The following is a 72089-nucleotide window of genomic DNA, read 5'->3' as shown; positions in this document are numbered from 1 at the left end:
AGTAATATATGCTAGATGACCTGTGTCAGCCATCTGACCACCTGCATAAAAATCATCTGTGGAGCTTGTTGTAAATACGTATCTAAACAAACACTGACTGTCTAAGGAAGAAATGTACTTATGCATATTTTAATCTACTAAGATAATCCTAACACTATGTTATGCAGCAGTCATAAAATTTTTAAATTCTAATTTTTTAGTACTAGTTTGGCACATAGTGAGATTCCAATCATATTATGAGTTTTAGAGGGAAATAGTAGATGAACTTGAGTGAACGTCTAACCGTGGCCATGGTAACACTGTGTATGGTAACAGCTATGTAGTTATATAAACTTCCAAAGTTATTTCATCATCCCTTAGCCAATCAGCTTCTTTCAAAGTTTATAGTTATCCATTCAACTCTGTAGAGTTAGAAAGTACATTAACAATATCCTGATTAGACTCTGTCATATGCTTTTATCTCCCCAAAATTTGGCCATTTAATTTTAGCAAAAGAAGTTCTGCAGGAAAGGATGCATATTACTAACCTTTCCTAAGCCTCTTTCCTTATCTGCAGAGTTACAGAAAGGATAAGCAATACCATATGCTGAGTTATTGGCACAAAGCATCCACTCAATAATTGATAACTAAAATCATAGTTATTGTTACTATTCAGTGGTCAAAATCTGTGTTTGGTCTTCTAAATGTTGCTGTACCTGCTAATACTTGGTTGTTTATAAAGCTTATACTATGATGTAACTGTTAAAGGTCAAACTTGATATTGTAAGGTCACAAAGGAAGCTAGACAATTTTGTAGTTGTAGATCTTCAGTCTACATTTAGCCACTTACCAATCAAGTTAGCACGTTCATTTGATTCTAGACTTCCTCGTCAATATGCGGTACTTGGTGTTCATGTCATTCAGATTGCATCTTCAAGTCTCATGTAAAGTTGAGCCTTGAGAAATCATTGCTAAATTTGCAAATTGCAACAAAAATAACTTATCCCACTACGCATACAAACTAGATTAGTTGTTACCAGTCATCAAATTTGCAGCTTGAATGCAACAGGAACCACAGATCCTCCAGATTTCTAATCAAATTTAAGCTTTGGCAAACTGAAAAAGAAAAGCATACATGACTTAGTTTATAAAAATATCTTTGTTTTTAAAATTTTGCAGTTCAGACTTTGGTAACATTCCAATATTACTCATTGGGAAAAATAAAATTTGTATCACAGCTTAAGTGGTGGTGCTAAAATGTAAATTCCTACCCACATTAGGAATATGTAAAGATCTTTTCATAATTGAACAAGTACATATACAAACTCTTGTTTGGTTAAATGCATAGGAAAGATTGGCAGGATGCACCAAATCTGTTTTCTCAAAGATCCTGCAGCTGTGGCTAGAGTAGAAGAGTTTAAAGGATGTAAACTCTTACAGGGAAGAGGTAGCCAGGGAAAAGGTAGCATAAAGATGAGAAGCACTGATACCCTTCCAATTAAAAAAAAAACAAAAACAAAAACAAAAACTGGTAGCAATTCCATTTCCAGCAATGTATGAGCAGATAAGGTATCCTAAAAAAAACACTTTTTACCTCAAAATACCCGGAAAAGTGGTGAGTAAAATCTGTCACAGGTCATTTTAAGTTTATAGCTGAACTTTAAATAAGAAAATGTCCAGGGACCAAAAAACAAAGAGAAAGCTGAAAATTAGAATAGACCTTTATGACCTTGGAAGCATTTGCCAAACACATAGGGATTTGGATTTTAGCAGCCAAACAGGGACAGCAAAGAAGACATTGGGCCAAAATGAGAAAACAAGAACTAAATAACATACATAATGCTTATATTCCTTAAAAGGCAGATGCTTAACGAAAGGATAGGTTGGTCCAGTTGGGTGGGGCTTGGCAACCGACAGAATGGGAGAAGATATTTGCAAATGACATATCAGATAAAGGGTTAGTATCCAAAATCTATAAAGAACTTATCAAACTCAACACACAAAAAACAAATAATCCAGTGAAGAAATGACATGAATAGACACCTCTCCAAAGACATGAATAGACACTTCTCCAGAGAAGACATCCAGCTGGCCAACCAACACATGAAAAAATGCTCAACATCACTCATCATCGGGGAAATACAAATCAAAACCACAATGAGATATCACCTCACACCTGTCAGAATGGCTAAAATTAACAACTCAGGCAACAACAGATGTTGGTGAGGATGCAGAGAAAGAGGATCTCTTTTGCACTGCTGGTGGGAATGCAAACTGGTGCAGCCACTCTGGAAAACAGTATGGAGGTTCCTCAAAAAATTGAAAATAGAACTACCCTACAACCCAGCAGTTGCATTACTAGGTATTTATCCAAGGGATACAGGTATGCGGTTTCGAAGGGGCAGATGCACCTGATAGCGGTTATAGCAGCACTATTGACAATAGCCAAAGTATGGAAAGAGCCTAACGTCTATCAATGGATGAATGGATAAAGAAGATGTGATATATATGCATATATATATATGCATATATATATATATATCAATACATACATACAATGGAGTATTACTCGGCAAAAAGAATGAAATCTTGCCATTTGCAACTACGTGTATGGAACTAGAGGGCATTATGCTAAGCGAAATTAGTCAGAGAAAGACAAATATCATATGACTTCACTCATATGAGGACTTTAAGACACAAAACAGAAGGGAAGCAAAAATAATATAAAAACAGGCAAAGGGGTCAAAACATGAGAGACTCTTAAATATGGAGAACAAACAGAGGGTTACTGGAGGGGTTGTGGGAGGGGGGGATGGGCTAAATGGGTAAGGGGCATTAAGGAATCTACTCCTGAAATCATTGTTGCACTGTATGCTAATTTGGATGTAAATTTAAATAATAAATAAATAGATAAAAAAGGATAGGTTGGAAGGAAAATCTGCATATTGACAAAGAAGATGAAAAGTAAGACAGTATATTTTAGCCCAGGTGATTTCTCATAATCATCAATTTACCATCACACAGATTTGGATTCTAATTTACTCTACCTCCAATAAACAAACAAATAAAATAATACAAAGTTAACTAGTTGAAAAAAATCAAATGTGTCAACAGTTACAAGAAATGTAAGTGGACTAAATCAATTAAACTGAAAGATAGAAATCTTCAGCTTGAATACGAAAACAAAATCCAGCTCCAAAAAAAGCCGTAAAACATTTCATAACACACAAAAAATTGTAAATGATGAAAAATACGTCCCACAGAGTGTTAAGTAAAATAACACTGGAGAAGCTATATTAATATTAGACAAAATTTATTTTAAGTCAAAGAACATTATCAGAGGAAAGAGAGTCACTACCTAATGACAAAAAGTACAGTTTGCAAAGGAACTACAACAATCCTAAGTTTATATGCAAGTTATAGCACAGATGCAAAGTACGTTTTTTTAAGTAACAATTATTTGTTTTATTGTTTATTTATTTATTTTGAGAGGGAGAGAGAGAGGAAGGAGCAGAGAGAGAGAGGGAGAGAGAGAGAATCCAAAGTTCAAAGCCCCATGCGAGGCTTGATCTCACGACCAGGAGATCATGACCTAAGCTGAAATCAAGAGTTGGACACTTAACCAACTGAGCCACCCAGGCACCCTTAAAAATGAAAATTGTGAAGAGAAAACCACAAGTCCAGATTCACAGTGAGTGATTTGAATATATTTCTATTGGAAATGAGAGATTTACAGACAAAAAATAATTAAAAGTATAGAATATGTAAAGAACACAATTAACAATGTTGAATAAAGATGGATTTAAAATACCAAATTTAGCAATTATAGAATGTCCACTCTCCTTACCAAAATTGACCTTGTATCAGACCATAAAGCAAGAGTACACACATATTAAAATTAAGTGTAATAATATAATAATCAAATGAAATAAATTTAAGTTAGAAGTTAAATCAAGTTAGAAAACAACAAAAGTGATTATCTGTTCAGAAATTTTAAAAACATGTTGTCACACCCAAAGATAAAAGAAGTCAAATGAAAATTATAAAATATTTAGAACTGAGTAATAGTAAAACTATTACATCCAGAAATTTGTGAGAGACAGCAAATAAGGGAAATATGATGCTAAATGCTTACATAGGGGAAAGTGAAAATTGAATAGTTACATATTGACTTAAGGAATTAGAAAGAGTCTAAGTAGACTAAGCTAAAACAATAAAGAAAAGGGCAACTTAATGTGTACAATAGAAATCAGAAGTATTAAGGTGGGCGGGGGGTGGGGGGACCACAAAACCCTTTAGTTTGAAAAGCCAGTAGGTAAAATCCTGGAAAAATTAATCATAGGAAAAACAGAAGACACAAATAAAATAGTAGGGGGAACATAGTAGATATACAGTCAAAATTTAAGATAAAATAAGAGAATAGTGTGAAAGTCTTTATTTTAATAAATTTGAAAACTTGGATGAAGTGACAAGTTTGCTAGACATAACCAAGATGTAAAGTAGGAGACTTCATTTGTCCCCCAACGAAGATCAACACTTTGACATGGGAAGAGAAATTCCTAGAAATATATAACTTACCTAGGCTGAATCACAAAGAAAAAGAAATTCTGAACAGACCAATAATGAGTTAGAGATCAAAACAGTAATCAAAAATCCCCCAAAAAAGAAAGGCCCAGGACCAAATAGCTTCACAGGTGAATTCTACAAAACACTGAAAAAAAAAAAAAAAAAGTCAGTGCCAATTCTTTTCAAATTCTTCCCAAAAATTGAAAAGGAGGGAAGACTCTGCACCTTACTTTACAACCCAGAATTACCCAGATACCAAAACCAGATAAGGATTCTACCAGAAAAGAAAACTGCAGGACAGTATCTCTGTCAAAAATAGATGCAAAAATTCTCAACAAAATAATAACAAACTGAATTCAACAGAACATTAAAAGGACCATAGACTGTGATCAAGTGGGCTTTATCCTTGGGATTCAAGAATGATTCAGTATGTGCAAATCAATAAATGTGATACAGTACATTAACAGAATGGAAGAAATTTATGACATGGTATTCTTAATAGATGTAGTAAAGTCATTTGACAAAATTCAAAAACTTCCGTGATAAAAACTCTCAACAAATTGGGTATAGATGGAACATAACTCAACATAATAAAGGCCATATATGACAGGCCCACAGCTAGCATCATACTCAATGATGAAAGTTTGAAAGCTTTCCCTTTTAGATCAGGAACAAGACAAGGGTGCTTATTCTCATCATTCCTGTTCAACATAGTACTGTAAGGCCTACCAAGAGCAGTTAGGAAAGAAAAATAAAAAAATAAAGACATTCAAGTCAGAAAGGAAGAAGTAAAATTGGCTCTGTTTGTTCACAACATGATCTTGTATATATAAAATCCTGAGGACTCCATCAAAAACAAATAGACAGACAAAAACCTGTAAGAACTAATGATAAAATTCTGTAAAAATTTAGGATACAAAATCAACTTAGAAAAATCAATTGCATTTTCATACACTAATAATGAAGTATTTGAAAAAGATATTAAGAAAACAATGCAATTTATTTTATTTTTTTTATTTTTTTTACTTTGTTTTTTTTTTCAATATATGAAGTTTATTGTCAAATTGGTTTCCATACAATACCTAGTGCTCATCCCAAAAGGTGCCCTCCTCAATACCCATCACCCACCCCCCCATCAACCCTCAGTTTGTTCTCAGTTTTTAAGAGTCTCTTATGCTTTGGCTCTCTCCCACTCTAACCTCCTTTTTTTTTTTTTTTTTCTTCCCCTCCCCCATGGGTTTCTGTTAAGTTTCTCAGGATCCACATAAGAGTGAAACCATATGGTATCTGTCTTTCTCTGTATGGCTTATTTCACTTAGCATAACACTCTCCAGTTCCATCCGTGTTGCTACAAAGGGCCATATTTAATTCTTTCTCATTGCCACGTAGTACTCCATTGTGTATATAAACCACAATTTCTTTATCCATTCATCAGTTGAGGGACATTTAGGCTCTTCCCATAATTTGGCTATTGTTGAGAGTGCTGCTATAAACATTGGGGTACAAGTGCCCCTATGCATCAGTACTCCTGTATCCCTTGGGTAAATTCCTAGCAGTGCTATTTCTGGGTCATAGGGTAGGTCTATTTTTAATTTTTTGAGGAACCTCCACACTGTTTTCCAGAGTGGCTGCACCAATTTGCATTCCCACCAACAGTGCAAGAGGGTTCCCGTTTCTCCACATCCTCTCCAGCATCTATAGTCTCCTGATTTGTTCATTTTGGCCACTCTGGCTGGCATGAGGTGATATCTGAGTGTGGTTTTGATTTGTATTTCCCTGATGAGGAGTGACGTTGAGCATGTTTTCAGGTGCCTGTTGGCCATCCGGATGTCTTCTTTAGAGAAGTGTCTATTCATGTTTTCTGCCCATTTCTTCACTGGGTTATTTGTTTTTTGAGTGTGGAGTTTGGTGAGCTCTTTATAGATTTTGGATACAAGCTCTTTGTCTGATATGTCATATGCAAATGTCTTTTCCCATTCCATTGGTTGCCTTTTAGTTTTGTTGGTTGTTTCCTTTGCTGTGCAGAAGCTTTTTATCTTCATAAGGTCCCAGTAGTTCATTTTTGCTTTTAATTCCCTTGCCTTTGGGGATGTGTCAAGTAAGAAAGAAAACAATCCAATTTATAATAACATCAAAAATAATAAAATATTTAGGAAGAAATTTGACCAAGAAAGTATAAACCCTTTACCCTCTGGAAACTATATGACATTGATGAAGGAAATTGAAGAAGACACAAATAAATGGAAAAATATCCTGTGTTCATGGATAAGAAGTTAATATTGTTAAAATGTCCATATTACTCAAAGCCATGTATAGATTCAGTGCAATTCCTATCAAAATTCCAATGGCAAAAATAGCAAAAACAATCCTAAAATTTGTAAGGAACGACAAAAGACCCCCAAATAACCAAAGCAATCTTGAGAAAGGAGAACAAAGCTTGAGGCATTACATTTTCTGATTTCAAAGTATGTTTAAAGTTATAGTAACCAAACAGTGTGGTTGGTACTGACACAAAAACAGACACACAGACCAATGGAACAAAATGGAGAGCCCAGGAATAAAGCCACACGTATATGGTCAACTAATATTTAACTAGGAAGCCACGAATACTCAATGGGGAAAGGACTGTCTCTTCAATAAATGGTATTGTAAAAACTAGATATTCATATGCAAAAGAATGAAATTGGACCTCTATGTTACATCAGTCACAAAAAATTAAAATAGATTAAGAAACATGTAAAACTTCTCTAATAAAACATTAGGGAAAACTTCTTGACATTGGTCTTGCCGATAGTTTGTTCGTTTGTTTGTTTTGGATGTGACACCAAAAAGCACAAGCAACAGCAGCAAAACTCAACAAGTAAGACTACCTCAAATTTAAAAAATTCTGTATAGCAAAAGAAACAATTGACAAAATGAATGGCAACCTATAGAATGGGAGAAAATGGTTTCAAACCATGTATCTGATAAGAGGTTAGCATTCAAAATGTATAAGGAACTACTACAAGTCAATAGCAAAAAAATAATCAGATTAGAAACTGGGAAGAGGGAGTGCCTGGGTGGCTCAGTCACTTAAGCATCTGACTTAGCCTCGGGTCATGATCACACTGTTTGGGAGTTGGAGCCTGGTGTTGGGCTCTGTGCTGACAGCTCAGAGCCTGGAGCCTGCTTCAGATTCTGTCTCCATCTCTCTGCCCCTCTCCTGCTCGCCCTGCCCCTCTCCTGCTCACACCCTCTCTTCCTCAAAAATAAATAAACATTTTTTTAAATTGAAAAAAAAAGGGAAGAGAAATTGAATGGATAGTTCTTCAAAGAAGACATACAAATGGCCAACGAGTACATGAAAAGGCATTCAACATTACTAATCATCGAGCTAAGGCAGATCAAAACTATGATGAGATATCACCTCACACCTGCTAGGATACCTTTTATCAAATAGACAAGAGATAATAAATGCTGGTAAGGATGTAGAGAAAAAACTCTAGTACACTGTTGTTGAGAATGAAAATTGAAAAACAGTATGGAGTTTCCTCCAAAAATTAGAAAGAGAACTACCATATGTTCCAGTAATCACACTTTTAACTATATCCAAAGGAAATGAAAGTAAGATCTCAGAGAGATATCTACACTATCATGTTCATAGAAGCATTATGTGCAATAGCCAAGACCTAAGTATCCATCAATGGATGAATGAATAAAGAAGCATGCACAAACATACATACACAGAGTGAAATATTACTCAGCCATTAAAAAGTAGGAAATCCTGCCATGAGACAATGTGGATGGACTTTCATTTATTTAATTGGAATAAGTCAGAAAGACAAATACTGCATAATCTCACTTATATATGGAGTTCAGTGAACTCATAGAAACAAGGTAGAATGGTGGTTGCCAGGGGCTAAGGAGTAGAAGAATTAGGGAAATATTTGTCAAAGAGTAAAAACTTTTAGTTATAGAATGAATAAGTTTTGGAGACCTATGGTATAGCATGAGAACGATAGTTAATAATATTGGATTGTATACTCAAAAGTTGCTATGAGAATAGAGCTTTAATTTTCTCACCATAACAACAAAATAGTCATTGTTTGAGGGAAAGGATGTGTTAACTAATTTTATTGTAATAAACATTTCACAATATATACATATTATGAAATCATCACATTGTACACCTTAAATTTACACAATGTTGTGTTTCAGTTGTATCTCAATAAAACTGTAAAAAAATTAAAAATAAAGACATACACTGAAAATCTATAATAACTAAACAAAATTGTGTTAGTAATATGGTCAGTTGAATATTTGTTTAAAATATGTGCCGCAGGTGCTCACCAAGCCCTCCTGGTAGGAAGAACATATTTCCCTGTTTGCCCACATGACTTGTTTGGCCAATGAATATGAGCAGAAGTGACATATGGTGTGTCTGATAAGCAGCTTTCTTTCACCTTTCCTTGTTTCACTTTTTTTTCACCTTTGACTTAAATCATTTAAGTGTGTCCGGTATTCATAAATGAATAAAATTCTTATTTCCTGTCCAAGTGTCTACAATGAGATCCTCTTAGAGCATTTCAAGATGTCTCAAATCTAAATCTTCTTTTCCTTAGAACACTCTAGTTTTCCTATTTTACTGGCATCTATTGTCATAACCACTGCAATCATCCCTGAATGAGTATTTCCATGGTGAAAAATATCTATGTATCAAGAAAAACCACTGACTCTGAGGCAAATGCTTAAATACTTGTTTCTTTCCCTGCCATCCCCCCACTGATGTTACCAGGTCAAATCACTATTACTCTGCTTCTCCTTTTACAATAGTTAATTCCCCACCAATTCAGAGTATAGCTTTCTTCTCATCAGTGGGCAGCTGTGTGCCACGCCCTGCCATTAATTTTAATGAGTCGTGGATGTTGGTTTTCCATTTGCTCTTACACATGTTTTTCTAATGTTGACACTGGTTTTCTCATGCTGGTTAGTTTATTTTCCCTATTTGTTAGAAGCAGGTCAAAAACCATTCAAGGGGAAAATAATAGAAGGCTATAATTTCAGTTTGAGTCACACACAAGTAAAAAGAAGGTTAGAAATCAAAGGCACACAGTCCATTCTTCCTCGAAATGTACTTCCCAAATCAAAGCCAGAACTCAAATCGCTAGGATTTTGCCCATCTTTAATGAAGGAGAAAAAGTTCCACGATGAAGCCAGAACACAGCCAAAAAGTATCTTATGGTCTTGAGTAGAAAGAAACTTATGGTGGCAAACATCAATTTGTGCCAACCATCTGTTATTACTGTAAAAAGGCAAGTGAAGGCTGCTGCCAGGGCCTTGCAAGCCAGAGACCCAGGCTGCCTGGAACCCATGAAGAACACTTAGAGGGTCTCTGGAAATGTCTTTATGGCAGTTGCCACACCACTAACACATGGACTAATTAAGCAGCTTCTGCTGTAATTGACTTTTTGGTCAACATTTGGTCTGGTCAGAGATGGAAAAACTATTTTTAATAATCTTAAAAGTGTACATTCTTGGTCTTGAAATGGAAAGGCAAGTAGAAATCCCTATAACTAAAGATTCCACATATTTTAAACAAAGCTAATTTCCTGGAATAGCCTTCCGCTACAGGGAAGCTATGAAACTTGTATCTTTCTATAACCCTTAAGAAAATTTCTTTCATAGCTTTATTTTTTAAACACTAGCCTTTCCATTGCTATAAGCCAGTTGGAAATATCAAGCATGCAAACACTGGTAGTTCTATTCAGACCCTATTCAGCCAAGCATCTAAAACTGAAACTGTCTCACTGACTAAGGAAGGAATTGATAAGATGTATCTATAAACTTATAAAGGCATACGAGGACACCTAGCCATATTTGACTCATAAAGCCCAAAGTTTAGAGGAAGAAGAAAGTTTAGAATCTCCTAGTCCACCTAGTTGATAAGTTAGCAAGGCAATACTGTAGTGGATATCTGTTGTATTTGCCTGCCCAGCATCCTTTTCCTGTTCTTCTGGTGATAGCCTCCACTTTCCCTGGGAATGAACCATGGCATCCCTCACCTTCACCCTGCCCTCACCAAGGGATAAGTACATTAAGCAAACTAAGCCAATCAAGAGCTTTCTTTATGGAATCTAAATTGGAGTCAAGTCCCCTCTAAGGCAGTGTCCCAGAGGGACACTTACCAGTTCCTGACTTCCTGACTCAAGTATTCCTGGAGCCACTTGACTACCCGAACCCGGTTGCTCACTTTTTCCTTTGCTTCTGTGAAATCTCACGTATCTTTCCAAGAAATTCACCCTGCTTCATCCCCAACATCTTAACCTTTGCTCAAGTTAGCCAGAGTTGCTTTTGGTTTCCGTAACTAAAGAAACTGATAGAGAGACACTGTCAAAGGTGGAGGCGAAAAAATCTCTCTTGTTGACCTCTGACCATGCTGTATGCTACACAAGGCTGGTTTTATAAGCAGGCAGAGCAGGTGGCCAGCTGTGAAGTATAAATGATTGTCACATAGCCAAAAATTAACTTTTAACTAAGCTTTTAACAGCTTTTAACTAAGTAACCTTACTTGCAATGCTACCAATATAGAATTAAAGGTGGTTCTCCTAAAATAAGCCTATGACTTATTCGTCAGTCAGTATCAAATTGATTGCTTACTCCAATAGCTGACAAAGATAGGCTTTGCTAGACAGAAAGATGAATGGGAAATGAGAAGAGACAGGCAGAATTGAAGGTGGGCAGTCTGGGACAACCAGAAATGTCATACAGACATCCGGTACAAAGGAGAGCATCAACCTGTGTCCCTGTGGCCTTAGGACCTTGCTAAGATGCTTGCAGCCCCTCCTGATAGTGTCTTCTGTCTCCAGTCCCAGCATCTCTCCTCAAATCCACCTTCTCTACAGAGGTCCGTGATCAATTTTGAATACAAATTTGGTTATCATTCACCTCCTTTATCAATGATTCATTGCCCAACTACAGGGTAAAACCCAGTTCTTCAGCATGGATTAGAAGGCTGATCCTCACCTCATGATCCTACTCCTCAACATGTTTCTTGCCATTGCCCTATGTTCACTCACATTCTGGCTATACCTAACCACTTGTATTTTCCTACACCTGTTCCATTCACCCTCCCTTTGTGCCTTGGTAAATGTTTTCCTTCCATCTGGAATGCCCTTCCCTTACGTTTCACTGGACTCACACTATTCCCAGTGTAAACTCAGGCATCACCATTACCAGCAAGACTCCCAGGACCCCTTAGTTAGAACTAGGTTTCTTTTTTTTTTCTTCTATATTATCTTGGAATATTATTTTAACTAAAACATATACCACAGACTTTAATTGTCCATTTATAGATCTAGATAGACTTAGAGTGTCTTAAGGGCTTAGGCTGTGTCATTTATCTCTGGATCCTCAGCACCCAGAATATAGAGGGCTCTCAAATGTTGTTAGTAAATGAAATTCAGTGTTCAAAACTGAATTTAATTTTCCTTTCTTTTTTAACGCACTTCTTCACCTTTGTTCTTTATAAATAATATCATTATTCATCCCATCAACCATGCTGAGAATTTAGCCATAATTACCTCCTTCCTGTTTCTCTCTACCTTTAAGCATTCTGCCCACCTCCTGGGATAAAAAAACTCTAACCAAAGAATAATTTCTATATCCCATATTCAATTATCTTTTTCCCACAAAGTGTTATGAGACACTATGAGTCTGCATTACCTACACCAATGCCCTTGTCATTTGAGTTTTCTGATTTGTACTTTGGTTTATTAAAAATAGTAGTTAGTTATTATGGTGTCCATTTGCTGAGGGAACCAAATCCTGTGGGTTTAGTGATAAAAGCTTTAAATGGTACCACATATCTCAAAGATAGGAACATCCGCTGCAATAAAATTATCACCTCAGGTTAGGAAGAAGGGACAAGCCTAAATTGGAGTTGGTGGGGATTAACATGGGGGAAGGCAGGAGCAGCTGGTAGACATTCTACCTTGAGCACATAGTATTCAGAGTTTAAGATTAGCATGTCAGAGACCTTCTTTAAAACCACAAGCTCCTTTCACTCTTTTCAACAGCTGAGGCTTCCAGCTGAGAGACAGAATACTTGCCTATCTTAGAATATTTCCCTGCTCAGTGATTGATATGTTCTCCACTGCTGTTGGGATGTGGGGAAAAAGCACTCTTACATATCGCTAGAAGAAATGTGAATTGCTACAGTCTTTTTAGACAGCAATCTGGCAATTTCTTTTAAAATTAGAAATACACATACCCTTTGACCTAGCAATCCAACTCCTAGGAATCTACCCCACAGAAATAAAGGCACGAGTATGTAGAGAAATAACAGGGCCAATATTCAGTGAGCACACACCCGTACAATGTACCAGCCAGCATCTGTTCTGATTGGTCTGTACCTGTGCCATACCGGTTGTTAAATATTTTTAATGCCACCTCTGGATATATAAATAAAATTTTACATAAGTGAGATTTTTTAAATTATGAGCACTTTTTTTCCTTACAAACTGTGTGTATGCATGTGCCTTGCTTCTTTCCACCCCCCTCCACATCCCCATCTCTTCAAGTAATCAATGTTTTTTACCCTTTTGTGCTTGTACAATTTATATATAAATGTACACACTTATGCACAGAAGATTTGGGGAGGCGCATTGTTTACAAAAAGAAGAGACCATACGTGCATCTCTATTTTCTCTGTACATTTAGAAATCCCTCAGCTAAACTAGAAACTCTAACTCATTCTTCTTAATTTCCTTGTAATATTTATATTCTGGATGTATTACAGTGTACTCAGCCACTCTCAGGTTGATAAGCATTTGCTCTGTTTGTCCTTTTCTCTCTATCACAAAGACAGCTGCAATACACATCCTTGTGTTACCATCCGATAGGGGAGATGTTCCTACCACTGAAACAGAACATATGTTCATATATTAATGAACCCTTTGAATTTGAATTTCTTCTGATTGCTTTTTCCCATTCTTATTGTGTTTTTGTCTTTTTAGTAGCAGTGTAAGAACTTTGTGTATTTAAATATTATTTCTCAGATGCGTTGCGGAGAAGTTATTCTCACTCTCTACCTTATGCTTGCTATGGTATCTCTTACTATACAAACATTCTTAATTGTTATGCAATCAAAAAATCAGTCTTTCCTTTTATGGCTTCTAGGTTTTCTATCTTGATTTAAAAGTTCTCATCCCAGGGGCGCCTGGGTGGTTCAGTCAGTTAAGTGTATGATTCTTGATTTTGGCTCGGGTCATAATCTCGCAGTTCGTAAGATCAAGCTCTGCATTGGGCTCTGTGCCTTCAGCTCAGAGCCTGGTTGGGATTCTCTCTCTCCCCTTCTCTCTGCCTCTCTCTCTCTCTCTCTGTCTCTCTCAAAATAAGTAAACTTCAAAGAAAAATTGCTCATCCCAAACCTAGATATATTTGACATTTTCTGCTAAATGCGTAAGGAGAGAGAGAGAGAGAGAAGTCAGGGAAGGGAGAAAGACAAAAATTGGTTCTGGGCTTTCTCAGTTGTGCTAATTTTTTTAAAGCTATCTCAGTGCAATTATTTTTACAAAATATCTCTTTTTATTAATTATTTTAGAAAAATTGACTTTTATACTTGTTAAATTGTTTCACCCAAGAATATGGCATGTAATTCTGTTTTTTAAAGTTGGGGGTCAGCAAACTACAGCCCATTGGCCAAATCTAGCCATGCCCATCATTTATATCTTCTCTATAGCTATCATAGTGCTACAGCTGAAGTTGAGCAGTGGCAGAGTTGAATAGTTGCTATGGAGACCATATATGCCACAAAACCCAAAATATTTACTATTTGGTCCTTTACGGAAAAGCTACAAGATAACTGGTTTAAATCATAATTTATATTTTTGAGTAAAATTCTATGGTTTTACTTATCAGTACTTTTTTTGTTAAATTTATTCATAGGTATTTTCTAATCTTGGTTATAATGGAGATGTTAACATTAGCCTTTTTTCCCAACCCTTTTTTTGACTGGTTATTGTTATTAAAGGTAGAATAAGAATAGCACATGTTTTTTATGTGCCAGGTCCTGTCCAAAGCACTTTTTATATACCACAGCTCATTTAATCCTCCCAATAAGGGCCAACCCCCCAATAAGGTGGAAGCAAGCAATAGCCTTCCGTAGACTTGACCACCTCCTTTCTGTGGGCCCTGATTAGACTTCTCTCTGATCCTCCCTTCTTTCCCTTTTAGACTTTACTCCCCTAGCTCCTTCCACAATTATTTCATATCACTCAATGCTTTCCCAATCAAATACACATTTCTTTTTCTTTCTGCACTCTTTTTTCTCTGCCCCCTCTTTCCAAATTTTTAAGCTGAAAGCTTAGCACATTTATTTCCAAACTTTCTTCTTCTCTAATATTTCAAAGCTACATATTTCCCTATAAAAATTACTTTATGTCCCACAAATTTTGACAGTCTTTTAAATTTTCTTTAGTTTTAAATATTTTTCAGTTTCCCTTAGAATTTTATTTTTAACCAAGGATTATATTTTAATAGTGGAAGAATGTAATCTGTTTGACATTGATTACCATATATGTATCTTTCATACCTACTGGTGTGTTCATGTTCTCTATTTCTTCTTGTACCAATTTTAGCATTTTAACTTTTCCCAGAAATATCATTCTATCCAGATTGTCAAATTCATTGCATAAGAGTATTAGTATAACATAAAGATTAAGAACAGTTGCACAATCGAGGGAATTGGGCAAGTTACATGTTGTAAAATGGAAATAATAATGGACCTATTTCATAGGATATGTTTCTCTAAGGATTCAAATTATTTAGAACTGTGTTTCAAAAATTCTAAACACTTACTGTTATTGTGCTCATTTTACTCATCATTATTTACTCCTTGGGATGTACTGAGGTTTCCTTGTACATGGTCAAATTTTGTAAATATTCTTATGAATGCACAAAAATGTGTATTCAGTGTTGCTGAGAGTTCTATATGTAACTAATAGCTTGTGCTTATTAATTGCATTGTTCAAGGCTTTTATATCTTGGCTCTTTTTTCCTACCTCATTCCAAGAGAACTGTGTCAAAACTGTAACTATAACAGTAGATTCATCTGTTTCTCCCCACAATAGTTGCATTATGTATTTTAAGGTTATAGTAATAGATATAAATACTTATAACTATTATATCTTCTTACTTTATTATTTATTAGAATGTGACTTCTTTCTTCATCTTTGTATTTGTTTTTGCTAGTTCATCACGTTTTAAGATGGCTGGCAGTCCATCATCTTTTGGTTAACACTCTTATTTTTTGTTCTTTTTTTTAGTTTCTAAATCCTTTTGTTTTAAATTCTATCTTTTGGACATTGAACAACATTTTTTGAGATTTTTCCAGTCAAAACTAAGAGTCTCTATATTTTAATTGTTGAGTTTAGCCTATTAAATATATTACATTTATTGCAATCACTATTATATTACTGCCATCCTTTTTCACATATTCTATTTCCCAGACTTTTGTTTTGTTTTTCTCCTGTATTGCTATCTAATTAAGAGAATGATAATTTTTCCTAATGGTTTAAACTTTATTACATCCTATTTTTATTTTCAGAGATTGTCCTCAACCCTCGATTCAAACATAATGTTTCTCAAACTTATCACTCTATCTTCCTCTCAATGAGACAGTAACTCTAGCACACTCTCATGTTTCTGTGGCCTTTTCCACCCCTGTCCCACAAGGCCAATATTGTCTAGAATTTCAGTTCCGAGTTACATTACAAATACCCGGGCTTGAGCCTTAAGACAATGGGCATGCCTTCTCTGTGCTTCATTGCCCCTTGATACCAGCTGGAAACTATGGAATCCCAGCTGAGACCAAGCAATGATAGTGCCCTAGGAAATGGCAGAGCAACATGATAAAGGGAAGTAAGATCCCTGATATAACTAGTATGTATAATATATATGTGTATATGTGTAATATATGTGCAATTTATACACACACATATTGCATATGATCTATATAATATATAGAGTCAGGGGTTTCCAAAATATGGTCTTCTAATCCCTGGGGGTTCCTAACAGCCTTTCAAGGAGTCCTCAGGTAAAAACCATTTTCATAATAAAAGTAAGACATTATCTGCATTTTTATTGTGTTGGCATTTGTACTAATATGCAAAAGAAAGGGTGGGTAAAGTTGTTTAACCCAAATCAAGAAAGAACACTGAACTATTATGGAAGTCATTTTCTTCACTGAAACACACTTGCAATAGAACAAAAAATGCTTGTTTCACTTAAGAATATCCTGATGAAGCAGCAAAAATAATTAATTATGTTAAAACTTAACCCTGAGGACATCTTTTTAATATTCTATTAAATAACTATTTTCCTTTGCATATTTATCTCCATGATTTGGTACACATTGATATTTCATTGTGATATATGTTCATAAACAGCACCACTTAACAAATATATGTCTCTTCTTACCCTGTTTTATATCTTTTAACTTATCTTTTTGATATTAATAGATAGACATAGACATAGACATAGATAGACATATAAGATACACACTAAGAAGAAGCTTGGAATCTATAGAGAGACATCTTAGAGCAGTTAGGTCAGATAAAATAATTCACCAACTTTTTTTTCTCTTTTTTCTTTTTTTTCTTTTAATTTTTTAAATTTAAATTTAAATTAGCTAACATACAGTGTAGTACTGGTTTCAGGAGTAGAACCCAGTGATTCATCACTTCCATATAACACCCAGTGCTCATCTCAACAGCGCCCTCCTTAATGCCCATCACCCATTTAGACAATCCCCCGACCCCCTCTCCTCCAGCAACCCTCAGTTTGTTCTCTGTATTGATAGCTGCAAGAATAAACACAAATACAAAAAAAAAACCACATTTTTATTAAAAGTTTCTAAATTATTCACCAACAAAAATGTGGTTGTTTGTCTTTGTGTTCTCCCACTGTGCCCAGATCTCAAAACATCACCCCACCTGAGATGACAATATTGACCATCGTAATTTTGGCCAAGAATTGCTCTATATGGTGGATAGCCAATATTTCAGTTATTCCTCATAACAAACATATGGGATAGATACTATGATATCCCCGTTAACACGTAAGAAAACTGAAGCTTAACAAAGTGACTTGTCCATAGTCATATAATCTATATGTTTGATTAGGAATTAAATTTCTACTTCTAAAGTTGGAGACTAGAGGATAAACAAATGTGCCTTTCCCAGAGACTCAAACTGAAAGAATGTGTATTAAATGCAAATAAGCTTTCTCACCACCTCCCATCCTCCTGGGTTGCATGGAAGAAGAATGGGGAGAACGCACAGTGGAATATGGGTGTCAAGGGCTACAGGGCCCTCGTAGCCCTGTATAACCTCCAGGCAGGTTTGCTATGTGCTGTTAGAGAAGGGTGGATGAAATCTTTTCCAAGAAAGAGAGAAAAAACACTACCATCCGTTGGTCTGAACAGGTACCACAGCGGCCATAAAGGCCGAGTAATTTTTATTCAGTATTCCATAATTGCCTTTCAACCCAATTTACAAAATTCCATCTTCTAACCACTGTTCAAGTCTTGGCTCTTCCCCAGCCTGTAATTTCCCATGTATCACACTCATTCCTTCTGTAGATCCACCAGGAGAGATAAAGCCCCTGGGATGCCTTTCCACATTAACAAACAGCAGTCTGGCTAGTTCATGGTATCACCTTTACTTTTGTATTAGACTATCAGCCGTTTTCAATTTGTTTAAGGTACATTGCCATGCTGTAATTTAAACAGTATTCCCAGAAGAGTTAAAAACTAAGGTTAGATCTGCAGAATTTATAATCACATACTGACGCTACATAGAGATGATCAAATCCTACCACTTTGTGTTACAAATGAAGTCATAAGGCCCAAAGAAGAGAAGTTGGTGCAGACCCTGTTGATGTCCCACTGGAGGGGGTTGATTTTGCTTGGTAGTTAACAGTTTGCCTTTGGGACTTTAGAGAATTGTTCTTGGGCCCCAGAGCCTTTGCCTTTTACAAAGAGTCTGAAGAAATTGATTGTTGGTTCTCTCACTTCCCAGCCCAGGACAGCCAAGAACTAGCTGGTATACAAAGTTCAGAGTTTGGGTTTTGGGTTTTTTGGGTTTTGGTTTTTTTTTTTTTACAAAATTATCTTCATAATAGGTCACTTGTACCCAAATAGGAGTCTAGGAGTTTGCTTCTGGGGTGCCCACCTGGGGCAAGAGTAGATGTAACCCATGGTGACATCTCCACTCAGAGGCAAAACCATTACAGAGTGTATGTCTTCTGCCTCCTAGCTCAGTACATTTTTCATCAGTCTGCAGGGATTCCCTAAAATTCAGCTGCAAGAAGTAATGCTCAGGTTAGCCAGTCAGGGTATCGTATCTGCCCAGACCTTCTTACTTTGATCTCTTGCAGAGTTACTGCTACTGAAGTGAGTTGATGTTCTGCCATTGGCCTCTCTGAGGGACACAATAAAAAATGTTATAACAGTATTGTCTTTATGGTAGCTAGGTGACCAAAAACAACATCCCCACATTATCCAGTGTCCCCTCTGTGAAAACCTACAGGAGAAATTTTTATTAGACCTCAGTACCAGGAAACTCTTTGCTTCTCCTAACGACTCAGTGGTCTATTTATTATATGGTCAGAAAGAATGTTGTAGCTCATACTTTCTCCTTTGATTTTGGCCATTAGGAAGTTCAGGGGCAAATTTGCAGTTCATATTCATGCTGTGCCTTATGGCATGTCTGTTAAACTGACATTTTCTCTACCTTCATTTAGCATTCCGCACTGTTTGTCTCTGCCTTAAAATATTCATTTTTCCATCTTTTGATATATAGTTTTTCATGTCTCCCCAAACCAAAGCAAAACAGCGTTAAAGAGACTAAGAGATGACAGTCCATTCTGTAGCTACAGCACAAAATGCTTTTACTTCAGGAAAATTGTTCTGCAAATACTGGCTAAAAAGTGTTCCTTCCTCATATTATAGCCAATAAGCTTTCCACTGATTATTTTTAAGGATTTATAGTAATGACTGTGTTGTTCCAAAAAGTATCTCCACAGAATTACTGTGTGTGATGCAACACAAATACAGAGACTTTCTGTGTTTAAATCATTGCAATATAATTTTCCCAGTGCTTATTTGTAAAAATTGTTTCCTGCATCGTTAATACAGCAAATGTTTTCAACTTCTATTACATTTACTGCAATTTGTACTCATTAGGTAAAACTTCCTAGTAAATATTCCCAGCATTTCTGTAATATTGGCCATTACACGTAAAAAGGACTTTCGTCCTGAACCAGTACAGGATCAGTGCTTTCTTTAGAGAAGCATAGCTAATTGCTATTCGATTGCCAGGAGCCTCTTCTCAAAGATAAAAAAAATACCTCATGACAATTAGAGATTTTTCCTTGGCTAGTACTTCCCTCATACTAAGAGGTAGTCCAGATAATAATAGCACACACTTATTTGGCACTCTTTATATACAATGTACTATTCTAAACTCTACATATATTAACTCATCTAATTTTCACAAGGACCCTTTGAAGGAAGTTCTCTTGTTATCTCCATTGCACACATGAGGAAACCGAGGCCCAAAGAGATTAAGGATACTTTCCCTTTTTATATGGGAAGGGTAGGGGGAAGTGGCAAGAAGTAGAGTCACAGAGATCTTAAATTATTTTTGGTTGTCGTACAAAAGAACCCTGGAATTGCCACCATGGAATGCATGGTTTCCAGATCATAAATTCAAATTCAGTACCCTTGGTTCTCTATTTATACCCTTATGGGGTTAGTAGTACCTTCACATGTCTTCAGTATGTTTCCCTAAGAGACCTCATAAGAACCAGAGTTGCTAAGTCCCATGGCCAAATGTCTGTTGAATAATTTAAATTTGTGAAGTGTTTATAGAAATCAGGAACAAAAGATGGTGGACAGTGATCGATGTCAATAAGCACTGCAGTGATAAGAAAAGATCAGTCAAACAGCATCATCAACAAAACACATTATCTATCACCCTGTTTGGGGATAAGTACAAAGTATACAGTCATAGTTCCTCTTTTCTGGGAAGTTTACAAAATAAAAAATGCATGAACATCAGTATTACATATGAAAATTAAGCAAACAATGGATGCAAAGGAGAAATAACCAATGTGTATTATGTTTCTGTTATACCTGCACTTTGCTTCCAGTAGATGAAGGAGTCATTTCCTTACTACATGTTCAGACTAAGATCAAGTTGGTTACTGACATACTCTGTTAGCTCCAACACTTTGCTACATATCTCTAAAATGCCCTCACTCCAAAACAATGTTCAGCATGTTGCCTTTTCAAGTCTTACAAGTCACATGAGATCTTCAAGAATGGAAACCTCTAGTCTCCTAATTCTTCTGCACACCCTTTGAGAGTGACACCACTAGGGCCATATAAACTTCTCATCTGTGGCTCACAGAGTCTCCTTGTGAAATGTAAATCAGGAATTCTTTGGAAGAAAAAAACGTTCTAGGCAATGGGCAAAGCAAAAGGGTAAAAGAGTTAAAAGCAGGATTAGGATAATGAAAGTATTGAACTGATTTGCCTAAAATTAGCTAAGAGAAAAGATGGGAGAATAGGAAACTACAAAAACTTGGGTGCATACTAACATGGTACCTTGAAACAGAGCATGAAGAATTAAAACATCTGATTTATAGCATAATGGCAAGTCAATGAGGGGCCCTAGTCACTAGGCCTAGGACTGTGCCCTACAAATAGTAGTCATGCAATAAATATTTCCCTTTATGAAAACAATGACGGTAATCATGATTTTAAAGAAAAGCAAGGAGGGGGGCCTGGGTGGCTCAGTTAGTTAAGCTTCCGACTTCGGCTCAGGTCACGATCTCATGGTTCGTGAATTCAAGCCCCACATTGGGCTCTATGCTGACAGCTCAGAGCCTGGAGCCTGCTTCAGATTCTGTGCCTCCCTGTCTCTCTGCCCCTCCCCTGCTCACACTCTGTCTCTGTCTCTCAAGAAGTGAATAAACATTAAAAATATATATATTTAAAGAAAAGCAAGGATGATGCACTCTGGTGTCAAACAGAAAAGTAGTTTTGGCAGTGTGTTCCCTTTCATTGGGTTTGGAGTGCACTAAAGAAATAAACGTTTAGCAGAAACATTTAACACACACACACACACACACACACACACACACACACAGGCCTTTAAATGTGCAAACAGGAGTGGTCAGAAATGAAGCTGGAGAGCTGTACAGTTGTGCCCATATCACAACTCGCTTGAACATCATATCTCTGAAGTCAGCCCCTCCTGCTCTCACATTCCAAATAACTCCCACCATACTCTCTGGTTCTCAGCATCTACCATGAAACCTAATTCTACCATAACTTTACATTCATGCATGCATGAGTAGCACCCAACTTCCCCATCATACTGCTGTCATCTTCCAGCTCATCTGGATTTCACCAATGTAGAATGACTGATCATATCCCAGTGGATAAATCCCTAGAATTTTCAGAGGATGAAGGCAATATGAATACAGTTCAAAGGCTTTTTGCATACAGCACTGTTAAAAATGGAGGAAAAAGATCTGTCAGGGAAGGTAAGATCAAGGCATTGGGTCTTTACCTGGCTGCTTTTGCATACCATAAAACCTGGATTTTAAAATAATGAAAACAGAAAATAATAATAATCATAATTATGTGGTTTTGAAAATTTTTTATAAACTCAGCCTCTGTAGATACTTGAGGAAATAGTAATAAGGTAAATAGCCCGTTAAATATCAAAAAGAAGATGCCCCCTTGGGGTTGTAGATTACGAAAAACTGAGAGCTATTTGAATGTTAATTAGACCACTGACCCAAGAGCTTAATATATTAAAGAAGCTCACAGGAGTGCCAAGAATGGGACTAATTAAAGAGAAGAAAAATTCAAGCTAAGGAATAGCCATTGGCTTTTAACACATTCAGAGAATATAGAGAGCTGTGAACCATCAGAAGAAATAACTAGCAAATGATAGGATAATTGCAAACAGATGTATCTGAAACTACTGGTGGGATTTAGAATTGTGAACTTTATCAGATGGTAATTTATCCTGGGACAAATGTCAATCAATGAACTATCCCATTCCAAAACCAGGATTTATTTCTATGGTTTGCCAAAATATCATAGGATAAAAATTATTATTCAGACAGTAACCACTCTCTCAAATAAATGGAATATTTAGGGAATGAGTCATTCTGTTTAAGGGATACTAACTGGGAAACTGAAAATTATCCAGAGAACCCTTGCAATTCACATCTATATTTTTGGAAACGATTCCCTATGATTTTCCATAAAGGATGGTGAACCTAATGGAGTTTTCTTGCTGTTGGGAAACGTGATGGCTCACTGTTTCTCACTGCCCAGGACTCCAAACGGAAGGTGTAAAGAACTGGGCTGCCTGTGTCCTGGTCCCAAGTCACGCTCTGAGGGCCCCAGCATTGCCCAAGCCCAGGGGAGACCATTCACACTGAAAACTTGGCTCCAGTCACATTGTGAATGAGGTCCCCTGGAGAAACCAGACTCTCTGGCAGTGTTACTGTTATTGTTTTAAACAAAATCCTGATGTTTGTTTGTGTGTTGTCATTTGCTTTTTCCTCCACGAGTAGAGAGGAGTAGAGAGCTGAGGAGAGACAAAAAGGGATGGGCGTGGTTAATCCGCTTGGTCTTCAGCAAGGGCTATTTTGTTCCCCTCAGGGGACATTTGGCAATGTCTGGAGATATTTTTGGATATCATAACCAGGGGGTTGCTACTGGCATCTAGTAGGTAGAGGCCAGGGATGCTGCTGAACATACTACAGTATCCAAGACAACCCCACACACAGAATTATCTAGCCCAAAATGTCAACAGTAATGAAATGGAGAAATCCTGGTCTACAGTTTTATTCATTTCTGGTTGTTTACTTTAATAGGCTATCAAGTGGTGTGTTTATTTCACATGTGAAGAGCCAATTAAAAGAAAGGGATAATCTTAGGAAATGCGGGAAGGTAAGAGTTGAAGGGTAAGAAAAGAACTGTTTTCCTCCAACATTTGAGTACCTGCTATATTGTGACAGTTGTGTGTGGTACATTGCTCGCTTTATCATTCATTATCACTAGTCCAAATAACCATGAGACAGATTTTCCTACACTTTCTTTATGAGCAGACTCTTCAACTAAATAATTAACTTCAGGAATTTGTAAGCAGCACTATAGGAAAAGTGAATTTAAGAGGCAAGGCTACAGGACATTATTTAGATCTCTGACAAAATAGTAAAAGAATCCACTCAATTAAAATCAAAAGGCACCTAAGACATGAACTATCACATGTAGCCTTCTGTCTGGTGGAATTGGCTCTTTTGCCATGTGGGAGAAAGTTCTTTTCATTGCTCAATCACAAGAACAGCCGGCTCCTCAATGCAGGAAGCCTCTAAGCCAGTTGCACACACATTCTGAGTCCTGTCTTGGATTTCTGACCTGTGGTCTAAGCTTGTGGTCTCAAGAAGACTGTTAGAGGAGAATGAAAAACACATTTGTTAATCTGCATGACATTACCCCTGACCACCCTGCAATGGGACAAATACTATCAGTGCCAGGCATCTGCAAACCCACAAACACCAGGATGCCACGATGTTTTTCTGGCTAACTAGGATGCTCTCAAGTTTTCAAATTTATGTCTGTAATGTGCCTACCAGCAATACTGGCTGTAGTGTTGTTCTGGGGATTTTTTAGGTTACTATCCTTTACGGGTTAGATCTACAAAGCAAACCTAGATATGTGCTGTGCTGGCTCCTATGTTCCTATTTCTCTAATCCTGAGGCCACCATAAGGGGCCAGGTTTTGCTGTTAGTGAGAGTCTAGATCCAACATTGCCACAATGGATGACCCAGAGAAGGGGAAAATACACAAAATCCAATTAGTAGTGTTTCTTCTATAAAACTGCTGGTTATTTTTCAAATGATTTTAAAATATTCTACCTAACAAACCACAAGGAAGAAAGACTGAAAGAAAATACAATCTAGTCGTGTTCATATTCCGTATGCAATTTCTTATGATTAACTTTTAACTTTTATCCTTGCCTTGTCTCTGAGAAGCCTTTTCTTATATTCCTGGTATTGCTTACCTTCAGCTTCTGGATTTCTTTGAGGTTTCTGGGCTTCAGAGCTTTCTATGAAAGTTCAACATTTTAAGACTTCATCAAAACTCATAATGCCTTGTTTCCTTACTTCTTTAGAGAGGACCTTATCTGTTCCTGTGTTCCAGGCTGTCCTTTCCTCCTTCCACAGCTCAGAATTTCCCTTCACAGTCAGGAAAGTAGAGTCCCTCTTCCTTCATACTTCTTATACAGCTCGGTCCATCACACAAGAGATCTGGAGGAAGATGGACCTACACACACATCAGCAGGGCTTCCTCACTGAAGCTGCTGGAGTCCGGAAGTTCTCTGGCCGCCATCTTTCCGTGTGGCTCTTCACCCTGATGCATCATGTAGCTAGCCTACTTTACTTCAGCCTTTCTTCTTTTTCTAAAACTATAACCAATTTTGAGCAAAGCACGATACTTTTAAAACCTATATTAGAGTCCCATCAGTTTTTCAGCATGAACTTCATGTGAGAACTCTTTTGAGTTGGGAAATACAGATGCAATTTTTGAAAATCTAAAGAAATAATCAACTGTACATCAACAAATACATTGCAAATACATGAATAATAATAATAATAATAATAATAATAATAATAAAACAACTCGGTTTCTTGGGGTTTCAAATGCAAAGTGTTTTTTTTTTCTTTTCAACAACTGCTAAATGAAAATGTGCAAGGGAAATTAGGTAATTTAAGCAGTTGCAAGTTTCTTTCAAATTGAATCCATGGGAAAAAAAAAAAACAACTAAATGAGTAGTGAATACAGTTAATTATACCTCTGAACAAAATAGGTGGCTGCCAACAGAAGTGTGATTTGAAGGATTCCAGAAATACACACTTACCTGAAAAACAAATCTCACCCCCTCTAATCTGCCAGAGTGTTTTTAATGTAGTATTTAGAGGTTTGGGGTTTTTTTTTAAGTAAATATTGTCATGTATAAGATACCTATTAAAATGTAAATCACCTTGGTAAATAAATGAGTTAGATGGTTTTGATCATTAATATATTAATGAGATGAGGGGAGCAGGTTGTAACTCAATGGGATGGCATTGAAGAAATGAGGCATTTGGGTAAGTGTGATTATGGGACCCCACTCCCACCCCAAAGGCCTAACTACAGCTTAAGAAAATAATGCTGGTACTGGGTAGTGTAGAGGAGAGAGTATAAAGGGCCTAGGTAAACAGGAAAAGACATGAAGGAAAAGGAATCAAGAAAGAGAAATAAGTAAAAACAAGGAGGTGAAAACACCTAATTCACAATTTTGCACAATCTGGAAAAGTATTATTCTACTCAGCTTTCTCTCCTCTGTCTGACATTGAACCTCTGAGAGTTTCTAAAAAAAAAAAAGAACACTTTTCCTCCAACTCCTCTTAATACTCTGCTTAAACCCAGCTTAGCACAGTGCCTTTCACTTAGTAAGCACTCAGTAAATATTTGATTGATTGATACTCACTCTCCTGTCAGACTTTCATGTTCTACAACTGACACCATATCTCAAGGGACTCTGAAAACGAAATAGAAAATGCTCTTGTTGAATATGAAAGATACAGATCTATTCCCATGGTTAAAGCATGCAGCCACACAACTGGGTATGTACAGTGGGACAGAATACCACAATTGCCATTTATATAGTTTACTGAGATGAATGAGAAGCAAATGCAATCTTACCTCTCCTGGGAATAAATATCAGGAGAACTTCCTGACATACGTTATTGTGGTCAGAAAAAAGGTTTAATAATCCTATGTTACAGATGTAAGACACCAGCTAATAGAAAATTACAGTATTCAAATGCATTCTAAGTGAATATAGCCAATGAGCAACAAAACTTGGCCTCCTGAAATTATCCACCCAACTCATAGCTTAGCCTCAATGAAATGGACCAAGAGTCGTTAAACTCTAGCTGCCCACATATGGAGGGCTCTGAAAGGATAATGCTGCAGCCCTTTAATATGCTGTAGCATTATGCTATTTGGGAAGTTCCAGACATTTTTCTCTAATGGTACAAATGAAACTGTAAACTGCTGTTGGTGAATAAAACCAGATTGCTCTGGGCACAGAGCCACACCAATCCAGGCCTGATGTGTCAACCAGAACTGAGCCTGGTAGGTAGCCTCTGCAGAGGAAGAAAGTTATATTAAAGAGATGAGAAGCCTACAGCTATTCTATGTGAGCAAATCAGTCTGGCTACTAAGTTGAAAAAGACTGTAAGGGATCCAGGGGAAAAGCATAGAGATCAGTCGGTGACAGCACTGTAGTAATCCAGGCAAGAAGGATATGATAATGGCTTAAACTAGGATGGTGGCAGTAGAAGTAGTGGTAAGACTTCTGGATAGTGTCTAAAGGTGGAACTGAGAGAATCTGGTAATGAACTGAAAGTGGGATAGAAAGGAAACAAGGATGACAACGGTTTTGACCATTTGGATGAATGGAGGTACAGTATTTTTAGTGCATGGAAGTGCAAAATTCAAGAAAAAAAGACAGCTGAACTTGGTATAGTTGAAATGCCTTTTAGACATCCAAGTGGAGATGTCAAGTAGACAAATGGATTTACAGCTCTGGATTTCACAGAGGTTTAAACTGGAGATAAAAATGTGGGAGTCATTAGAATATAGATGGTGTTTAAAACTATGAAACTAGATGAAATCACTTGGAGGTTAAGTGTTATAAAAGAGAAGATGTTCAAAGCCTGATCCTGGGATATTTCAGATGAAGATCTTGGCCATATTGATGGAGTTTGCTAGAGGATGGGTATGAGGAGATATTCTAGGACCACTGACCCATAAAGGACCAAATGACAGTTACAACATAAGACTATTTCCATAGTTAGAAAATCAGGTAGGTTAAAAGCTCATAAATTCTCTAAATAAGCATTTTATTGTTTGTAATGCCTACATGGGGAAAACTTAATAAGGAATCATAATTCTGTAAGTAATTATTAAACATTACTAATATAGCTAAATGTAGTCAATCCATAATCCTCACCTCTTCAAATATTTTTTTTTTCATTCTATGTTTCTCTTAAGAAGAGAATTTGGAGACTGAATTGCCTTAATTCTCCATTTCATTTTGTTTGGTATATACCTGGAGTCTCCATAGCCAAAAATCAGAGTTGATCTATTCATTATCTGGTTAATTTGAATTGTTCAAATTGAGAAAACTTTTAACTGGGACACCTGATTTTGCCTTCAAGCTTAATCATATTAATCAGATACTATTTTACTTATGTTTTTAAATTCCTGAAAATCATATATTCATTTTACATGATTTAGGAATTGGGATAATGAGAACATATTGTTTTGACCACACAGAAGAGTATTCATCTCTTCGAGATAATGTTGACTGGATGGATGGATGAAAGAAGGAAAGATGAAGTAAAAATACATTGCATAAATTGTCTCTAATGATTAGCGTACATCAAGACCAATGAAACCGAGGTACTTTCTATGACCTTAATTTGAAAAAAACCTTTCTGGTGGCCACACCTACCTGTGGCTCACCTGCATCAATGTTCTTGCTAGTACACCTATAAAATTCATGACAGATAAATATTCAGAAACCATCTCTTTGATTATATCAACGACCTTGATTAAAAACCTCTTTGAGAATGACTTCAGCAAGATAGCAGAATAGGAAGCCCTGAACTCTCCTTTCCCTCATGAACATACCAATTCAACAGTAGTACACAGATCAATTCCCTCTGTGAGAAATACAGAAACTAGTTGAAAGGTTCCTGCATCCCAGGCAAATGTGAAACCATCCACATCAAAACTGGTAGGAAAATGTAAGACACCCTCTCTTTCCACACCCAGAACAATAATCAGGAGGAATATAAACAGGAGGAAACCCCCAGCTCCCAGATTCTCCTTGAGAAGGCAAAGAGTTAGATTGCATATCCGATATTTCAGATTTTGTAGATGATTCCCAAGGGACTGGATTTTATCTTGCCTGTCTTACAGCATTGATGGGACCTGGTAAATGCTAGATTCTTGCGGGCTACAGAGAACAAAGATGGTAGTTTGAACTAGGGAGCAGACACTTGCCACAGGAGGAGTTCTGTCTCAGCACAGAGCAAGCAGGTGGGAGGGAAAAAAAGTCTCTCAAGAGACAGAACCCAAGAGACGTAATCTAGATGTTTGGAGGCCACTAAGAACAAAGATGGCAGTTTGGGCTAGCATGAAGATTTGAGAGGCCCACATAAGCTCTGGCCAGGATGATTGGTGAAGGTCTTCTGTACATGGCCAATGTGTGAAGACTGGGAGAAATGGCAGACTTTCCTAATATGTACATACCAACACAGAATCAAGGAAAATGAAGTAACTGGGAAACAAAATTCAAACAAAGGAATACAATAAAACTCCAGAAAATGATTCTAATGAAACATAGATATATGAAACATTTGACAGAAAATTCAAAATAATCATCATAAAAATTCTCAAGAGGCTCAGGAGAACAATTTATGAACAAAATGAAAATTTCAAGAAAGAGATTAAAAAACATTAAAAAGTACCAAACAGAAATCATGAAGGTGAAGTATAAAGTAACTAAACTGAAAAATTCAATAAAGAGGTTCAACAGCAGACTAGAGCACAGAAAAAAATACTCAACAAATTCAAAGACAGTTAATTTGAAATATCCAATCAGAGAGCAAAAAGAATGAATAAAACTTAAGGGGCTTCTGGTCCACCAAGAAGACCAATATGCATATTATGGAAGTCCAGGAGAAGAAGAGGAAGAAAAAGGATAAAATTATTCAAAGAAATAATCACTGAAAACCCCAAATTTGGGAAGGAAATGGACATCCAGATTTAGGAAGCCCAAATGATCCCAAATAAAATGAACCCAAAGGAATCCACACAGAGATACATTATAATCAAATTGTCAAAAGATACAGAAAGACAAAAAGCAAATTTTGAAAGCAGCAAGAGAAAAGCAACTTGTTAGCACAAGGGAAATCCTATAAGATTATTAGTGGGTGTTTCAGCAGAAACCTTGCATGCCAGAGGGAATGGGATGATATATTCAAAGTGCTGAAAGGAAAAAACTGCCAACTGAGAATACTGTACCAGGCAAAACTGTCCCTAAAAAAATGAAGAGGTGATAAAGATTTTCACCAACAAAAGCTAAAGAAGTTCATCACTACTAGACCTGTCTTACAAGAAATGCTAAAGGAAATTCTTTAACTTAACACTGTCCTTTCATTTCAAGTTGAAGAATCTCCTTTAGCATTTCTTATAAGGCAAGTCTAGTGGTACAAATGTCTATTGACTGATGAATAGATAAAGAGATGAATGGAATATTACTCAGCCATCAAGAAGAATGAAATCTTGCTATTTGCTACAATGTGGATGGAGCTAGAGGATATTATACTAAGTGAAATAAGTCAGAGAAAGACAAATACCATATGATTTCACTCATATGTGGAGTTTAAGAAACAAAACAGATGAACATAGGGGGAAAAAGAGAGGGGCAAACCATAAAATAGATTCTTAACTATAGACAACAAACTGAGGGTTGCTGGAGGAGAGGTGGGGGGGGGGGATGGGCTACATGGGTGATGGCTATTAGGGATGGTACTTGTTGTGATGAGCCCTGGGTGTTAGTTTCTACTCCTGAAACTAATATTACACTGTATGTTAACTAACTAGAATTTTTTAAAAACTTGAAAAAAAAAAAAGAAAGAACACTAATGGGCAATATAGTAGCATTAGAAAGTATAAAATGTGTTGCCAAAAGTAAATATATAGACAGATATAGAATACTGTATTACTATAATGGTGGTGGGTAATTCTAGTGTATGAGTTAAAAGACAATTCTAGTATATAAGTTAAAAGAAAAAATTGTTAAAAATAACTGACTAAAAATATATTAATAGATATATAATATATACAGTATATGATATGTTTCATATATATGATATGAAACAGATATAAATTTTGGCATCAATAACAAAGTATAAGAAGGATATTAGTAAAGTATAGAATTTTTGTTTACTATTGAATTTAAGTTGATATCAGCTTTAGATAGACTGTTATATTTTATGTAAGCCCTATGGTAACCACAAAGAAAATACCTATAGATGTTATACAAAAGAAAAAGAGGAATCAAAGCATATAAAATACAAAATATCAGCAAAACACGAAGAAAAGCATCAAGACAGGAAAAAAACAAAAGAACTATAAGACAAAAAAACAATGAACAAAAATGACAATAGTATATTCTTCCCTATCAATAATTACTTTAAATGAAAATGGATTAAACTCCCAAAGTAAAAGATGTAGAGTGGCTGAACGAATTATAAAACTAAGGTACAACTATACTGTCTACAAGGTATTTATTTATTTCTAAACACATAAATAAAGACACACATAGGCTTAAAGTGAAGAGATAAGAAAAGGTATTCCATGCAAATAGTAACCAAAAGAGAACATTCTTATATTCTTATATTCTTATATCAGACACAATACACTAAGTCAAAACTTGTCACAACAGATAGAAAAAGGACATTATGTAATGGTAAAAGGGCCAGTTCATCAGTAAGATATAAAAATTATAAATATACATGCACCCAATATCAGAGCACCTAAAGATATAAGGCAAACATGACAGAACTGAAGGGAGAAATAAATAGCAATACAATAACAGTAGGAGACTTCAATACCCCACCTTTAATAGGGATAAAAGAACCAAACAGAAAATCACCACCACCAACAACAACAACAACAAACAGCAGACTTGAACAACACTGTAGACCAAATGGACCCTAACAAACATGCAGAACATTCCACCCAATAGTAGCAGAATTCAAATAGAGAGTGAGGGGTGGGGAAGGGTGGGGGAGAGAGAGAGAGAGATTGAACTTCCATATGATCCAGCAGTCCCACTTCTGGGTATTTATGCAAAAGAAATTAAATCATGATTTGAACAGATACTAGCACTCCAATGTTCATTGTGGCACTATTCACAATAGTCAAGGTGTGAAAATAACCAAATGTTCAATGGTAGATGAATGTATAAAGAAAATAAGCTTATACATACAATGGGATATTATTCAACCTTTAAAAAGAAGGAAATCCTGCAATATGTGACACAATGGATGAACCTGGAGGAAATTATATGCCAAATGAAATAAGTTGATCACAGCAGGACAAAACTGCACTTTTACACATATATGATGTATCTGAAAGAGTCAAACAGATGAAGAAAATAGAATAGTGGTTTCCAGGGGGTAGTAGGGAGGGAGAAATGGGGAGGTACTGATCAATGGGCATAAATTTTCAGAAATGCAAGATGAGCAAGTTCTAGAGATCTGTACAACATTAGACCTATAGTTAATACAATATTATACACTTAAAATTTATTAATAAAGTGAATCTCATGTTGTGTTCTTAGCACAATAAAATTTAAAAAAATTAAATTAAGAAAAATACATCGACTTCTTCTAACTGACTTGAAAAAAATGTTTAAATTCTCTCACCTAGTGTTCAAAGCCCTCTACAGCCTGTTGGCATTCTTCCTCACCTTACTTAGCTCCCACTATTTCCCTGGATGACTCCTCCCAGGAAGTCACTATCTACTCATCATTTCTGTCTCACCTTAAGCTTTCCTGTGTCTTTGTCTTTACTCATAGCATCTAGGTTCCACTGAAATGACCTTCCTGCTCAACTCCATCTGTATGCATTTAGGCTCACTGAAGGCCAAATTTAGCCCTTTTTTACCCACAAAGTCTCTTCTGAACATCACAAGTAAAGTAAATCTCTTCTGAATGTTGGTAGCACAGTAACTATACTCTTTTCAAGGCACCTGTCACTTTCTACCTTGCTCTATACTTATTTCCTCTATTATACACTAATCTTCTTGAAAACAAAATGCACCTATAATTTATATTTGTACCATCTTAAGTAGTAAAAATAGTGCTTGAATGTAGTGGATGCTCAAAAAGACATTTGTTTAGTGAATGAAGCCATCTTGGAGAACTTAACATAAGGAATATATTGGACAAAACAATTGCTAATAGAAAATAATTTATGCTTGGCTTTGGCAAGCATAGATAGGTACATAAGCCAAATTTGTGAGCAATAATTTTCTTTCCCCAGAAACTTCTTTAACTTCTTCAACCATCTGCAGTCCAAAAAAGCCAGGTCATCTGTACAGCCTCTGTGTTTAGTAGTTATAATAGCCAAAAACTGCAGATAAACCATTTTAGATTCCACATTTGCTCTCCTATACATATAGCCCATATGTCTCAAACTAAGAAGCTCAAGTTCACAGCCTTACCTTTCTGTTGGAACCCACTTCCATCATTTTGTTCCTACTTAGTGTTGCTTCAACCACAGGAGGGGGTCCTCAGATTACTAAAATAATTAGCCAAGTAAACAGTCAATTCTGATGTAAGGAATAACTGACCATTGTGCTTTTCAACAATGTACACAACCATCACACAAAGCCTCAGTGTAAAATGTTAAAAGCCACTGGTTCCAGTCTTTTTCCTTCTTTACTCCTCCACCTTTTCCCGGCCCTGCCCTAGCACCTTTTCCTGCCAAGGAAGCTTGCAGAAGGATTTCCTTACTTCTATTGTATGTGTTATTTTCCATCTTCTCATTTGGAACAAAGGCACGCTATGGTCTTGTTTTAAATTTTGTGTTGGACCAAGGTGGCCATTGGTTGAAGTGGAACAAAGTGAAATCCAGTCTGGAAAATGATAATGCTGCTTTCCAACTTCTCATCACTGCATATTCTGCCCGCCTTGGCTCCAGAAAATTCTCCAGTTATTTCCTTTTGGCAGCACCATTTTAATGCACTTAATAAATCTGGACTTATGAGGGCGTAGAGTAGCCTTCCCAGCAGTTTTTTTTTTTTTAACTGTTATGGACATTGCTGTTTCCCTTAGAGAGAGCTAAGTAAAACACCTCCTGCTCTTTGTCATTTCTGACTCTGCTGTCGGCTGCAGGTTTTGCTGCTCTTGGTGCTGTTCAAGGCAGGCAGAATAAGGGTTCTTCTACCCAACATGATTCAGTAGGGTCCAAGGGAGTCCTGAGGCTCAAAATTCTTTCCCATCTTGGAAGACAATCAGCTTCACCCTTTAAATGTATTGGGTGCTTAAAATTCCCCCATTATTTATTACCATAGATTATTTATCTCGACTGTCACTTTCTGCATGAAGTCTCTCATGATTTCCTCTATTCAATTCAGCCTCCTACTCCAAATACAATAAATCAACCCATTATCTTGTTTCCATGATTAAAACTCATCATATTCTATTACATAATTAGTTTTTTTATGTTTCTGTCTCCCCTACTGGACAGTGGAATTCTCAAAGGTTAGAACCACGTCTTATTAATCCTTGTTTTCTTAGCATCTGAACAGTAATTAATGTCCCATGAATGAATATGGAATTTTACCACACATCATTTCTTTGGATTCCTTTCCTACAAAGCTTCTTCTTAAATCCATATACTCTTGGGTAGAATATCATGATGTAATACTAATTAGGCAATTATTATTGGTAAACTATTAAAGCATTTCTCTTGAGAGGGACCAAGATCAGGATGAAAATACTGGAGGCTGGAGAGTCTGCCAAAAGATGATTTAAAAGGGAGACAAAAGGGCCACAAAGTGAGGCATCAAAGATTATCTACTTGATGATTTTGGTTTTTAGGCCAAATCTATCTCTCAGCTCAAGGCTAATTTACTACAGAGAATTATGCTTTCAAAATTTTTGCCCATAGAAGATGAAGGAGTTGACTGTCACAATTAATCTAGAGATGCATTTGTATCTGCAATATAATAGGGTACATGAAACCTTGCCTAGAGCCAATATGCCTTTAGGCTGGAACTCAATAATGATGCGCCTATAAAAATGTTCCAGCTATTACCAAAAACCCTGGCAAGCTGAGGGTCTCTTTTCACAGCCAGCCCTCTGGGGTTCTCCAGTGACTCAGTGTGCCCCTGCTACGCCCCAGCTCATTAAGTTGCTGGGTTATATAGACAGACATTAATTACTCAGAATTAAGAGCCTGTGTCTAAATGCTTATTTTGGATAATTCCAAAGGTTATTCTAAAGAAGTACTATTAACTTCCTAGTAATTTTGACTTACATTCAAAAAGCTTTACTCAGGAAGGCCAGTCACCCCTTGACTGAAATGTTTGCTTTCCAATCTTCTTCCTGGATCTCTTCTCCATAGAATCCCTAACATCCAAAAGGATCATCTTCCCAGAGATTAATTTACACATATATATCAGGACCCCTGAAAAAAAATGTCTCAATAGATATCTGAATCACTCTCCGACTGGCTGTTGTGTTGCTGGTACAACTTTTGTGAGTAGCCATGTTAAGGTGCTTCCAACAGAGGGCTCACTTAAGAAGCAAGACAGAGGTAAAACTGTGCATACTTCTCTCATCACCACCAGCTACTGCTCTTGGTGCCAGCAGGCTTCCTGAGATGAGACAGTTTTAGGTGTGTGAACATAATCTTTTTGAAAAAGAAAATTCACGTTTTAATTTTTCCCCAAAGATACAGTGATTTTTCATTAATATTTGCTTCAAATTTAAAGTTTCCTATTACATGGTGCCCCCCACTCCACGTCACATACTCCCTTTGCCAAGATATTAGCATTAAAATTAATATCTGAGAATTAAACTGTAGAATTCACATATCGCATATTCACATAAAGATCTGAAAAGTCATCTTGGTGAGATGATCACTTCCATGATGATGAGACTCTAAACCTGATAGTGGCCATAACCACTACGTCATTACACTCAGAAAGCTCGTCTTGCTCCTTTACCTTACCTTTGATATGTTACATAACTTTTTGTACCTCAGTTTATTCCTCTTTAAAATAATAATAATATCTGTATCATACAATTGTTTGGGGTGTGTGTCAGTGAAAGGATACACTGAACGCAGTATCTGGCTCATGATAGGCACTCAGTAAATGTTAGGAATTATTAACCTCCACTGATAGAATACGTATTCAAATTGAAGCACTGACATGTGCCTTGTACTATGGCTGAAAAAGGCATATAATCATGAAATTTCAGAATGCCAGATATAAAGAAAGGAGTCTAGTAGAAAGGGGAAATCTAGATAACTTACAAAGAGTTGGAAATCAGAATAATCTCAGACTTCTCAACAATAACCCTTGAAGCTATAAAAGGATGCCTAATGCCTTAAAAATGTTGAGAGAAAGTGATTTAACTTGGAGTTCTGTGTAGGAACAATCTACCTATCTAGAATGATGGGAGAATGATACATTACCATCAGTAGCCTTGGAGAGAAAATATAATGCCTCTGTAAAACAAAAACAGGATGCCATGAAAATGGGAACTAAGTGAACAAAAGGGAAATAGAAAGAACCCTTGAAAGGAATTTTTAAGAAAGTTAGTAGGATAACTAAAAATAACTACTGGAACATAAGGTCAAGAAAATATCTTAGAAAAGAGGGGAATCGTTAGTCAAAAGAAAAGGCAATAGTGAAAAGAAAATTAACAAATTCAGGAATAACAGTCAACTAATAGTAGCTCCAAAGAAACAGGAGACAGAAAAGGAGGGGGATAAAATTATCAAACAAAAATATGCAATTTATTTATTTATTTATTTATTTATTTATTTATTTATTTATAATTTACATCCAAGTTAGCTATCATGTAGTGCAATAATGATTTCAGGAGTAGGTTTCAGTGATTCATCCCTTATGTATAACACTCAGTGCTCATCCCCACAAGTGTCTTCCCTAATTCCCCTTACCCATTTAGCCCATCCCTCCTCCCACAACCCCTCTAGCAACCTACAGTTTGTTCTCTGTATTTAAGAGTCTGTTATGTTTTGTTCCCCTCCCTGTTTTTATATTATTTTTGCTTCCCTTCCCTTATGTTCATCTGTTTTGTATCTTAAATTCCACATATGAGTGAATTCATATATTTGTCTTTCTCTGACTGACTTATTTAGCTTAGTGTAATACCCTCTAGTTGCATCACATTGCTGCAAATGGCAAGATTTAATTCTTTTTGATTGCCAAGTATACTCCATTCTATATATATACCACAGCTTATTTATCCATTCATCCTTTGATGGGCATTTGGTCTCTTTCCATACTCTGGCTATTGTCGATAGTGCTGCTATAAACATTGGGGTTCATGTGCCCCTTCAAACCAGCACACCTGTGTCCCTTGGATAAATACCTAGTAATGCAATTGCAAGGTCGTAGGGTAGTTCTATTTTTAACTTTTTGAGGAACCTCCATAATGTTTTCCAGAGTGGCTGCACCAGTTTGCATTCCCCCCAGCAGTGCATAAAAAGATCCTCTTTCTCTGCATCCTCGCCAACATCTGTGTTGCCTGAGTTGTTAATTTCAGCCATTCTGAATGGTGTGAGGTGGTATCTTATTGTGGTTTTAATTTGTATTTCCCTGATGATGAGTGATGTTGAGCATTTTTTCATGTGTCTGTTAGCCATCTGGATGTCTTCTTTGGAAAAGTGTCTATTCATGTCTTTTGCCCATTTCCTCACTGGATTATTTGTTTTTTGGTGTTGAGTTTGATTAAGTTCTTTCTAGGTTTTGGATACTAATCCTTTATCTGATATGTCATTTGCAAATATCTTCTCCCATTCCATTAGTTGCCTTTTAGTTTTGCTGATTGTTTCCTTCACTGTGCACAAGCTTTTAATCTTGATGAGGTCCCAATAGTTCATTTTTGCTTTTGTTTCCCTTACCTCCAGACAAGACACATGTTGAATAAGAAGCTGCTGCAGCCGAGGTCAAAGAAGTTTTTGCCTGCCTTCTCCTCAAGGGTTTTGATGGCTTTCCTGTCTTACATTAAGATCTTTCATCCATTTTGAGTTTATTTTTCTGTATGGTGTAAGAAAGTGATCCAAGTTCATTTTTCTGCATGTCACTGTCCAGTTTTCCCAACACCATTTGCTTAAGAGACTGTCTTTATTCCATTGGAAATTCTTTCCTGCTTTGTCAAAGAGAAGTTAGCCATACATTTGTGGGCCCATTTCTGGGTTCTATATTCTGTTCCACTGATGTGAATGTCTGTTTTTGTGCCAGTACCATACTGTCTCGATGATTACAGCTTTGTAGTATGGCTTGAAGTCTGGGACTGTGATGCCTCCAGTTTTGGTTTTCTTTTTCAGGATTGCTTTGGCTATTTGGGGTCTTTTCTGGTTCCATACAAATTTTAGGATTGTTTGTTCTAGCTCTGTGAAGAATGCTGGTGTTATTTTGATAGGGATTAGATTCAATATGTAGGTTGCTTTGGGTAGTATCAACATTATAACAATATTTGTTCTTCCAATATATGAGCATGGAATATTTTTCCATTTTTTTGTGTCTTCAATTTCTTTCATAAGCTTGCTATAATTTTCCATGTATACATTTTTCACTTCTTTGGTTAGGTTTATTCTTAGGTATTTTATGGTGTTTGGTGCAATTGTAAATGGGATCGATTCCTTGACTTCTCTTTCTGTTGTGTCATTATTGGTGTATAGAAATGCAACCGATTTCTGTGCGTTGATTTTATCCTGTGACTTTGCTGAATTCATGGATCAGTTCTAGCAATTTTTTGGTGGAATCTTTTGGGTTTTCTGCATAGAGTATCATGTTGTCTACAAAGACGTGAAAGTTTGACTTCCTCCTTGCCAATTTGGATGGCTTTTATTCCTTTGTGTTGTTTGACTGCTGAGGTTAGGACTTCCAACAGTGGCAAAAGTGGACATCCCTGTCATGTTCCTGACCTTAGAGGGAAAGCTCTCAGTTTTTCCCCATTGAGGATGATGTTAGCGGTGGGTCTTTCATATATGGCTTTTATGATCTTGATATATGATCCTTCTATCTCTACTTTCTTGAGGGTTTTTATCAAGAAAGGATGCTGTATTTTGTCAAATGCTTTCTCTGCATCTATTGAGAGGATCATGTGGTTCTTGTCCTTTCTCTTATTGATGTGATGTCTCACATTGATTGTTTTGCAGATACTGAACCAGCCCTGCATCCCAGGTATAAATCCCACTTGGTCGTGAATAATTCTTTTAATGTATTGTTGGATCCGGTTGGCTACTACCTTGTTGAGGGTTTTTGCATCCACGTTCATCAGGGAAATTGGTCTATAGCTCTCCTTTTTAGTGGGGTCTTCATCTGCTTTTGGAATCAAGGTAATGCTGACTTCATAGAAAGAGTTTGGAAGTTTTTCTTCCATTTCTATTTTTTTTGGAAGAGCTTCAAAGAAATATGTGTTAACTCTTCCTTAAATGTTTGGTAGAATTCCCCAGGAAAGCCATCTGGCCCTGGACTCTTGTTTTTTGGGAGATTTTTGATTACTGATTCAATTTCTTTACTGGTTATGGGTCTGTTCAAATTTTCTATTTCTTCTTGTTTCAGTTTTGGTGGTTTACACATTTCTAGGAATTTGTCCATTTCTTCCAGATTGCTTAATTTATTGGCATAAAATTGCTCATAATATTCTCTTATTATTGTTTGTATTTATGCAGTGTTGGTTGTGATCTCTCCTCTTTCGTTGTTGATTTTATTTATTTGGGTCCTTTACTTTTTCATTTTGATCAAACTGGCTAGAGGTTTATCAATTTTGTTAATTCATTAAAAGAAACAGTTTCTGGTTTCATTGATCTGTTCTACTGTTTTTTGTTGTTTTGTGTTGTTGTTTTTTAATTTCAATGGCATTGATTTCTGTTCTAATCTTTATTATTTCCCATCTTCTGCTGGTTTGGGGTTTTATTTGCTCTTCTTTTTCCAGCTCTTAAAGGTGTAAGGTTAGGTTGTGTATCTGAGAACTTTCTTCCTTCTTCAGGAAGGCCTGGATTGCTATATACTTCCCTCTTAATGACCATCTTTGCTGCATCCAGAAGTTTTGGGCTGTGGTGTTATCATTTTCAATGGCTTCCATGTACTTTTTTAATTTCCTCTTTGATTTCTTGCTTAGCCCATTCATTCTTTAGTAGGATGTTCTTTAGTCTTCAAGTATTTGTTGTCTTTCCCAATTTTTTCTTGTGGTTGATTTTGAGTTTCGTAGCGTTGTGGTCTGAAAGTATGCACAGTATGATCTCAATCTTTTTCTACTTTTTGAGGGCTTATTTGTATCCCAGTATGTGATCTATTCTGGGGAAAGTTCCATGTGCACTCAAGATGAATGTGTATTCTGCTGCTTTAGGACGAAATGTTCTGAATACATCTGTTAAGTCCATCCAATCCAGTGTGTCATTCAAAGTCATTGTTTCCTTATTGATTTTCTGTTTAGATAATCTGTCCCTTGACATAAGTGGGGTGTTGAAGGCCCCTACTATTATGGTATTATTATCAATGAGTTTCTGTATGTTTGTGATTAATTGATTTCTATATTTGGGTGTTGACATTGGGGGCATAAATGTTTACAATTATAAGGTCTTCTTGATGGATAGACCCCTTAATTATGACATAATACCCTTCTTCATCTCTTGTTAGAGTCTTTATTTTAAAATCTAGATTGTTTGATAAGAGCATGGCTACTCCGGCTTCCTTTGGCGACTATTAGCATGATAGATGATTCTCCATTCCCTTACTTTCAATCTGAAGGTATCTTTAGGTGGAAAATGGGTCTCTTGTAAACAGCATATAGATGGAACTTGTTTTCTTATCCATTCTGTTATGCTATGTCTTTTGATTGGAGCATTTAGTCCTTGACATTTAGAGTGAGTATTGAAAGATATGAATTTATTGCCATTGTGTTGCCTGTAGAGGTGGAGTTTCTGGTGGTGTTCTCTCGTCCTTTCTCATCTTTGTTGCTTTTGGTCTTTTTTGTTTTGTTTCATCTTTTCTCCCCTCAGAGAGTCCCCTGAAAATTTCTTGTAGGGCTGGTTTAGTGGTTACAAACTCCTTTAGTTTCTGTTTGTCTCAGAAACTTTTTATGTCTTCTTCTATTTTGAATGACAACCTTGCTGGATAAAGAATTCTTGGGGCGCCTGGGTGGCTCAGTCGGTTAAGCGTCCGACTTCGGCTCAGGTCACGATCTCATGATCCGTGAGTTTGAGCCCCGCGTCGGGCTCTGGGCTGATGGCTAAGAGCCTGGAGCCTGCTTCCGATTCTGTGTCTCCCTCTCTCTCTGCCCCTCCCCCGTTCATGCTCTGTCTCTCTCTGTCTCAAAAATAAATAAACGTTAAAAAAAAAAAAAGAATTCTTGGCTGCATATTTTTCTGATTCAGCACACTGAATATATCCTGTCACTCCTTTCTGGCCTCCCAAGTTTCTGTGGATAGGTCTGCTGCAAACCTGGCCTGCTTCCCTTGTAGGTTAAGGACGTTTTTTCCCCCTTGCTGTTTTCATGATTCTTTCCTTGTCTTTGTATTTTGTGAATTTGACTATGTTATGCCTTGTTGATGGTTGGCTTTTGTAGAATCTAATGGGAGTTTTCTGTGCTTCTTGGATATTGAAGTCTGTGTCTTTCCCCAGGTTAGGAAAGTTTTCTGCTGTGACTTACTCACATAAATCTTCCACTCCTTTTTCTCTCTCATCTTCTGGGACCATGATTCAGATGTTACTGCTTTTTAATGAGTCACTGAGTTCTCTATTTCTTATATTGTGCTCTTTTGCCTTAGTTTCCTTCTTTTTGTCTGCTTCATTATTCTCCATAAGTTTGTCCTCTATATCGCTGATTCACTGCTCTGCTGCCTCCATCCTTGCTGCCATGGCAGCCATTCGAGATTGCATCTCAGTTACAACATTTTTAATTTTGTTCTGTCTAGATTTTACTTCTTTTATCTCTGCAGAAAGGAATTCCATGTTTTTTTCAACCCCAGCTTGTATACTTACTATTGCGATTCTAAATTCTGGTTCAGATATCTTTCCTGTATCTGTGTTGATTAAGTCCCTGGCTGTCATTTTTTCCTGTTCTTTCTTTTGGGGTGAATTCCACTGTTTTGTCATTTTGCAGAAAGAAAAAGAATTAACAAAATTAAACAAAAAAATCAAATAAAGGTTGCTAGATCCTAGGTGTGTTTGGTCTGGTTGTTGAAAGAAGCCTGATAGATTTGAGAAAACAAGTAAAAAAAAAAAAAAAGAGAGAAGAAAGAAAGAAAGAAAGAAAGAAAGGGAAAACATTTGAAAACTTAAAAAATGAATACAATAAAATAGAACAAAATGAAATGATGAAAGTAAAATAGAATGAAAAAATTAACAAAAAATAAAAAATATAGTAGAAAATTTTTAAGAAAAATCTTTTCTTTTAATTTTTTTTAATGTTTTATTTATTTTTGAGACAGAGAGAGACAGAGCATGAGCAGGGGAGGGGCAGAGAGAGAGGGAAACACAGAATCCGAAGTAGGCTCTGGGCTCTGAGATATCAGCACAGAGCCCAACGTGGGGCTCGAACTCACAGACCGTGAGATCATGACCTGAGCCGAAGTCGGATGCTTAACTACTGAGCCACCCAGGCACCCCGAAGAAAAATCTTTTTTTATAAAAATGGAAAATAATGATTTTTTTCTCTTTCTTTGTTCATGAATAAGAAAAGAAAAGGGAAAAAATTAAATAGATAGATCAGTGAACAGAATGGAATATAATTGAAATTACATCCAGTTTCCCCTAGAAGTCAAACTATGAAGCACTTTATAGTACATAAACTAAGCAGGTGGACAGACTTGTGGTGTTCGTCTAGAGAGCAGTTGGTGCAGCTGGATGGGGCTTGGTGTAGATGCTCTGTTCTCCATTAGATGCTGCTGCTTAGCTTACTGGGGTGGGTCATTGTGGTGCTTGTAGGTGTATATGCACATGCATGGGAGGGGTGAAAATGGCGTCACCCAGCTACCCAGTTCTCTGATATCAGAACTCTGTGCTCCTGCTGACTGGCAATCAAGAACCCCTCCTTTGTCTCTGGCCTCCATCCACTCCCCACTTCTACCCTGTCCCCAACGAAGTCATCAGTCTGCCAGGCGGCACCTCCCTCCCAAGTTTTATCTCAGATGGGGCTGTGTTTCCAAACCCCTCACTTCTGAGGGCCCTGTGGCTCTGACCCACTCAGACCCTCTCGGAGAGGCTTGCCAAGCAATGGCTGGATACCGGCCCACCCTCAGGAACATTCACACGACCAGCTGCTGCAGATGCCAAGAGACTGCAGCCAGGTGGCAGCCCACCCCAGAAAAAGTTCACAGGACTGTGTAGCAGCAGCATTTTGGGGGGTTATGATAAACCACAACACACATCTGGTGCCAGGCTTCACTGCCCTTTAATGTCCTTATTCCAACACCAGCAAATGTGGCTGTTCTCCGAGGTCCGCTGTGACCTTTGCCTGTGGGGAAGCTGCACAGCCTCTACCAGATGTCCTCTCATCATGGGAACCGCCTGTCTCCATGTGACCTGAGGGCCCCTCAGACTTCACTCTATGCTCCTGGAAATTCGCCCTTCCCACCAGAGCTCCACCAGGTATTGAGCTGCAGAGTTTCAGACTCCACACTCCCCTGTTCATTGAGTCTTAAGGGTATCCAAACCCTCTCCTTTCTCCTTTCTCCTTTCTCCTTTCTCCTTTCTCCTTTCTCCCTTGCTTCTTAAGTCCCTTATGGGTGTTTCCACTCTTTCTCTTTCTCTCCAGCTCCTTTTGAGGGGGGCACTTTTCCTATACTTCCCCCCCTCCCTGTCTCCATCCTCTCTCTGCAAGCAAAAGTAGCTCCCTACCCTCTGTGGCTTCTTTTTCCCCAAGTTCACATCTCTGAGTTGTGTACATGCTGAGTTCTGTGGTTCAAGTTATGCAGATTGCTGTGTTAATCCTCAGATCAATTTTCTAGGTGTTCATGATGGTTTGGTGTTCATCTAGCTGCATTTCAGTGACAAGAGACCCAAAATCTTCATGTTGCTCCACCATCGTGGCCCCCTTCATCAAAAATATACAACTTCTTAAACTGGAAGACATGAGCCTCTAGGTTAGAACACTCCATCTGTGCTTTATTATAGATAGAAAAAAAACCCAATGCTATGAATGAAAAATGCATGTAATCAAGAAAATTCAGAAGCATTGGCAGAGGAAAAAAACCTACATGAATACTGCAATGACTGTAGTTCAACAACTGCTAGAGATAGAGGAAAATGTACTAATACAATAATGCCTTAAACACTCAGATGCACAACCAATCTATCCATCTCATGTGAGGATAGAATAAACACGTTTTCAGACCTACAGGCCAAAACTTTGATCTCCTCCATACTTTTTGAGGTATATCTACCAAGTATGCTATCCAGCATATGAATGCACACTCCAGTCAAACCAAAACAAAGTGAGATTTGGGATCCAGGATATGGAAGTTCTATTACAATTTAATAACAAAGAAAAGTCCTATTTGACAGAGTAGGAAAGTCCAGGAAGACAGCAGTGAAGCAGGCCTGGAATAAAGGGCAAGTGTAATCAAGAGGATAGATGACTCTAGGAGACTGGTATCTCCGCGGAAATGGAACTGACAGCTTATATGATTGTTTCAGCTTTTGTAAATAAAAGGCAGTTGGCAGATCCATTGGAGCACTTAGGAAAAATCAATGAGAGACACATAGAAAACCAAGCAATAAAAATAAAACAACCCATATTCAGGTAATGATTTCTAAATACCATTCCCCATTAAAAGGAACTGAAACTCTTAGAGAAATGGCTGATGCTAAGGCCAAGAAGGGAAAATTATATAAGATGAGACTTGAGCATTTTGTAGTGCCAGAAAGTAGGAAAGTACTCAAAAAACATAAGCATGGGATCATGTCAAAGGGATGCAGGAGTCGGCCTGAAAGAAATCCTCCCAATGGCCAAAGTTGGAATGATTTGAACAACAAACAAATAACCCAGTATATGATATAATCTAACATATAAAATAAATACCTATGAATTCATCCTGAAGTAAATAAATAAGTAAATAAATAGAAGAGACAGATCTTCTTTAAGAAAAAACCCAAATAACTTATGTAGATATCTCCCTCAAGAAGATAAAGCCTAGTTTCAAGAGATGAAGCCTAGTTACGCCCCTCTGTGAATATGAGCCAAACCTTGTGATTTACTTCCAAAGAGTGGATTATAGAGAGCAGGGATAGTAACTTCATACTGGAAAATACTGGTAAATACTTCCTTGGGCAGGTGATCGAGGTTAGCACCACCAGTGATAATTAATGTTGATGTGTTATGTATCCATTAATATGATGAAAAGGGCACTGTATCTCTGAATCTGTTTGTCTTAAAAACCCATAACCCCAATCTTTAAAATTTAACCACATCCATATTGAGGGACATTTTATAAAACATCTAACCCATACTTCTCAAAACTGTCAAGGTCATGAAAAGCAAGGAAAGACTGAGAAGCTGTAACAGACATGATGGAAGTAAAGGTACATGACAACAATGCAATGTGGCACCTTGGATGGAATTCTGGAACTGAAAAAAGACACTAGTGGAAAAACTGTTGAAACCCTAATAAAGTTTGGAGTTATTAGTAATGTGCCAATGTTGGTTTCTTAGTACTGACAGTGTACCAGGATAATTCACGATGATATTAGTGGAAACCAGGTGAAAGGTATAAAGAAACACTCTTTACTATCTTTGCAACTTTTCTGGAAATCTAAAATTATTCCAAAATCAAAAGTTTGTTTTTCAAAAAGCACCTGTTAACTCCAGGAAATCAAACTTTTGTATACAAAGAAAATATACTTCAGTAGACTACCTGGCTCCATAGTAAACAATACTTATATTATCATGATACCATAATTCCAAATATTGATTAAGCCAAAAATTATAATATCACTATAATGGAAGAATGGGAGGGAAGAAAGTAGAGGAGGTGTGTGAAAGAGATTACAGTCTCGTTACCAGAGGGAGTCAATAGGTAATATAAAATACTAATAAACTAAGAAATAGCAGTGAAAGGACATTTGGAAGTAAATAACAGTACAAACAATGAAAAGGACTGCAAGTGGTTGGAATTAAGACATAAGAATGGGAAAAGGGACTGCTATTTTTTGTACTTGGTGTTTCATTTGATTCAAACAAACAAAAAAACAAACACCTGTCTTCAACAAGCTACCTGGTCTTTTTTTCCCTTCATGAAATGAGAAAAGAGGCTCAAGAAAGAAAATTCTTTGCAAGTACATCAACACAGTATCTAGGAGGGAAGTATCCCAGGCTGTGAAAGACATAGCCTTTCTATGACCAATATCATCCCTGTTTTATGCCTAGTATTATCCTCACATAGGAGGCCCACAGGAAACATTTTTTTAAACAATGCAGTGAGTATGTGAGCCATGGGAGAGGTTGGAGGGAGCTCCCACTCTGTTCCGGGGACTAAACGTGCATCATCTTATTTAAATAAATCCACAGTTCTTATTTCTCTTTATAGGTTCACTAATAACTCACAGAAAACTGCATAGTAAATATTATTCCCACTTTATAAGTTATGAAACTGGTGTGTTGAGGTTAAATATTTTGTCACATGGTTAATAAATGGCAAATGTGATCTAAACACAGCTTTGTCTGGCACCAAAGCCAAGCTACTTTAGTGCCTCTACCATCCCGCTTCCTATAAACTTTGAGGACAGAACAAGTTAGGGACCAGAATGGTCAGGAGCTAGTCAGAAGAGGCTTCTTGGAGAACTCAACATGAAATAACCAGAAGGAAACAGCAGGGTACTCATAACCCATCAAAACAAAATTCATGGAAGACCCGAGGTGGAAAAGAGTGAGAAATGATATGGTGACTAGCTGGACTGGAGAATCAGAGGAAAAGGGAAATGGTTAATATTTCAAAAGCTTCTTAGTACCAAGCTATGAAGGCTTCAATCACATTTCACCATCTGTCTTTTTTAGCATTAGGTTAAGAGTGGGATTGAAGTTAGACTACCTAATTCAAATCTCAACTCCGCAACCTTAGGAAAAATATTCAACCTTTATATGCTTTGGTTTCTTCATTTGTTAAATCAGGAAAATAATCGTACAATCCTCAGAGCATTGCAATGAGGACTAAATGAGATAAAACATTAAAACTCACAAAACTATTTCTGGTACCTTAAGTGCCCAATAAATGCTGGCTGTGATTGGTTCTTCTTTGACTAGTCATAAAATAAAGTTGGTGCCCTCCTCCAGCTTGACCAAGTGCATCTTTGTAGTGGAGCTAACTGGTTGGAAACAGGAGACGCTGACATATTTTCATGAAGCCAGATTTAGCAACAAGGAAGGCAGGCTTTTCTAATCTCTCTGTGCCACAGCAAACTGTGATTGGTCCCTCAGCCAGTCTCTCTCTCTTTACCAATAAGAACAACAGGCCATTATTAGACTGCCTCACACCTAAACATCGACTCTATTACATTAATTTCATTCATTTTTCATCCTGTTATTTGGACAAGACATTTCATCTGCACTTACCATGAGCAAGGGGCTCTGCTAAGCCCTGTGTCAGATGTAAAGATAGAAAGTTTGGACCTCGTTACCTCTTGCTTGGGCTCTTGCAACAGCATGATTACTTATTTGCCTGCCTCCTGTCTCTTACTTGTCAAAGTCAATTTACATAAAGCTCCAGACAACTCTTTTTAGAGTATAAAGTTTGAATCAGTTGTTTTCACCTCAAAAATCTTTTCTAAAGGGCTATCCTTTTCAAATAAAGTTCAAACTTACGAACTTGTCATTTACCGCCCTCTGGCACCTAACCTGAATCCACAGTTCTTATTTCTCTTTATAGGTTCACTAATAACTCACATCCACCCTGAACTGCACTGCCTCCAGGGATTTCCACACTCCATTTGAAATCCCTCCAGCCATTGAAATACTATGTATCCTTAAATATCAGCTCAAAAGCCACTTTCCCCTTTAAACCTGCATTCATCCTATCCATCCATATACCCACAAATATATGTTGAGCATTTCCCATGTTCTGGGTACCACATTAATGGCAAGGGATACACTAATGAATGAGGAGGTAAGGCTTCCGCCCTTAAGAAGTTCACCATTTAGTGAATGGGAAGACAAAGTATACTCAAGTAAGACTGATTTGAATAGAAATATTTACACAGTGAAATGGACCAAAAAGGAATTGTCAATGTGATCTGAAAGATCCAGGAGCAGTTTCAAAGAAGAGTTGGCACTTGGGCTAAGTGTTGAATAAGCAGGTAAGCAAGGTGGCAAATGGCCTACAAGGTGGTGAGGAGAGTATAAACCAGAAAACAGGGCATGAAACCAGCGCCAGAGACCATCAGTAGACAGGTTTGACATGGAGCGTGAGGAAGCAGCAGGGAAAAGCTGGTCTCACGTGCCATCCTAAGAACACAAGACCTTTTTCTGGGAGCCACGGGAGCCATAAAAGGCTTTAAACAAGGAGGTGATGTAATGAGATTTCTATTTTAAAACATTCTCTGGCAGCAAGATAAAGGATGAATTGGAGGAGGGGTGCCTGGGTGGCTCAGTCGGTTAGGCGTCCGACTTCGACTCAGGTCACGATCTCGCGGTCTGTGAGTTCGAGCCCCGCGTCAGGCTCTGGGCTGATAGCTCGGAGCCTGGAGCTTGCTTCCGATTCTGTGTCTCCCTCTCTCTCTGCCCCTCCCCCATTAATGCTCTGTCTCTCCCTGTCTCAAAAATAAAAAATAAACTTTAAAAAAAATTTTTAAAAAAGGATGAATTGGAGGAGGCGTGATGATGGAGGAAGGGAGACCTGTTAGGATTCTATTCCAGTTTTCCAGTAAGGTGAGAACTTAAAGCAGTGACAGCAAGCATACAGTGGAGTGAACTAAATGAGAAACAGTGAAAGGAGAGCAGAGAGGATTTGGTCAGAGTCCAGATAGATGAGGATAAGGGAAATGAGAAGTGGAGGATGACTCCCAAAGCCACCCTCTCCCAGAACTCTGTCTTCTATGTGAGGAGGGCAGCATTTGCAACACAGGAAATAATATATAAAAAAGTAACAGCACATATCGGCAATAAAGTTTTATAATTAAGAGGAACAATTTCAGTGACTTCTTCAACCCAGAGCCTCTGCTTCAAGGCAATTTCCTGTGTCCAGTTATGCAGAGGGTGGAAAAAGGCTTAAATGTCTAAAATTTTACCTTCTATTTCTCCAAATATCCAGTTTAAAATAGCCATATCTTAATGGAGAAGACTGTACCCTATTCATTTAAGATCCCTCATGGGACTTCATTTCTGAATTTGTTTCCAGTGGGTCTGAAAATTCTCAATTACAAAAATGGCATAGAGCTTACAATTTTCATCAAATGCACTGACTCTTCCATTTACATGAGAGGTATCACATCTGCCTATGCCAGTGAATTTAAGGCAAATCTAAACACCAAATATTGTTTGAGCACCTATCAACTTCACCAACTATAAAATACAGCACTAGGACACAACATCCCTTTAAAGTACATTTTTTAAAATTTTATTCATTTTTGAGAGAGACAGCATGAGCAGTGGAAGGGCAGAGAGGGAGACACAGAATCCAAAGCAGGCTCCAGGCTCTGAGCTGTCAGCACAGAGCCCAACGCAGGGCTCGAACTCACAGACCGCGAGATCATGACCTGAGCCAAGATCAGATGCTTAACCGATTGAGCCACCTAGGTGCCCCTAAAGTACATTTAACTGGCACATTAGGTACAAAATGAGAACCTGCCCAATGTCCAATAACAAGCAATTAATGGCAGACACTGAATACAAACCTATCCAAACCAAGTTCCAGGATCCATGTTCTGTTGGTAGCCCACACCACTTCTGAAGTCCCAGAACCAGTGTAACAAAACAGGGAACTGGAAGGTCCCTACTGAATGTGATCATGTAAATCAGGTAACAGATCAGAAAAAGCAAGAGTTTTAGTCACATCATATAAAAGTAGGAACAGGATAATCATTAGTTTAGGTATTGGTAGATAGATACAGCTAAAAACTAGTATCTTTTTGCTAGAAAACAGTATTTGTGGCACATAAAGTGGGTGAAATATTAATAATCAGAATATTTGAAGAACTAAAAGAAAATGGTGATCAACTCATTAAAAATGAGTAAAGGGGCGCCTGGGTGGCGCAGTCGGTTAAGCGTCCGACTTCAGCCAGGTCACGATCTCGCGGTCCGTGAGTTTGAGCCCCGCGTCAGGCTCTGGGCTGATGGCTCGGAGCCTGGAGCCTGTTTCCGATTCTGTGTCTCCCTCTCTCTCTGCCCCTCCCCCGTTCATGCTCTGTCTCTCTCTGTCCCAAAAATAAATAAAAAATGTTGAAAAAAAATTTTTTTTTAAAAAAATGAGTAAAAAACATGAATCAGAATTTCATGGATTAGAAAACGCAAATGATCCTTAAATATATCAAGATATTAAATTTCATTAATCATCAGAAAAGATGCAAATTAAAACACCACAGTGATATCAGATTTTATCCACCCCCCATCCCCCCCCACCCCAGATCAACAAAAATTTGAAAAGTTGAAAGCACCAAGAGGCAGCTAGGATGTAAACCAATTCTTCCTTATTAGAAGAGGGAGTATAAATTGATACAACCACTTTGAAAACGTTTGACATTATCTAGTGAATCTGAACATACTTATACTTTGTGACTAGAAATTCAAGTCCTACATATGTATATACCCTGGAAATAAATTCTTATACATGTGTTTGTGAAGACACATGTACAAATGTCCAAAACAACATTGTTCATAGTAACAAAAAGGAAAAACCCAAATTTCTATAAACAATAGAATGGATAAATAAATCGTGGCATGTTCATAAAATGGAGCTCTATGTAATAGTTGAAATAAATTATCCATTGCATTAACGTGGGTCAATCTCAAAAGCAAAGATTTTAGAGAGAAGCAAATAGCAAAGAATACACGCAATATGATACAGTTCATATAAAATTTGAAACCAGGCAAAACTAAAGGATCTGCCTCATGGAGATTCTTATATAGGTGATAAAATTATGTGAAAGCAAGAAAATAGTAACACAAAATTCAAGATAGTGACTATTTCTAGAGTGTGATCAGGAAGGGGCATTGAAGGGGCTTTTGAAAATTCACTGGTAGAAGTTCTAGTTTTTAAATTGAGAGGTGATTGCGAGATGTTTGCTTTATCATTATTCTCTAAATGGTACATATATATATATTTTAAAGCCTTTCATATAATTATTCACAGTGAAAACTTTTAAGCAATAAAAATCTTAACCTAAGGAAGTAACAACTGCACATTTTTACAAAGAATTCCTGTAGATTCTTTGCCAGCATAAGTGGGCTTCAGAAAGGAGGCTCTCCCGCAGGTGCCAGCAGGAAAAGGAGAAAGTGTTCATGGCAATTGTCCATGGTGATTAGGATCCAGTGCAGAGTTCCTCTCCACAGCTAAAGTCTCTTTACACCTGTCCCTCATAATCCCAAACCTGAGACAGCAAGCAAGGAACTGAAGTTTTTTGCATTGACATTAATTGAAAATTATGCTTCAAGGCTTCAAAATCAATTCCAAGCTAGGTGCATGTTCTAAAACCCATTAACAGCTGCGGGGCAATAAAAAGAGCCCCAGACTTGGAGTTGGAAGTTCAGCATTTGAGTTCAGGTCTGCTGCCTCCCAGCTATGCTACCTGAACAGATCTCTGTCTCTAGGTCTTTGTGAATGGCTGACTGATTCTTAAGAGTAGGCTGACTCCCTAAAATGGTCTCTAGAAGGACCAAGTAAGAATTGTATGAAATCTCTTTGTAAACTGCTAAACAATGTGTAAATGTAAGTAAGGAGCCTTAATTGTAAGCTTAGAAGGTATACCCTGAGTTTCTTTTATAAGAGATCCAGCTGTGAGGTTAGAGATCTTTGTATTCCCTTTCCAGACCTAGTTGCTGACTCCAGACAAGAAACATAATCTCTCTGAATTTTGGGTTTTTAAGCTGGAAGATTGGATTGGTTACTACTACCTACCTCTTGGTGTCATTGTAAAGGATTAAATAAAATAATGCATGTAAATATTTAGACCTATCCCTGGAAACTTAAGTGTAAAGTAAATGTTGATTGCTATTGTGTGCAATGAAAATCTTTCATTGGGCTTGTCTACACAAGTTAGACATTCTCTTTTCCTAAGATCATGAGAGTTTTCTCATGAAATTACTGAAAATTGTGTTAGTCTCAAAATTGAAAAATGAATGGCCAATGTACACATATACATAGCTGTATCCAAAAACTCACCTATTCAGTAAATAGTTATCACTTTTGAGCCTACATACCTGGTGCCAGTCAGTATGTAGACATTTTATAAACATAAACTAACTTAGTCTTTACAACAAGCCTACCAGGTGGTTATTTTTGCCAATTCTTAGAAAAGAAAGCTAGACTCAGTGAGGTTACAGAATTTGTGTATGGTCACACCACAAATCAGAGATAAAGCCAAAATTTCAGTTTAAGTATCTCACTGCTGGTCTCTTGATCCTCTTTTCCTTTTCTTTCAACTTCTTGTCTTTCACTTTATTCTCAATCCTTCTTCCTTTTCTTTCACTGCTCAAAGGTTTAAAATAACAATGCTCTAACTCAAATGCAAATAGTTTATAATTGGTGCTAATTAACGCAAGCAAAACCAGTTTGTCCTGAATGTTTGTGCTGTTGGTAGTAGGTAAACTGCTAAACAGATTGAGTAGGCACATAGTCTGTGCTACTTTAACTGCTCATGCCTCCCTGCTTTGATAGATACTAACAAATGAGGTGCTTTTGTAGGGTGTGAGTACTTGCCTTTCTTGTGCCTTCAGCTTCTACATGTTCAGGCCAATCTAGGATCAGTTCAGTCCTATGGATTCCACATATTGAGGAAGAGAACTTTGAGAATTTATAACCACTCATCATCCAAGCATCAATCAAATACTTATTGAAAACCACTTTTGAGGAAGGAGTTGAATGAAGTAATAAAGACAAAAATGAAGCAGACCTTTTTTTTTTTTTAAAGCAAGATGGTGGAGTAGAACCTGACTTCTCACCTTGTACATCATTTGGATGGGGATCTAGATTTTCTGCTTTCTTTTAATGAGGAAGATATACAATGAAAAATAAGTATTATGAGGGAAATTGGATCTTTTTAGTGGTGCTAATGTGGTAAACTCTGCTGTGGATCTCACAAAACCTTTATTTTGATAGTATCTTCATGCTTTGGAAAAAAGAAAAAACAACACAGTTGTTGCACAACTGAGACAACTTCAGGCAGAAATGGAACTAATTGTAAAGATTTTCAAAGATCAAAAAACTACAAAGTAAATGCAGTCAACGAGAGACAGATGGATGCTGTTTGGCAACCTAGCTTTGAACAGGATTTTAAGCAGCATTATTATAGACAGGCTCTCAGGTATGCAAAATTCCAATATGACTGTAGCAATTACTTAGCAATGGCAGGAAATCTTTTTCAGAGTATGTTTCAGTAATGGATAGAAATGTTTTTGAGTTCACGCTGAAGAAAACAGTCCTCTGAAATTCTAATACAGTCATGGAAGGCCTCACATGATGAAGAGGAAACATAGATAAAAATTCTGTCATTCTTCTACTCTCGTCTCATCGTCAGTGAACATGGCCCATTCACTGGTCTCTTTGTTCTTTAATTAGCCCCAAAGCAGTTAATAATATTATTAGTCTTTTCTTTACCAGCCACAATATCTTAAAACAATTCAGACCATGTGTGCCTATATTCTCCACTGTTTGACTACAGCAGTCATAACAAACATGTTGGAAAATACAAGCAGGGACTAAAAGACCATCAAAGTTGTTCAGTGAGAGTCTTTCACATATAAAGACCCTATTTCAGTTTGTTGAAGGAGGAGATGTGAGTCGGTGCTTATGGACTTCGTGCTGGTTGGTCTTGAGGATTTCCTTGAAAATGCTTCTCTTTTCATATTTGAGACCTTTGATTGCATCTAGCAGTGTATCAGCATTAAATATGCTGACAGAGAAACTGAACATGACCCTAGAAGAAGCTTAATTTATTAGAAATACAAGATTGATTCTAAAATAAGCCATGTGGTCTCACCTCATCCACAAGTAATCAAAAAGAACAAAGTCTCTCATTTACAAACCAGATATTGGCCGTAAATATGGAGAAGAAGCTTAATCAGAATGACAGGACAGATGCTCTCAATTGGGCAACTCGGGACATTGGCTCTATAGTGCACCAGATGTGTCTCCCCCAAAACCCATATATTGAAACCTTAATCCCAATGTTATGATATTTGGAGGTGGGACCTTCAGGAGGTGGTTAGGTCAGGAGGTGGAGCCCTCGTGAATGGGATTAATGCCCTTATAAGAAGAGGCCAGAGAGCTAGCTCACTCCACCATGTGAGGATACAACAAGAAGTCAGCCATCTGCAGTCCTGAAGAAGGCTCTAACCAGAACCTGACCATACTGGCACTATGATCTTGGATTTCCAGTCTCCAGTGCAGTGAGAAATGAATTTCTGTTGTTTATAAGCCACCCTGCCTATGGTGATATGTTATAACAGCCTAAACTGACTGACATCCCCTACTGAACAGTTATGAAAGAAATACATAGAAATTCAGTATCATAAACCCATTATTAAAGAGTATTATACATTTTAGAAGTAATGAAAATATTGTGTAGAAATTTGGGGACAGAGAAATAAATCAGACCTGGATCCTATTCTCAAATCATCATCTAATAGAGAATGGAAATTTAAAATGGCATAAAAGATGATAGAGTTAGATTCTGCAGGATTTTGGGAGATGAGAAAATCCTTTAAGCTGGAGGAATCAATGGAAGATTCATGAAGAAATGGACATGTGATCTGGGCATTGAAGGATGGTAGGACTTGATATATGGAGGAGAGAGGAAGGAGAAAAAAGAAAGCAAAGCTACAGGGGAGACATGGCTTTTGTAGATCAAACTACCTCTTTGACTTGATTGGAAGGCATGTAAAGAACATTAGCAGGCCATTAGTGCAAGAAGCTAAGCAGAACTAAATCACAAAGGTCCTGAAGCCTGGTCATAACATGGCACAAAGCAGCCCTCCTCTAGCTCCCCTTTTAGCCTTCTTGCCAACAGGATTCTTTCCAGAAAGTTCCACTTACAGCTCCCCACTCAATGCCATGGCCTTACTTAAATCAGGCCTGACACCCAACACCTCTCTCCTTTCTTCCCCAAGACATTTCCCTTCTAGCTTTGACAAGATGTACGGCTACAGAGCAGCCTGAGCACCAAGTTCCCACTTTTGCAGATCTTACAGAGAAACTTGTGGTGTGGCAACCTGCCAGACCCTGATCACTTAGCCAAGGGAGCCCGCCATGGGGGAGTTAATCTGACGTGCAGAATGAGCTGTGAGGCTCCCTCTCCAAAGACACTACTAGGGCGTCAGTGCTAAATTGTACCTGACATTTAATTCCAGCTTTGGGCAGTTCTGTGTGAAACTTGACTTCACTGAGACATTGATCAGCCCATAGCTCTTCATGAGCTTTGACACAATCAATTTTCTCCAGTGGATTGGGCAATCATTAGCTGACTTACAGAAAGGCCTGGGTCACGCACAGCTTTCTACAGGCCTCGGAACTGCACGCCGTGAGGAAATGATGAAAAATTGCTGCTGGCAAGTGACTGCCCCTTTCCCTGCAGAACATAACCAACCAGAGTCTATGAAGAGCAGACCCACCTTCAACCTCATTGTCTCTGGGTCTTTGAGAGGGTTAAGAAAATCATCTAGTTGATTTAGGAAAAGGGGGCAAAGTTGGATGAGACTCTAGGCACTTAAGGTGTCCTTTACACCCATGTCTTATGGTCTCAAATGTTCTAGACCTATTCTCCCCATGTTCACTTATCTAGTACTGTCTAGAAATGAAACAAAAAAGATGGCACTAGTGTGGCTTCATGTAACTTAGTATAAAGTTTTGATCAGTCAGTCAGCAAGCATTTATTGGGTTCTTAGAAACAATGTGAAGGCAAAACATGTTTTTAAGTCACTAATCCCCACCCTTGTATGCAGAACTGCCCTGCAACAAGACAGTATGGATAACCTCCTATATTATATGATTCATACGATACCAAAAGGCTTGCCCCTCCCAAAACATTAACTATACTTCAGAAAGCATGACTACATTTGCTCCCAATTCTGTGCCGAGTGGTCAGCTAAATACCTGCCACATGGTCAACGTTCATTTAAAAAAAAAAAAAAAAAAAAAAAAAAATATATATATATATATATATATATTGAATCCATGAATAATTCAAATGTCATATTCCTGATATTGGAGTGTTTCCTGTGGTGAAAGTGTTACTACAAGTGTTTCTAGAAAGTTCCCACCGAAAACAAAAACATAAATCCTGGCTTATTTGCACACCTGCACAGGTTAGCACAGCATGGCATATATTCAGTAAGTGTTTCATGAGTGACTGAACCTTATTTATTCAGTCATTTGGAATGTGAAGTAAGACAGGCAAATTTTAAGATGAAGGAACAGTCTTAGAGCAGTACTACATCTATGTCTCTAGAGACATAGGTACAATCTGCAGGAAGCCCATAGTCACCTGGCTGCAACATTCTTGGGGAATATGTGTGCTGTCCTCTCTACCTGGACAACTGGGGGTTTTATAATCACACAGGAAGCTCCTATCCATTGCCCATGACTTGAAGGGCTGTGAGTGAGAGTGTTCCCTAAGTATGTCTCTTATTCTTTCCCACGTAAACACACCGGTCCTCATGAGGAGATGCAGCTTTCAATCCTTTGAGGGAAGATGTGTGGGGCCTGAACTGAATGGGCTTTGAATTACCTCCTCCAGCTGGCACCATCTAACACAAAATCAATCTGCCAGAAACTGACAAATGGTACAAGGCAGGCCAGACTCGGCAATAGCAGGCACTTGGGATTGAAGAAGGCCTGGAACGTACCAGGGACTTAGTAGATATTCAGAAAATTTTGCTGACAGAGTTAATTTCATTTCATTAGGTATTTAAAAATATATTTTATTACTTGTAGAACAGATGTTCTCATATGTCTTAAAACAGCATATTAGAAGGGAAAAAGCTTGGGGCACCTGGGTGGGTCAGTCACTTAAGCATTCGATTCTTGATTTCAGCTCAGGTCATGATCTCACAGTTGGTGGGTTCAAGCCCCACGTCAGGCTCTGTGCTGGCAGTGTGGAGTCTGCTTGGGATTCTCTCTTCTCCCTCTCTCTCTGCCCCTCCCCACTTATGCTCTCTCTCTCTCTCTCTCTCTCCCAAAATAAATAAATACATTTAAACAAAAAAGGGAAAAAACTTTAGGTTTAGAATTAAAAGACAGATTTCAATCCTGGCTCTGCCCACCTTGTCCTTAACTTCTCTGGCCTCAGTTTGCTCAGTTATAAAATGGGCATGATACCTTTGCTGCCTTCCTTGCAGTTTTTATAGGGATTAAACAAGACAACAAATATGAAAGTTCTGTGGAGAACTAATTTGCTGGGTAAATAAAATGTAAGCTTTCATTAATAGATACATGATATCATTTAAAATACAAATAACTTATATTTGAAGCTTAAATGGTATTGTTGGCACATAATTTTACATCCACTGCTGAAGAATCCTAAATTAGCATGATAAGCACACTGGTTAAAGGTAAGCGGCACAGTAGCACTTCAGACAGAATTCTGATCTCAGCTATCCCAACCTCAGTATGATCTTGAAAAAGTCACTTAGGGGCGCCTGGGTGGCGCAGTCGGTTAAGCGTCCGACTTCAACCAGGTCACGATCTCGCGGTCCGTGAGTTCGAGCCCCGCGTCAGGCTCTGGGCTGATGGCTCGGAGCCTGGAGCCTGTTTCCGATTCTGTGTCTCCCTCTCTCTCTGCCCCTCACCCGTTCATGCTCTGTCTCTCTCTGTCCCAAAAATAAATAAAAAAAAAAAAAAAAAAAAAAAAAAAAACGTTGAAAAGAAAAAGTCACTTAGCTTCTTCAAGTCTCAATTTCTCTATCTGTTGAAACTGATATATTACTTATTGTGTTTATCTCACATATACTGGTGAGAGTCACTTCAGATGGTAGATGGGAATACACTTTGAACAATAAAAATGTAAGGTATAATTTGTGCTTTCTTTAAAAAATGTGGACTCTTCCCTTGATATGGTCCAATGAAAAAAACTACATTTCCTTCATTGATATGAGTATCCCTTGAATATGGAATCTGGCCCAGGGACTATCTGCCTCTGCACATGGCACTCCTGTTCATTAAGAAAGACTGTGAAGCATGCTCATCAATACAGAAAATGTCAGCTATAGGTATTGGTCAGGATACTCAATGCAATGGAAATAAATAGCCCTGACTTTCAGGGTCATTTTCAGGTTGCTACCCAAGCACAATGTCTCCCTTAGAAAGGAACAAGTTCACCAGCCATGGGCCACCGTACCCATCAGGGTAATAACACCAACAGCTGTAGCAAACCCCCAAATTCCAGTGGCTTACCACAAGAACAGCTTATTTCTTGCTCATATCATAGTCCAATGCAGGTTGAGTGGCTCTCTTAAGCATAGCTCAGGGATCCAGGTTTCCTCTCCTCTGTGGCCCAGGCATGGTTTAATGGTCAGATGAGAGGAAAGAGAGTATATAGAAAGCTGACGATGACCCTCACCATGTCAGCCCTGAAGTGACAAGCGTCATTTCTCACAATCCATCGGCTACACTAGTCACATGGCCAAGTAACCGTAAGAGAGACTGGGCAATGCAGAAGAGCATAGGGATGGTAGTGGGCACTAATAGTCCCCATGGGACTCCCTGATTAGAAGCCTTGAGTTCAGCAAACCACTTTCTGGTCCTGAAGACATAACTGCAGCACAATCCAGCCAGATGGAAACATTTGGTAACGTCGTTCTTTATTAAGAGAGAATGCAATGGGAAGAGATGAGATAAACTGGGTAGGCTGACTCCTTACAAACACCCACCACCAGCACCTGCACAGGGACTGGTTTATAACAAATGAGCAATCTGTATCTGATGAATAATACAAAAAAAGAATGACGGGAGAGAGTGACTATTCAAGGAAGTTGTCTGTTTCACAATCATAGACTTAAATTGTGTAGTTCTCAACGGTCTAGGATTGGAAAAGGGTCACTGAGGCTTAAGGGTGAAATGAGGTGGAAACATGGTCCACTTCTTTTCTTGGTGGTTTTAATTTGGCTTCACAGTATTCATGCGTGTATAAAGTACTTTCTTCACTCCACTCTCAAACTTTCCACTCTTTTTCTTTTTCTCTCTCCTTCTGCTATCTTTGTCCCCTCCAATTTTCTCCTTCATATTACACTCCTTGCTTTTCTTTCCCTCTTCTGGTTCAAAAAAGGCATAAGAATTGAAGAAGATGTGATCAAGATCTGACATGTGGTTAATGTTGGACAAATATGGGCACAACTTAAAGTGGGTCAGTCATTAAAGACAATGCTAATAAGTCTAAAGGGGACTCCAAAGATTGTGTAATCCACAGACATGTCATACAATGACAACTTCCTGCCCAACAACTACAATTTAAATCTTATCCATCCATATTATTTCCTGTGCTAAAAACTTTGAAAAAGAGTGATGTGGACTAGTCCTCTTTTCTATGGATATGAAAAAATGAGCCACAGAAGAGAAAATGGCTTAGCCAAGGTCATACAGAGGGTGAGTGGCCAGGATGGTGTAGAATCTTACTGCCCAATACGATAGCCACTAGCCACATGTTGTGTTGAATTCTTGAAATTTGACCAGTCTGAGTGTACCATAGTGTAAAATATACACTGAGTTTCAAAGATTTAGTGTAAAAACAACATAAAATATCTCATTTTTTTTGCTTTGATAACATGCTGTTATTATACATTTTTATTGTTAGGTTAAATAAAATAAATTATTAAAATTAACTTAACTTGTTAATTTATTTTTTAATGGAGCTACTAGAAATTTTAAAATACATTTGTGCTCAGAATATATTTCTATTGTAGCAAATAGGTTATACCTGAACTAGCAGATAGGCCTTTCACTTCTATGAAAGCTGTTTTCCATGCCACAATACTACTTTCATTTGCTTTGTTTGTTTATTTGTACATTTGTTTGTTTGCTTGGTTACTTTCTTAAGCACCAGTTATAGCCTACTCGGGACCTCATCACTTGTGTCAACCTTAAATCAAAAGAAATTTAAGTAAATGATCTAATCATTCTGCTTTACTCCAAATATGAAAATGCTCTTCTACACAGAAACAGTCTTTCATGTATACTTCTATGTCTCTCTAGTTTTCCTTGCCTGAGATATACGTGGCCTTAGAGCATAATAAGCTCCATGTTTTAATCTGCACCCACCCCCAGCCCCAGCAAGGATTCTAGTAAGCCCGTATCTGCTAACTTAGTAAGAACTCTTATGCAGGATAGGACCCGGCAAATGCTGAAGCTGTCCATCTGTCCTCAGGAAGAACTGACCTTATGATTTGGGAACTTTGTTGTTATTGAAACAAACAAACTACTACTTGTCCAACTACTCAGTCTTCTCTCCAGTCACAACCTGCTTTTTATATCATCTTTTTATCAAATACCTCTTTGGTACGAATTAAAATAGGTAAGAGCTCATGAGGCTTAGAGTCAGTGCTTTTTTATCATGCTGTGAATTCAGAGGGAAATCTAAAGGGAAAGTTACCCTAGATGGAAGGAGAGAAGAAAAGGAAAAGAGCATGTAATTTCTGCTACTGTTGGCTTGCCTTGTGTGTCTATTATTCTGGCTTCGCCCTTACATCTTATTTTGTTCCGAATGATTGTCATTATCAGTTGAGTGATAGAAAGGAAGTGTGTCTATTGATGGAGCCAAAATCAGAAGCTCTGTAGTATGCAGAGACAGACCATTTGCCTGCTTTAGCCAATAGGACAGAGCCTTTCAATCAGACGGAATCTGATTGGCCAACTGGATGTAAAAGGCAAGGTGCTTTGCAGCATACTGTGGGGGAAGAAACTGCCCTCATACAGCCAGCCCTGCAACATCACTATCCTGTGATATATTCAAAAGTGTTCCATCCAGCCCTGCATTCAGATAAAGTAAAAAAGCCACCTTCTTAAAGAAATTACTTCTGTACACAGTGTCCTGAGAATTCGAGCGCAGTTAGAGATACCTGATCAGTGGTCAGCCTTTTTACTTTCATTAATTTCCATCTCATTGATCCTTGTTGTAATCCCTTAATAGGAGTTTCTCTATGGTAAGGTCATGGATTAGAGTTTGTTTCCACCAAGGAGTATCAGTGTCATTAGTAAACTCTGCCCTTCTGAGTTTCTGCCTTGTGTCTTTTGAATGTCCTTGTCAACTATTGTTGAGTCCCTCTTTTACTTTTCAGTAGCTTCAAATAGAAGTATTTTTCTTAAGACATATGTTCTGAAGCTTGCAAAGGAAGTCAGGGTGTGTTGCCTGAGTAGGCATTTTTCCTTCCTTCAAAATTTGTTCAGTGAAGACACAAATGTTGTTCGCTTAGCAGCCACTCCTGCCCTTGACCCAAGAAACAAGGAACAGACGTGATGCTGGAGATTGAAAGAGAACGAGTCTCAACTCAGCTTTTACTGCTAACCTAAAAGATTCTGTATTCTAAGAATAAACCTAAATCCTGCTCATCAGTCTCTCCCCCTGCAAAAACCCAGCAGAACGGATCCTTCCCAGATTGTCAACAAAAGGAAGCCACAAAAAAACAACAGCTGTCACCTGGGTCCCTCACCCCTAGCTCTCAGCTTCTGCATGCCATCTTGGGTGATCATCAGCCACATTTTGTCCCGGGGCTCCAGCACATTCTCCTGAACATTCTGTCACATCACTCCCAAGTGCATCTGTTCAGGGGCATTAATGTCTCACTTTAACTCCAATTATTTTATCCCTCCTTTACTCTGAATAAAAACAAGGAAGGAGGTAGATGGAGGGAAAGATGGTGGATTTCTAATAAGAAACATGTTAAGTTAGGGTGTGACTGGCTCAAGGAAGGAGTGGGAAGGAAGAGGGAAGAATTGGCAATGAACCCCAGCAAGCCAATTTGATGAATTATCTATCACACAACATCAGGAGTAAGTCTTGATTTTACAGAAAGTATAAAGCAAAGAGTGTAAATCCACCTTTTAGGACACTGTTGGGAATTCAAGTCACTGGTCCCCTGTATTTGTTTTTCTATTACTGTGTAACAAATTATTCTAAAAATTAGAGGCTTAAAACAACAAACACTTATTATTTCACAGCTTCACTGGGTCAAATCCAGACCTGTCGTAGATGGGTATATCTGGCTCAAATTTTCTCATGAAGTTGCAGTCATAGGCCAGGGCTGTGGTCTCATCTGCAGGCTTGGCTATGAGGGATCCACTTCCATTTATGTGATTGTTGGCAAGACTCAATCCCTCACACCAAGAATTCTGCTAGGCCCAATGTCCACTAACTTAGTGAGAACCCCTGTGCAGGAGGGGACTCAGCAAATGCCAAGGCTGTCCACTTGTCCTCAGGAAGACCTGGCCTCATGGTTTGGGGAGTTTGTTATTATTTAAACATAAAAATAATTAATAGTCCAATTATTCAGTCTTCTCTCCAGTCCCAACCTGTTTTTTACATGATCTTTATATGAAGGTCTCTTCACAAGTATGTGCCTCATAACATGGCAGCTGGCTTTTCCTTGGGTGAGCAATCTGAAAGATCGCAAAAGAGTATTCCCAAAATGGAATCCAAAGTCTTTTTCTTTTTTCTTTCTTCTCCCTTAGCTCCCTCATCTCTCTGCCCGCCTCCCCTCAGATAACTGGAGAATATATCTAAGAGTCTGTGTCTTGGTTTGTCTCTCTCTTTTTTTTCCTTTGCTCATTAGTTTTGTTTCTTAAATTCCACATATGAGTGGGATCACATGGTATTTGTCTTTCTCTGACTTATTTCACTTCACTTTATACTCTCTAACTCCATCCATGTCATTGCAAATGGCAAGATTTTCATTCTTTTTCATGGCTGAATGATATTCCATCACATGTATAGACCACATCTTCTTTATCCATTCATCTGTTGATGGATTTCTTCCATATGTAAATAATGCTGCAATAAACAGGGGTGCAAATATCCCTTTGGTGGTGTTTCTGTATTTGAGGGATAAATACCCAGTAATGTGATTACTGGATTGTGAGGTAGTTCTGTTTTTAATATTTAGAGGAAACTCCATGCTGTTTTTCACAGTGGCTGTACCACTACACCTAGGTTAGGATGAGTTCAGGCCTTTAGTCTATATCTAAATTGGGAATTGATGTATAGTTTATGGGAAGAAGCAGCCTTATTCATAAGAGTTGCCAGGTAGAATATCAGGGACATCAAGGAAGGCTCTCACCTAGTAAAATACTAATCCCGTTGCTTGATGGAATAGAGCTTAAATTCCTCTAGAAACAGGCAAAATGTTGTTATATATTTAGAGGAAAAACTTAAAGTGCATACACCCCAGGGAAAGGTAACATACTGGTCTAAATTTGCATCAAGGTGTGAATGATTGGTGACAGATCTTTTCCTGAGAAGAAACTTTCATAGAGGTTGGGCAACAAATAGAAAATGGAAAGACTCTACAAAAAATTATGGGAGAGGCTCCCAGGGAAGTGGAAGTCAAATCACTGACATCACCATTTTTCCAGGACCCACACTTAAACTACAGCAGTTTAAAGAGAGAATTGCAGAAAGCAAGATATAGTAGCCAAAGAATAGTAATGGGTCCTAAAATAAAGTGCAGTTAGGAACTAGTAATTGAAAGAAATGTAATTTTTAGGGACTATGTTATTTTTGCATGTTGATGAATGGTTTCCCCATGCATGCTGCTCTGCTGTGTTAAATCTTTAATAGCTCTTACATAAGTCAGTATCACCAGGAGAACAGAGACAGAGCAGATGGCATAGAGTTCTGTAGAGCTGCAGTTGTCAAACCACACTTGGACCACAAATAAGTTACTGCTGCCACACTTCTACTGGTCCTTTATATAACCTGGAAGTGTCCCAAATGGGCAGAAAAAAATATATACCAACCTTGTCATGTATTCCCACAAATGACTCAAAGCTGGCTGAGTAAAAAGTGTTTTTAGGTCAAGTCCCATGACAATGAGCTTCAGGAAGCATAGAGGGGTGTCCGAATGTTCCCAAGGCTCTGCAATTTGGTTGTATCAAATATTACTCAAGATCACCCCCCAGTACCTGAAAACCATCCCAAGGAAATAATCCGTACTTGAACTAATTATGACTTAAGATCTATATCTCACAGACTATAATTGTCAAAAATGTGGATATTGTAATACTTAATTCTTTTGCAATGTCTCCCTTTTCCCTGCCAGAACCAACTATGCTACCATATTCTCTCTTTCTGCTATTAAAAACTGCTTGTTAGCTACTGCCACAGGATATCATTTTTGTCATTACCAGCGAGTGTTCTTGTGGGCCATTTTGCCCACGTACTACACCATGCAACCAAATGTTCTATATTTTGACTTTAGAGGAAAATCCATTTATTTTTTTTTTTTAATTTTTTTTTCAACGTTTTTTATTTATTTTTGGACAGAGAGAGACACAGCATGAACGGGGGAGGGGCAGAGAGAGAGGGAGACACAGAATCGGAAACAGGCTCCAGGCTCCGAGCCATCAGCCCAGAGCCTGACGCGGGGCTCGAACTCACAGACCGCGAGATCGTGACCTGGCTGAAGTCGGACGCTTAACCGACTGCGCCACCCAGGCGCCCAAATCCATTTATATAATTAGGAATTATATACACACACAAAGGAAAAGAAAAGTTCTTAAATGGAATGCTAACCTAGATAAGAGTGTTTTCCTCAGTAGAGCCCTTCACAACGGAGACACTACTTGTAAAATATTTGTTTCTGGCAAGAATGCATTCTAGGGAATGCAGAACTTGATATCGTAACAACGGTGTCCCTTTTCTCTTCAACTAGACTTTAAAGGACCATGTGTTGCTCATGGTTGTGTTTTGGTAAGTAATAAAATACCTAACATATAACAAATACTCAACAAATATTTACGGAATGAATAAAGGTGGATAAATAAAGTAATCAATGGGTTAATGCAATATAGTATGACTCTTCCCCTTAACTGTGACCTGTTACCCCATAAATCCTATGGAAAACCTATTTTCCAAATCCAAAAATCTAGCCCTCTACCCAAGATTCACCTAGATTCAAAGCACTCTTTCCCATATCTTTACTAACTGGACCAGATTCCAGACACCCAGACACCTCCCTTCTCCCTTCCCAACTTCCTACTAGTCCCTACTGATCCCCACAGATAAGACAGTTTTCTATTTCCAAATGCAGAGCAAAATTAAAACATGTCCAAGAGAAACTACAGCCCAGGGAAAAAATACCTTCTCGCCTTTCTGTGCCCCCACTCAAGCCCGGCTTTCAGTCATTCATACATTCATGTACTAGTTCATTCATTCTGTCAACAAATAATTGAGTGACTTCTGTGCTATTATCCATATCGATTCAAAGACACATCTGGTACAGAACCTCCAGGAGTGATCACAATCCGGAAAAGAATTTATTCCTAGTGCTAATGTGCCAAGTTACTCCTAGTGCTGAATCCCATTTGCAGTGATGATGATTAAAGAGGAACCAGCATTAGTGAGTTTTTACTGTGTGCCAGGCACTATATTGGACACTTTCCATATGTCATAAAGAACTGTTACTATGGAGCATGGACCATGACCTTACTTTTATTACATTGGGTCTGCACGTCCTAGAGAGCCCTCTAACTCCTCACACTTTCAGACCCCCTAGCTGCTGTGAAGCCAACAACGGAGTCACAGCTGATAGAAACAACTATAACTGTCAAGTCACAGATCTTGCCTGTGTTTGCAGAATTGTGGCCCCACCAAACACTGGATTGGTATTAATTTTTTTTTTTATTTTTTTAAATTTTTTTTTTTTTAACATTTATTTATTTTTGAGATAGAGAGAGACAGAGCATGAACGGGGGAGGGTCAGAGAGAGAGGGAGACACAGAATCTGAAACGGGCTCCAGGCTCTGAGCAGTCAGCACAGAGCCCGATGCGGGGCTCGAACTCACATACCGCGAGATCGTGACCTGAGCCGAAGTCGGACGCTTAACCAACTGAGCCACCCAGGCGCCCCTGGATTGGTATTAATTAATGTTAGAAGATTAGACCAGCAATATTCCCAGGCTTCAACAAAATATCAAACTTCAAGTTAATCACAGAGGATGACTGAGTATCTGAGAATGAACATTAAAGAAATCAAGAATAAACTCACTGGGATAAGTCGTTGACTTTATTAAACCTTGACCAAATGAGTATATCCATCTCTCTTTTTTTTTTTCTCACCTGACCCTCTGTCTTTCTTCTCTCCCATCCTCAGCACCCCGTCTGCCCCATCTCTGTATGTGAATGGTTGTTTTCATGCTTCTTAGATTTGGGCACATTGAACACAGCTTGCCATCCAAAATGCTTGTAGGTTTGGAGACCTCCTTCGGAGCGTCAGGAAAGTCGAGGTGGCTTGCCAGGTGTGTGAGTTCTTAGTGTGTGCCAAAGCAATGTGCCAAGTCACTTGGGAAAGAATATAAGATTTTCCAGTGTCCAGATGAGCCAATGAAATATGTTTTAAATTCCTGAAGTATAAATTGACTATATTTTGTGAAAAGATTCTCTGTTATAACTGAAAACTGGCAGAAGGGGGAGTAACCTGAGGGGACTTTCTCCTCTCTGACTTGAAACCCCTGGGGAAATGAGGTTTCACCTTTAAGCAGCTCTGGTTGCCAATGAATTCAGTATGATTGGACTTCACATTTTAAATTCCATGAAATTTCCTTTAAAAAGAAAACTCTTGAAACTTGACCTTTTATAGTCATAAAATTCCACACCATTTAGCGCATTTACCCGCACCTGAAATGACGAGTGAACATCTTGATTCAGTTTAGCATAATAAGAATCTGATAAAATAGGACCCTGAGGGGCATCGCTGAGGTTTTATAATTAGCTTAAGCTGTCATCAACACATTATCTCTGTTGTCTTCCTGATTAATTATGATTGTTACAGCCAAATTCACTGTGGGTGAAATGGTAAAAATAGAAGTATCTACCAAGTATCCCTTTTAAACAGATGAGCAGAACGAAAAAGGACACATAAAGTCAAAATGCTAGGCGTAAGAGGCAGATATGGTTTAGTTTTAAAATGGAGGCACTCTCTGGGGCGCCTGGATGGCGCAGTTGGTTAAGCGTCCGACTTCAGCCAGGTCACGATCTCGCGGTCCGTGAGTTCGAGCCCCGCGTCAGGCTCTGGGCCGATGGCTCGGAGCCTGGAGCCTGTTTCCGATTCTGTGTCTCCCTCTCTCTCTGCCCCTCCCCCGTTCATGCTCTGTCTCTCTCTGTCCCAAAAATAAATAAAAAACGTTGAAAAAAATAAATAAATAAATAAAAAATAAAATGGAGGCACTCTAAAGTGGTACTGTTTCATAAAACCTTCTATCATCTACCACTTCCCCTTCCAAAAGCACCAAACAGAAATAAGAAAATAAGGATAAAAGAGTGATACATCAGAAAGTTGTATAATTACACGGATGTTTGTCTATACTAAATAAAATCACTATTTCAGAGCTTCAAAATATTCTTACCTTGTTTTTATTCCATTCAAGCCCCGATACATAAATACTTACAAAATCATAAAACACGTCTATTATAGGGGACTGAAGAACTGAAAAAATTCTCCAGATAATTCATTGTAAATCGTTATCATCAATAATATGTTCTAGCTCCTCAATTCCTCTTCTATGAAAGAAAACATTATATTTGGATGATGATGGAGAGCTTCACAACCCCAATCACCTTCTACCTCCTTATGCCTGGACAGATCACAAATACAGAGGACTTCTCCCTTCCTTCTTTTCTTCATATGCATGTAAAACCCTACAAAGAAATTTATCCAAATATTGATAACAATTAACTTTGGATAGTGGAGTAAACTTATTTGTTTTTAATATTTTTGAAAATTTTTTACTAGAATAATGTATCACTTTTCAATTAAGGAAACAGGGTGAAAAAAAAGACAGAGGATAGACCAAAAAATACATTAAATTTAAGGAAAGATCCTAGATCCCAGAGTTCCCATTTAATCCTATTTTGTCCATTTAGATATATGAGACCCATTTCCTGGAATTCATCTACAGTGGTTTATCTTCACACATGATGAAGGACTCCCAAATCTTTCTTCTATCCAGAGCCCTGAAAACTCTTTCCATCAGCTTCCACCAATCAGCCCCATTTATGAACTAAGGGAATTAAATTTGCTTCTGAATTGCTTCTGGACCTACGTACTTCCTGAGTGAGGGTGAATGTAAGTAGCTAGAATCCCCTCTTCTCCATCCCCTACAAATTTACACAACAAGACCTTGATCATTTGCATTTATTCAACTCTTATGATTGGGAAATACTAGTTTAGAAGGCTAGGTAGATCCCAATCTGGCAGCAACATATTCCAGCTCTGTCTCTTGAAACTATGAAGGGATTAGGATACAGAATTCTTCTTCATTCTCTGTCTTCAAGTGCTGGGAAGTTTCTCGGGGGTGAGCTGCCAATTTCCACCTCTCATAGAGACATATGTAGTGGAAGGTGAAATGATTCTAATAATGAGAGTTTGATCTCAGTGAAAATGTTAAAGTGCTTTGAGATCTTCCGGGAGAGAAACAGCAGCTATTAATAGCCCCTAGTTGAAAGAGACAGACTTTATTAGATTTGAAACTTGAACATTCTTCTTAATGGCCATACCTACCAGATAAATGATGTGGAGAAAAGGAAAGTGAGAGGAATAGATTCAGCAAAGCACTGGATTTCAAAAAACCTGTTCAATTGACTGAAGTTTTTAACTTTTTAATCAGTTTGCTTTGATGATTCCTAAACATATCTCTTCTGGTAGAAAGTAGTAATTAACTTTCTCTGAAGTTGGCTAAGGTCCCCTAGGACTTAATAAAATGATGTGGGTGATACAGCAGTGTTGCTACAGGAGAGCCAAACAGTAAATAATTTTAGAATTAAAATATCTTTCCTTTGTTTGTATCCATATTGGGCATCATGGAATGGATAAGAATATGTGAGAGAGTTCTCCATAATGCCTTCAATCTTTTGTCAGATGCACCTGCTATCATTTTCAAAATATCTCAGAATGCTGACAGATCTTAGAAATTACTATTAACATGGACATTAATTAATTACTATGGACACTAATAAATAAGCCTATGAAAACTAAAACTAACTTTTACATTTAGATGCCATAAAAGGTGCATCTTGGTCTGGCTCAGGATTTCTCACGGATTTAAACCTGTGAACCACAGCAGTATTAAAGACCTGCCGGTTATCCTATACTGTGAGAAAAATCCCAATAAAATATAGTGTTGCCTTTTGTGTGACTCAAATAAGATGTTTAGATTTCATTAAACATCAGAAGTAAATCTCTAATTAAGAATAGTAGCATCAAATTTATATTACAAAAAATATAAGGGCACCTGGGTGGCTCAGTCAGTTGGACATCCAACTTAGGCTCAGGTCTTTATCTCGTGGTTAGTGAGTTCGAGCCTTGCGGCAGGCTCTGTGCTGACAGCTCAGAGCCTGGAGCCTGTTTTGGATTCTGCATCTCCCTCTCTCTGCTCCTCTCCCACTCGCACTCTGTCTCCCTCTCTCTCAAAAATAAATAGACATTTAAAAATATATACGTAATGGGGCGCCTGGGTGGCTCGGTCAGTTACGCGTCCGACTTCAGCTCAGGTCACGATCTCACGGTCCGTGAGTTCGAGCCCCGCGTCGGGCTCTGGGCTGATGGCTCAGAGCCTGGAGCCTGTTTCCGATTCTGTGTCTCCCTCTCTCTCTGCCCCTGCCCCGTTCATGCTCTGTCTCTCTCTGTCTCAAAAATGAATAAACGTTAAAAAAATTTTTTTTTGAAAAAAAAATATATATGTATTATATTATTATAATATATGTTATATATATAATTCCTATATATATAATATGCATATAAATGCTACCTGAGACCAACCTCCAGACTACCTGGAAGCATCTCAAGATAGTACTACAAGAATCATAGATCTAAGGGAGGGAATACAAAACGAAAAACCCAGAAAACAGAAGTCTATGCTGGATCTCACCTTGCTTATGATCTCACATGGTCACCTCACTTTAATCAGATAGACCTAACTGTTCATGTAGAGACAAAGGGTTCATACACTCCTACCCTAATGCGTGATTCAAGGGGAAGAAAATGGACCTCTGGTCCCAAATTACACACCTTGATCATGTGGACATCCATCCCCACATTTGAAGGGAATGACACAACGCAACACTGGGAAGGATGGGAAAGTAGCTGTTGTATGATTGTTCAGGGTTAGAGTAAATATCAACCCCGATATTTATTCTTTTTTAAATATTTTATCATAAGACTAAATCCTGTAATTTTTCCCTTAAAAAAACTCTTCCTAAGAGTTCCAGCTTCAAGTATTTATTAGATCATAAAGACATGTGTCAGTAGAAATAACTACTCTTTCTCCATAAAGGAAGCTCAGGAAAAAAGACCTCTCTGGAAGTTGTAAAATCTCCAGATGAAGCACCCACTTCAGTAAACATTATCTGAGTGTTACAATTTTATGCATGGAATTTTTCCCCAGATATTTTTTCAACTGAAAGCTACCTCTCCATGGTGAAATGGGAAAAGCCAAGAGTAAGAGCAGTTAGGGTTAGTTCTGACTCCAGATGGATTTCTGGTCTACACTGATAGGTGGACCATCAACATTGCTCATATTCCTGCAAAAATTACATAGACTTCCACTAGATAGATGTAAACCACACTTAGGTGAAAATTAAATCATTTATAGAAAGGTCTGGGAAAAAACACTAACTGAATACCACAGCCAGGAAGACATCTGAAAGGATTATACCATAAGGAAAGAATTCCTAATTATCAGCACAGAGCATTCTAGACAACACTTAGCCAGGCATGTATATAAAACCCTCCCACTCCTGTAGAAGATAACATTTGAACTAACAAAACGGTTCCACATTGAAGGAAAGCTACTTACCAGTATTTCTGAATATGTGTAAGTTAGTAGAGCTACTAGTAGGAAAATAAATAACTGGAGCATTGAAGTATGATTCATGAAATCCATGATGTTTTGACGGAAAACTCTGCCTTTGAAAACTGATCTTTGCACTGTCTTGAAGAAAAGAAGGATTTTTCAATGACCTTGATTAGTACATCAGCTATATACAAAAATTAGGCTTGTGTAGGGCAGAGATCAACATGAACTAGAATAAAGCATGAAAGTACATCATTAGATGTGCTCTGCTTTTTTTCTAGCTTCATATAATCATATAAGTCCTATATGGACATATCCGTATATACCCACACAAAGAATATTTTAATTTTTTTTTTTTTTACAAAGTGGAATCATACTATATACATTTCCCCCTACATTTTGTTTCTTTCTTACACAACAATTCTTTATGGAAAACTTTCAAGTAAACTGATACAGCTTTAATTCATTCTTTTTTTACAATTTATTACATAACATACCAGTATGTCAATATACAGCTTAATCATACCATAAAGATGGTTGCTTGTTTTGTTTCCATACTTTGCTCATACTAAATAAATATAATAAATAAGCATCCTTTATTTTGATGAGATGGATTCCCAAAACTAAAATTGCTAGTTAAAGGAGTTTATCTTTAATTTCCAGTAGAGTCCTAATGCTTCTACCAGAAAAGACTTTTTCCATACATCTCTTCTAGCAATTCTTACTAGAGTTCTTTTCTTTTATGTTTTTAGTGTTTACTTATTTTTGAGAGAGAGAGAGAGAAGGAGACACAGAATCCAAAGCAGGCTCCAGGCTCTGAGCTGTCAGCACAGAGCCTGACGCGGGGCTCAAACTCACGAACCATGAGATCATAACCTGAGCCGAAGTCAGACACTCAACCGACTGAGCCACCCAGGCGCCCCATTACTAGAGTTCTTTTAAATTTTGCTTGTCTGATGGATGGTCCCAATTTAATATCTTATTATTACTTGAATTTGTATTTATCTGACTACTAGTGAATTTAACATTGTTGTAATAATTTTAGCCATTTGGATTTACTCTTAATTATTAGAATTTTTAATTGTAAAAAATGAAAGCAATCAAAAAGTAAAAGCAAAGTTAATGTAGCAGACACCAAAATACCCACTCTCCAGACTTAATACATTAACATTTGACCTGATTGGCTTCTTATTTTTTTAAATAAATAAAATGTTGCAAATGTGGTTGATGAATTCCCCGCCCCCACCTTACTACATGTCATTCCTTTCCCCTCCTTCTAGGAAATAACCAATAACCTAAAGTTGGTATGTGCTCTTTTTCTCAGTGTTTTTATACTTTTACCAAAAATAGAGTAATTTGGATTTCCTTTTTTTTTTTTTTAATTTCACTACTGGTCAGGATGTTACTTTATAACTATTCTTTTCGTGGGTACCGTCTATTTTTA

General features: G+C 37.7%; 1 pseudogene; it reads left to right on the top strand.

The window, feature by feature from the left end:
* Window positions 1-22010: 22010 nt before the first annotated feature.
* On the top strand, window positions 22011-53832 carry LOC131490824 (eukaryotic translation initiation factor 3 subunit E-like; annotated as a pseudogene).
* Window positions 53833-72089: the final 18257 nt, after the last annotated feature.

The sequence above is a fragment of the Neofelis nebulosa genome, chromosome 2 (genome assembly GCF_028018385.1).
Source record: "Neofelis nebulosa isolate mNeoNeb1 chromosome 2, mNeoNeb1.pri, whole genome shotgun sequence".
Lineage (NCBI taxonomy): Eukaryota > Metazoa > Chordata > Mammalia > Carnivora > Felidae > Neofelis > Neofelis nebulosa.
This window is presented reverse-complemented; position numbering and strand designations above follow the sequence as displayed.